The 72,089-nt window shown below is 36.5% G+C and overlaps 3 protein-coding genes across 3 annotated transcripts in view; all 3 read left to right on the top strand.

Annotated features, from left to right (window-relative positions):
* Positions 1-1,305, top strand: part of LOC149843245 (uncharacterized) — a 4,485-nt gene extending 3,180 nt beyond the window's left edge. The window contains exons 3-4 of the mRNA XM_090001754.1: positions 682-761; positions 843-1,305. Coding sequence (XP_089857880.1) covers positions 682-761; positions 843-1,101 — 339 coding nt within the window. The 3' untranslated portion in view covers positions 1,102-1,305. The remainder of the gene's footprint in view (positions 1-681; positions 762-842) is intronic.
* Positions 1,306-28,651: 27,346 nt separating this feature from the next.
* Positions 28,652-33,233, top strand: LOC149843244 (GDSL esterase/lipase At5g14450-like). The gene is made up of 4 exons (XM_090000865.1): positions 28,652-28,859; positions 29,059-29,225; positions 30,378-30,648; positions 32,983-33,233. Exons 1-4 carry the CDS (start codon positions 28,652-28,654, stop codon positions 33,231-33,233), a joined length of 897 nt encoding a protein of 298 aa, XP_089856991.1.
* Positions 33,234-38,863: 5,630 nt separating this feature from the next.
* On the top strand, positions 38,864-40,224 carry LOC149843243 (uncharacterized). Its single transcript, XM_090001753.1, has 2 exons — positions 38,864-39,094; positions 39,921-40,224. The coding sequence occupies exons 1-2, from the start codon at positions 38,873-38,875 to the stop codon at positions 40,005-40,007; spliced, it is 309 nt and encodes a 102-aa protein (XP_089857879.1). The 5' UTR covers positions 38,864-38,872; the 3' UTR covers positions 40,008-40,224.
* The last annotated feature ends 31,865 nt before the right edge of the window (positions 40,225-72,089 follow it).

The raw sequence follows: 72,089 nt of genomic DNA, 5'->3' as shown, positions 1-72,089 counted from the left end.
ACATCAATCTGTATCGGGGTTAAGATTTTGGGTCCCCATATTTACCACTCTTTGGATTGGAGGCAGATTTATCCCTTCTCTAGTCATAGTGTAATTTAGCCCTTCTTTTCCTTTACTGTCTCTTTTTTATGTTGTTACATTTATTGTCCTTCTCTCTTGTGAGGTCACCTAAATAGCACTAAGAAAAAGATTAAAAAGGAAAGGAAAAAATTCAATACGAAGTTTCTTAAGGTCATTTGTTCAGTTGTCTTGCTAGTTTTTGTATTATATATTTTTTTTAATTTTCAAGCACAAAAAGTTTACATGTCTTTTACATTTTTTCCATGTGTTGTCTCTCTCAATTAAGAGTGATTTTTCTATTTGGAAACATCCTATTATTAAGACCATGTTCCAGCAAAATATTCTCTTCGAGTCGTGAATGGCAATTTTATCAAAGAAATAGTGATAGGTTTGATTAATGGTAGCTATTTATCTAATCTTCTGATCATTTCATTGCCTACTTAGCAGATCATGATTTATCAGTGATTTAATTGATGAACTGCCACACACTGGCTGTTCTATTGGTAATCACCCATGGGCTTGGATGATTAGATATGAACAGTCTCTCTTTACTGTTAAACATTCCTTGTGTAGCCATATCTAATATTTTTATTGTTGTTTTTATTTTATTGTTTCTTTTAGGCCGAGGGATGGGTAAAGAATATGAGTGGAAAAGATGATGATGAACCATGTGAAGCAGAAATTGTGTGCCGACCTGCAAGGTGAGCTTCTTTGAATTGGTTTGTTTTGTTTCTCTTAGCTTTGTCTATTAGGCTGATACATTTCTCTTTCACTGTGTAAAGATTGGGATTGGGTGCAAAATTTGTTCCTCATTCAAAGGTAGTAGAATCAGGTAATCCAGTTGCACGGAAATTGCAATCTAAGTTGGACTATGGGAAGAAACGAGTTAAAGAACTGGAAGAGTCTACTGCAGTTGAAGAAAATGAAGAAGATGATGAGTTAGATAGCAGAGCAAATGTGTTTGTGAAGAAGAGATCATTATTTTCAACCTTTGATTTGGAATCTAGGAAGCATATGCTAGGAAAAAAGAAGCGCAAATGAATTGAACTGCGTACGAGTTTTGCAAGGTTTATAGTGTATATTACCAAGTTAACCAGAAGTGGGTCAGTAGTGAAAGGACTTGATCTTCGCGTGGTGGCAGTTTTGTGCATTGTCCTCTTATTTTCAGCTTGTAGCATCAAGGCCTTCTATTGTTATAAACTTATATGGGAGTTCAGCAATTATGTTTAGATTTGGTGCTCAAAACTTGACTCATATCAACTAAGTCTGTTTTTTCTCTTTCCCTTTGTTGATCATAATGAAGGGAGACAGAGTCGACCGTGGGATTGCAGAGGGGTAGAACCACCTGAAGAGACGAGATGCTCTCTCTCTCTCCACATATATGCTGCAGTCTGCTATATGTACAATCTAGTAGAAATGATTTTTTTATGCATCTTGCTTGCAAAACCAACCAACCTTATTTTTTCAATTTGACATATTGAAAGTTGATTCTCATTTATAGTGGCATTTTTGGCATCATTAAGCATATGGTGGTGGTTAATATTCATACATGAGAATGTATCGTTGAGTAACTAAGGGGGTACTGAGAGTTACTATGTTGGAATGTCGAGGGATGCGAATTATGGGCTAGAATTGGGTCATGGAGGATATGTTCATTGTAATTCCATTGAAGGAGTGCTATTAATAAGCGAATGTTCTTGTGCCGTCCATGTATTGTGACTACCAATAAAAGAATGATTACCCTTTTAGCCAGCTTTGAGACGAGACAACTAGCTTGTTCGTTTGTTTTTAAATTTCCCTTGTAGGGAAAGTTACCGGAGAGTTACTAACTTCCACGGTCATTAACTTGGTGGAGTTTGTTATCACTAATTGTTACCAGCATTGCATTTTAGTAAATTTGTATAGCATATATGATGTCTATAAGTTGTATTTTTAGAGGCATAATGTCTTCATTTTTGGTAAAACATTCAGGTGGCTATGGTGGTAACAAGTAATGCATGAAATTGCACGTTGTGATTTTAATTTGTTACGGATAGAAGTTCGTTTCAATATGGTAACCTTAATCATACTTCAAAGAAATTAGTAAATGAAAAAAGATAAAACCAAATCGGATTTGGGTTCAGATGTCAATGCAAAATTAATATGGAATCCAAATCTAATTTGAAATTGGATCTGGATTTGGCTCCTGAATCTGACTAATCAGGTTAAGTTTCGGGTTACATCCGACCTTAGCACATGCCGATGTGTGGAACTCGAAAGAAAACATTGGGGGTCCATCGTTATATGCAGGTCGGGCAGTCAAGAGATTTAACAGAAATGTTGAAAACCAGTCTGGGATCTTATGAAGCTCGATCTTGTACCTAGGCCCACACCTTTTACCAATCGGGTCAGGTTGAGCCTGATTCTTATCAGGCTTAGACTGCACATGAACACCACAAACCCAGCTCACCACGGCTTGGATGCCAGCCTGTACCCCTACGAATGAAGGTACTAGGCGGGTAACCTCAATTTCTGGTCATGATATCGCGAAGACGAGACATTGTAGTTACATATCGTGATTTTGACCCATTACTGCAGGCTAAGCGAAGCATATTTAGATAAAAGTTATTATTGTTTGTGCAACACGATAGCACTCTCTCCTTGTGAGAGGGACGATTAGATCATAGTGTGCAACGATTACACTAGACTTTCAGAGTCTTGAGTTTCCCCTTTGCCTTCCATCGCGTCGAAAAGGCAGGATTCCTAAACTAAAGTTCTAGAATGTTATTCATGTTGTATGATAGAAATCTAAATGTTAGAATTATATTATTTTGCCTATATAAATGTGCATTGCAGGTCTGTAGCTGAGCTAATTGCTCGATGCTTAGTGCTAAGCATCACATGCAGCTAAAAAAATGCCATGCAAAAAGAAAAAAGAAAAAAGAAAAAAAAAATGTAAATACAAAAACCTGCAAATCAGGTAAATACTCGTGGTAAGTAAGTTGTGCAAGCACACCACATGTTATTTACTTTCTTGGATGCAACACTTTTATGCTCATACGCTCACTTAGTTGTGGATATCTAGGACTATTTTGCTGGAGTTTGAAGATCATGCTGAGCATGATTTGAATGTATGAGAATAAAAGTGTTCTTATTTTTGTAGTTCTGAGACCATGCTAGTCATGGTTGTAGTTAATGAGATATTGGAGTGCGTTTGCTGTAGGTATATGTTTGACATTATTGTGATATGTATGATTGAATATATTGTAATGTTTGACATGACTATCCATGCTTGCATGGAGTTATTTTTGATTTGATTATGCATTCTATGTGAAATTGTATCATGAAAATATGCTTAAAATGAATGTATCGTATTTGCGAGTGTGATTTCATCTTTCTAAATATCCTTCTGATGTGTGTAAGTATGATGTGATGATGTTATACACAAAAATATTGAATTATCAATGCATGCATAATAGTTCATATAATTGCATTTTATGTTAAGCATGATTGAGATTAAACCATGCATGCAATCATGTTAAAAATTTAATCATGCATGTGAGCATGTATAGTAAATCATGACATGATAGGGTCATGCATGAAAATAAATACAAATTTGTTATGAATATTCATGAGTATGTGAATTTGAATTATGCAAGTGACAGATTTTTGATATCATGCATGAGTGTGTAAATTTGAATTATGCAAGTGGCATATACTTTGATATCATGCATGAGTATGTGAATTTGAATTATGCAAGTGGCATAAATTTTTTATATCATGCATGAATATGTAAATTTGAATTATGCAAGTGGCATATACTTTGATATAATGCATGAGTATGTGAATTTGAATTATGCAAGTGACATAGAGTTTTTATATCATGCATGAGTATATGAATTTGAATTATGCAAGTGTCATAGATTTTTGATATTATGCATGAGTATGTAAATTTGAATTATGCAAGTGGCATATACTTTGATATCATGCATGAATATGTAAATTTGAATTATGCAAGTGAAATAGATTTTTGATATCATGTAGGAGTATGTGGATTTGAATTATGCAAGTGGCATAGATCTTTGATATCATGCATGAGTATGCAAATTTGAATTATGCAAGTGACATATACTTTGATATCATGCATGAGAGCATGTAAGTTTAAGTTATGCAAGTAGCATAGACTTTTGAATTCATGTATGAGGGCATGAGAGTGTTATCTTGTGAGAATATAATGCTTGACTCTGATTTATGACTTAATAATAAAGATAACCCCCCGGACCATGGGTCCATTTTGAGGCGCTGGCAAGGCTGAGCTCTCTGAGATGGCTGGATCCGTTCTGATCTCGTGTCTTCTCGAGAGAGGGAAGGGCAGTACAAGCCTCGTGGGACATGTTGTGTTTCGAGGGCTGAAGGTGCCTCTTGTTCCCATCCCACGGAGGTTAGGGGATAAGTCTACCAGTGAGTCCTAGGTAGTAATACCACAACTCTTCAAAGTTAGGAATGCATGCCTAATTTTTTTGCCAGCAATTTTGGTTTGGCGTAAGCCAAGACCTGGGACCATGAGTCTGTTCTCCCAACCACTGCGCTGCAGTGTTGAATCACTCAGAAAAGACCCAGTTAAGCCATAGGAGGATAGTAAAAAAATACATAAAATAATGAATACTCCTATGATTGTTTCTGGATGTCTATACCCTCTTTTGTACCTGATGAGTTTGAATAACAAAAGAAATAATTAATTAGATTTTTAGGATAACTGCTTCCATATGCATTCTCATATATTGTGAATATGTAAAGACTTTTAAGTTGACATGATTATCGCATATGAATTTTGTTATATGTGAATGAAAAAGGCATGTTTATGCTTGATCATATGATTTGACCTGTTGTGACAAGTCAAGGGCTTGGTTGATGCACGTGAGGTGCTTGTGTGTGTGAGGCACACAGAAAGGGTCAAGATAGGACCTGTTCCATTTTGATATTTGAATTGCAAAGTTCATAAATTTTCTAATAAATAACATGTGAATTGATAATTGAAATAACACATGCCTTAGTTATATGTTGGGTATGAACATGTTTTCTGTTGAGAATAAAGAAAGTGAATGGTAGCATCACATGATAGATTGCATTCTTGCTTCACTTTGGAGTATGCTACTGTTATCATTGCAACATTTTACTTTTGCAAGTCAAACTGACCTTTGAAAAAGATTTTGAAAATAACTCGCCTCCATTTTAAAATGTAGGATAATTTTGAAGAATGAGACTCGATTGTCGGTACGAGGTTCAACCGTTCCTGGCACCATAACCAGGGGTAATCGAACCAAAGATCAATCATGTGCTTTGCTTTGCTAAACTTGTCTAAATCGATGTTTTATTCCTAAATGCACAAAAAATTAGGCATGTGCTATTCACTTTGAAAAAATACAGATTGAAAACATGATGTATGCTTCAAATGTGAAGAATTGTTGGAAAATGAACACATTAAAAATTGTGAATCACATTGGAAAATGCTTTTAAAGAAAAGGAAAATCGATTTATGAAGAAATCTTGATATGTTATGAAAATTGACTTCTGAGGAAAATCTAGCAACTTTGAGAAAATCGATTTCTCTGAAATGAATTGGTAAAGTAAATCAGAAGAAGGGGGGGCGTGTGGCCCTATAAAATATTTTCATGATGAAATCTAAACCTAAGTGATGCATGAATGTTGTTTTTAAAAATAAAATATTTTTTGAAGAACTTTTGAGAAAATTATTTAAAAAAGGAAGTTTATGTGCCTTATAGAATTTCAATAAAATAGATTCACCTCATACCCCTGACTATGGCCACAGATGTGGATTGAATCTAATCCATTTGATTCTAAAAGGAGAAAAGTATTTAAAAAAGATTGAAATATGCAATGGTTTTTGAAGATGCCTAAGAGTGTAGGCCATTTGTGTCTTTAAAAAAGATGATAAATCTGAGTTTCGTTCGTATTCTGACTATGACCATGAATACGAAATCCACTGACTTTATCAACTCCTTAGAAGCTAGTGCACGTGTCATTCATGTAGGCCATGGTGAGTTCGAATATGCATGAATCATCATCCATCACACATTAACATTTATATAAAGAAATAAACTATATCTAATGCAGCCATATTCTAAGCAGGAAAAGTAAATTCTTATTACAAATGTATAATTAATTTACATCACTAATTGAATTGAAAGAAAATAAAGAAAATACAATCTTGAATATCTCTACAAGATTAGCAAACTTGTTAGTGAAGATATGTCAGTTATTCTGGATTTATTTAGCAATATCTTGAAATTACTGAATTTATCCAGATATAAGCCTTTTTTCATATTTTCTTGAGATAAATATAATAAAAGATGATATAAAATTAAATAAACAATAAAGATAAATGGTTTTGAAATTCAAAATTTTGGGAAAAATGATAAAAATGCCCCTGAAAACAAGACTATGGCCTTGAAATTAGGGTTTTCAGAAAATATTTTTATAAAACTTTGGATTTAAAGCTTAAATAGATTCAAATAAACACCAAATCGAGTGTGAATTTCTCTAGCATGATTATAAATATAATCAAACATTAAAAATATCAATTTTTTCCTAAAAAGAACTAAAATATAATAAAAATAGTGATTTTTGTCAGTATTTTACTCAAATCAGGACTCTACGGGTACCCTGTTTTCATGATTTAATCAAATAATATATCAAATGAAATAAAAAATTAACAAAAATTGACATGAACACTTATGATAACTCTAAAATTAAACTTCAATCAAAAAAATATTTTTTGGAATTATTTTAATATAAAAATGATATAAAACCCTAAAAATACATGATTTTATCCATAAGCACGTACTTGTCACAGTGTCAACCCAGAATTGGGTACCAAATCACCATGGAAATTCATAAAAATTTATACAAAGATAGTAGATAGAAAAATAAAAAATTTTCTTTTTACAGATTGAAAAAATCATCTTTGGTTAGGGATATATCATTCCGGCAATATACGCTTGATTCTAGCTTATACGTAGCGAGTTGAAATAAATAAATCTGGTTTCGGTTGTAGGAAAATATAATAAAAAGTGTTAAAAATTATAAAATTTTAGCAAATGATAGTTGACACATAGAGAAAGATTTTACTTTTTACGGATCATCAATCGGATCTTCGGTGAGGGAGATACAATCCACACAAGTCGATCTAGGGTTTAGACAATGCATAACGGCCTGACAGAAACAAGTTCTGATTTCTGACAAAGAAAAAATAGAAAACAAATTTATAAAAATCTGAAAATTTTACAGGGAATACTAGACATGATAGCAAATACACTGCAACTTACAAATCATCCATCAGATCTACGACGAGGGAGATATCATCTTGGCAAGTCTTTCCCGAATCCACATAGCATTTTCACGGTTCAAGAAATAGGGTTCGGTTCCTATTTTTTTTTGACAGGGTTACAAAACCCAAAATAATCTATTTTTTTTATAGGAAATCACTGACATGTTCACAGTTTAACCTTAAAAAATCATATTTTTTTGATAGAAACTTAAACATAAAATAACATGGTTCCCGCATGCCCGGGATCGAGAATCACATATTATCGATAAAATATGAAAAACCCTAATCTAAGCATGGAAAATAAAAAAAAAACTTACAAAAAACATCACAAATTTGGATTTGATGTTTTAATGAATAGAATAAACATTAATATGATAAAAAAAATAAAAAAAATATGGAAATCATGGTTGGAATTCGATTTAGCTTTCGAAAGAGGGATTCAACACATTGAATGGGCGAATCTCATCTTTTATTTGGCATAAATATAAAAAATATGAATCTAAGCTATTCTAATGGATCAAGAACATAAAATACATCATGGTACAACATTAGATCATGTTCTTGAATTTTTTCAATGGTTCTTGAACTAAAAGCATGCTTGAATCCAACAAATAAAGGACGATAATGGTGAAATCAATGAAATAAAGCAATAAAAATAATTAAAATAACAAAATAAATTAAATAGAACCTTACCTTGGGGGCTGAAACAATGGAGAACGTGCTGGAGCTTAGAGGAGGCTGAAGGAGGAGAGATAAGAAGCAAGAAAGAGAGGAAGAGCTAATGAGGGTCGACCCCCCTTTTGGCACCTTTAAATAATTTTTTTTTGGATTTGTTTGGGAAGATTTTTTGATTTTTTTGGGCTCTTTTTAATTGTTTTGGATAAGCCACATGGGGGGATGATTTTTTTAAAGTCTCCTAACTTAATTAAAGCCCTAATTACTATCTTAATTAAGTCTTAATTATTTAAAATAAATCTCAAACGTGGCGCCACCCCTGTGGGCCCACATTTGGTTTTTTTAAAACCCTAAAAAAGAGTTAAAACAAATTTAAAGTTTTAAAATCAAATAAAATTTTAAAATCAATCAGACTTTCAAACTTCTAACCTAATTAGGACACTGACTAACTCTAAGCTAACCAAAATACCTTCAAATGTGGCACCACTTAAGTGCCCCCCACTTGGTTTTTTAGAAAACGCTTTTAAAACTTTAAAAACAAAGGGGTTAAAATGTTTTTTCTCAAAACTTTAAAAGAACACTTAAACTAACTAATATATTTTTGTATTTTTAAAATATGGAAGATATAAAATGAAATGAAATTGAAGATTAGGGTTTTGCACCCCTGCAGAGTGGGCCCCACTTAAGAAAAGGTTGAAAACTTATTTGAAAATCAAGTTTTTGAAATAAAGGGTTTTAAGAAGAAAAGTTTTTGAAAGAAAGTTTAAAAATAAAACTAGGGTTCTAAATCAATCAGAGTCCTAAATAGATTGAAACTCTTCCAAATGTGGCACCAACTGTGTAGGTCCCACATCAAGGTTTTGAAAAAGTTGAAATAAAGATTGAAGAGGGTTTTGAAACAGATTTTTAATCGCCAGATGAGAATCAAAAGTTTCAAAAACAGAGTTCTAGACTGACTGAAACTCTGGAACAGAGTCTTAAAATTTTGAAACTCTTGAAATTTAGTTTTTTTTAAAGAAAATGAAGAGGTTTTGAAAGATCTTTTCAAAAATTGGTAAAAATGAATAAAATACGATACTAGGGTCAGAGTCCTAATCAATTGTGACTCTAGGATAGAGTCTCAGAATTTTGAAACTCTCAAAACTGAATCTGTTTTCGAAAAATAAGTGAAAAAAAATAAAAGGAGGAGATCAGAGTAGAGTTCTAGACCGATTGAAACTTTGAGGTAGAATCCTAAAATTTTGAATCTCTACAATAAAGTCCTGAAATTTTGAAATTTGATTGTTTGAAAGATAAATAAAGAGGCTTTTGAAAGATTTTCTAAAGAATAAAGTCAGGGTTAGAGTCCTAATCCAACTGTGACTCTGGAACAGAGTCCTGATCTGACTAAAACTCTAAAATTTTGACTTCTTTTGAAAGATTTTCTTGAAAATAGGTAAAAATAATAATAAAATATAGAGTCTTGATCTGACTGAAACTCTAAAATAGAGTCCTAATCCAACTAAAGCTCTAAAATTTTGACCAAAATGAAGGTTTTTGATAAATTTTATTGAAAATAAGTAAAAATAGTGATGAAAGACAGAGTCCTAGTCTGACTAAAACTCCGTGATAGAGTCCTAGTTCGACTGAAACTCTAAGATTTTTGTCTTCTTGAAAGTCAGATGAGAAGGTTTTTGAAAATAAGTGAAAAACATGAATAAGGATGAAATCAGGATAGAGTCCTAATCCGACTAAAACTCTGAGACAAAGTCCTAGTCCAACTAAAACTCTAAAATTTTGGCCAAAATGAAAGATTTTGAAAGGTTTTCTCGAAAACAGGCAAAAATAGAAGTGAAAGGTAGAGTCCTGATTCGACTAAAACTCTAAAAAAGAGTCCTAGTCCAACTAGGACTCTGAGATTTTGGCCAAAATGAAAAGAATGGACTAGGGGTAGGACTACTTCTGGTTTAAAACAGAAATGGAATTTTGAAAGGGCTTAAAAAGGTGAAAAGTTAGAGTTCTGATCAGACTAGGGCTCTAAAATTTAAGAAATTTAGATGAAAGAAGGGATCCAAAAGTGACACCACCTAGATGAGTCTCATTCGAGAATTGAGATTAGTTAAAATTGAGTTTAAAATGAATCAAGATCGCTTTCTAAAGAAAATATTTTGAAATAAGAGAATATAAGATCCTGGGGGTTAATAAATGGCCAATATCGATCTGAAAACCTAGGTTTTGAAATTGATTTCGAAAGAAAAGTTTTAAAACTCGAATCTGGATTGAAAGATTTTGAAAAACAGGAGTGCTGGATCTCAAAAATGAGATGTAATGCCATAAAATGATATGAGATGGTATGAGATAATATGCAAAAGGTAAACCCTGAATGAGAGATTTGAAGTCTCAGATCCCTGGCAAAGATAAAGAATTGAATATTTATGTTTGAAGACAAAAAATGGTGATTGAAATTGAGCCAAAATAGAGATTGAATTTTAAAATATTTGAATTTGGGGCAAAATTCAGGCTCTGAATGGCCCTAGCTCAGATATCGACAAACTGATTTTCTGAAGGATTTAGAGAGTGGTTCCTAGTGGAGAAGGAAAGGGTTTGTGGATGAAGGTGGAAAATTTGAGGTGTTTACATCTACAAGCTGTTAGTTTCATTCATTTATGCAAATGCTTATCATATATATGAATGAATGTGAAATGGAATGCCATGAATTAAAATATGAATGAATTTGAGAATGTTATTATGAATTTTATTTAATGAATGATGGTTTATGCATCTGAATATGAATAAATATGAAATTGAATGCCTAAATTAAAATGTGAATGAATTTGAGTTATGAATGTCATGAAATGAATGATGGTTTATGCATCTGAATATGAATGAATATGAAATTGAATGCCTAAATTAAAATGTGAATGAATTTGAGTTTCTCTACACACAAGTGATGTAATTATGAATGCCATGAAATGAATGATGGTTTATGTATCTGAATATCATGTTCTTATTATGATGTGGATTCCCTTGACTCTCATTTCTAAAATAATGGGAATTTCACTTGATTGCATCATTTCAACTTGAATTGCATTCTTCAAGTTTAGTTTTGGTTTTTTACATGCATGTGATTGATGCCCTACAATATTTACAGATAACCTCGTAGAAGATTGAAGCGCAAGTTGCTGCGCGGTTAAAGGCTCCACTCTTACCTAGTACGATTCTTGAAGGGATCGGGCAAAAGTTTTGAGAGTTAAAAACTTGTATAAATTTTACATTTTGTCTGAATCCTTACATTTAAAGAAGTGTAATCTTTTTGGAATGAGAACATTTTTAAATTCTGTCATTTCATTCCTATTATGTCTTGCATATGGTTTAGAACTTTAAATTTTGATGTAACTCCTCAATTATCTTAAACCTAGATACATTTTGTCTTCTGCATTTTCTTTTTCACATGCGAGAAACCTTTAGAGTAATAGTCCTAATCAAGTTGTGCCTATGAATGATTTTGTACTGGATCTAATATTGAGAGGCTAATATACACTCGTGCTTGCTCTCAGGTGGGCCGTCTAGTATTTAAAATGGTTAGAATGTGGTCATAGATGAACTTGTTGGCATATTACATTTGGAAACCATGTGAATTGTTTATATAAATAAAAAGTTTTAAACTTTTCTCAAAATTTGGAGTTGGGAAAGTTTAAAAAAAAGGTTAGATTTTTTAGGGACGTTACACATTTAGTTGATATATTTGTAATTTGTAGATAAGTTATTCATAATATATATCAAATTTAATGTTGTTCTTGTATGATAGTAAATATTCATGTATGATTCAATTTTGTATAGTGTAGTCTGATATAATATTGTTTGTTACAGATGTCAACATATTCACGATGAGAAAATGAGTGTTCTTCCTCCCTCAAGATTGGTTCACCACCCGTCATCTAAGGTGAACACCTAGCCGGGATCGACTTTAGATCACAGGTGGATAATACTCCAAGGGAGAAAGAGGTGACTACTTACACACCACAGGCCAATGTGGCTACAAATCCACCCACAACGACCTCAGGTAAATATTAATCCAGTAATTCTTATTATAATTAAAAATTTATTATTGTCATTCTTATTAATATTTATTTATTTTTTACTATAAATTAGCAACTACAGAATCTTCTTAACGTAGTTTATGTAAGTATATTGCCTAACTATAGTTTGATAAACAGATTAATCCATAAAAGAAGTGTCATTAACTATATTTTAATAATTTAGTACAAGAATAGTTTAATTTAGATAAAGATATACCTAAACATCAGTCGTGTGTGGAGAAGTAGCGTCATCTATCATAATTAAGGGTGCGAGAAGGTTTCTACAAGCATTACCAGAAGTTTCAAAACCACGATGTAGTAGAACAACATCCTCCTGAGGGAGTCAACTCTAAAGTGTGGAAAAAGATTTGCATATTTTATATTGGAGACTATTGGATGTATATTTATAAGTAAATAAATGTTTAAATTTTTAGATTTTTGTCTACTAATTGATCTTTCTTTGGTTAACAGTGGGCGTCGAAGAAAAATTTAGTGAATAGAGCAAAACATGGTCCAATATACCAGTTGATCATCTTCGTACCTCTAGAGGTATCATACGAGATTAAGTTTCCACTACAAGAAAATTGTTAATTAGCGATGGATTTTTTCCGTCGCTAATTAGCGACAGATTAGCTAGAGATAGAATCTGTCGCTAATTCGCGACGGATTAGCGAAGAAACAACTTTTATCGCTAATCTGTCACTACTTAGCGACGGATTAGCGACTGTATTTTTTTGTCGCTACTTTTTATTACAAGAACACCATTTTAGCGATGGATTTAGAGAGGGAACTCTGTCGTCGCTAATCCGTCGCTAATTAGCGACGGCGTAGCGACAGAATATATTCCGTCGCTTTTTTTGTATTTTGATTTAGCGACGGCTTAGCGACGGAATGTTTCCGTTGCTAAGCCGTCGCTAAATGTCGCGTAAATCCCTAATCCCATCCCTCTTTCTCTTTTTTCTGTTTCGCTGTATTGCTCCCGCCCGCCGCCCTCTCCCTCCCGCCGCCCGTCAGCTCTCGCCACCGTCCGGCCGCCGGCGCTCGCCAGCCGCCGCTCCTCGTCCACTGCTCGCCAGCCGGCGCTCGCCAGCTGCCGCTCCCCGTCAACCTCCCGCCACCGCCCGGCGACGCGCAGGTAATCACTTGCATCTTCTTCTTCTTCTTCTTCTTCTTCTTCTTCTTCTTCTTCTTCTTCTTCTTCACGCTGTACGCCCCGACGATGGCCGATGAGGTTGAGCCCGGGCTATTGGCGGCGAACCTCGCCTGAGCTTGCCTTGCCTCAAGCTCATGGCCTGAGGTGAGGCTTCGCCTGAGCCGGGCTTGCCTCAGGCTCATAGCCTGAGGTGAGTCCTCGCTTGAGCCAGCTTCATGCTCGAGCCATAAGGTGTGCTTGTTGAGGCCAGGGTCGAGCCCTCGCCTGGGCCAGGTTCACGTCTGAGCCTCCCCTGAGGTGAGCTCACCTCAGCCTAGCCTCCATTCCTCACTTCAGTCAGGCTTGAGGTCTTGCTCATCCACGCAACATCGCCAGCCTGTTCGCTGTCCCTTGTGTGCACGTTTTCAAGATCCACAATCCTTCCATTGCCCTCACGTTGGTCCCTCAAACCTTCAAGTTGTGGGTCTTTTGCTTGGTTTGTTATTGGAATCATCAAAATCACATTTCTTCCTTAAGATTCCACATGCTTGTGTTAATTTTTTTTCTTTTTTCCACTTTGGTGATGATCATGAATGTGTGCATCAAGCATGAAAGAATCAGATTTCTTTTTTTTTCCTACTTTGGGCGAAAAGTTTTGTAACATTGGTGCAATTTTGAATTATACTGAAAACATGGGAGCAATTTGAAAAATTAGCCTTTAGTTTTTTCATTGAGTTCTCACTACAATTTGATGTTCAAGCTTCAAAAACAAGGTTCGGAGTGCACTTATAATTTTTCTCCCTTTTTTTTAGGGGAAGACGCTAGTTTAAAAAAATATATCATCAATGCTTCTTTTTCACTTTATTTCATCGCATTTCATCATTAGATATATCATCAACAGTTTAGTTGTTTTTTGCATTGCATAAGTGTTTGTGTTTCCCTAATTAGCTTCAATATTCATTTTAACACAGTGTTTTTTGCAGATTTCTCAACGAAACTCGCTTGTGCCCCGCCACCCGTGGTAAGTAAGTGACAAAAACAATGCAAATCGGGTAAATACCCGTGGTGAGTAAGTGATGCAAGCGCATCACATGTTATTTAATTTATTGAATGTAACACTTTATTGTTCACACACTCACTTAGTTGTTGATATCTAGGACTGCTTTGTTGGAGTTTGGAGATCATGCTGAGCATGATTTTAATGTATGAGAATAGAAGTGTTCTTATTTTTGGAGTACGGAGTCCATGTTATGCATGGTAGTAGTTAGTGGGATATTGAAGTGTGTTTGCTGCAGGTACATGTTTGACATTTGTTTGATATGAATTATTTCGATGTATTGCAATGTTTGATGTGATTGTATCCATGCTTACATGTAGTTACTTTCAATTTGATTATGTCTTCCATGTGAAATTGTATACTGAAAGCATGCTTCAAATGAATGTATCGTGTCATGAATAGTTTGCACATAAAAATATTAAGTTATCAATGCATGCATCATAATTCTTGTGATTGTATGACATCATATATTGCATGATAAATTTGATATTTTCTTCATCATAGCATTCTGATGGTTCTCTTTTAACTGGTTAGGATACTATTCGTAACATCATACGACAGAATGACTGCAAACCGTGAATGGATGTACCGTAGGATAGTGGACAATGAGTTATCGCATGAATATATGGATGGTGTCGATAGTTTTATTGAATTTGCAACGGCAAGTGTCAGTACGGTAAATCCCACAGGTCGGATTAGGTGTCCCTGCAAGATTTGTAAGAATAATCGATTTGTAGAACCTCATGGCGTTAGACATCACCTATACAGGAAGAGTTTTGTGAGTGATTATCAGAACTGGACGTTTCATGGAGAAGAATTTAGAAACGATTTTGATGCACGGGTGAATGTGGTGCACGATAATCCATATACGAATTTGATATTTGATGCTGCAGGAACAGAACTGGGTTCTGCTATGAGTTCTAGTGATGTAAGAACTGCCGTAGATGAAGAATCACCAAACGATGCAGCTAGTAGATTTTATGATTTACTTAAAGATGCTGATGAGCCACTTTGGAACGGTTGTGAGAGTCACACTATCTTGTCTGCAGTTCTTCAACTAATGAATTTGAAGTCCGAGTATAATTTGAGTCAATCATGTTTTGACCGTTTGTGCATGATTGTGAAGAGTATGTTGCCTAAAGATGAGAAATTGCCACAAAATTTCTATCGTGTGAAAGTTATGGTCAACGCTCTAGGTATGGGTTACAAAAAGATTGATGCTTGTCCAAATCACTGCATGTTGTATTTCAAGGAGCAGGAAAACGACATATCATGCCCGTCATGTGGGCATCCTCGGTTCAAGCCAAAGACAAGAGGCAATGGTAGCACGAGATCAAAGGAAGTTTCATACAAGTCGCTCTGCTACTTTCCTATCACTCCTAGATTGCAGCGATTGTATATGTCTTCAAAGACAGCTAAACACATGAGATGACATGCAAATAAAGTTCGACACGATGAAAACAAGATCACGCATCCTGTTGACGCTGAAGCTTGGAAGCACTTTGATCGTACTCATCAGAACTTCGCAATGGAAGTGCGAAATGTTAGACTCGGTCTATGTACAGATGGATTTAATCCATTTGGGGGTAGATCAACTCCATACTCATGCTGGCCAGTATTTGTAACTCCATACAACCTTCCACCAAGCTTGTGTATGAAACGTCCAAATCTTTTCTTGTCTCTGTTGATCCTTGGTCCGACCTCACATGGCCAAAATCTTGATGTATATCTAAGGCCATTGATTGATGAATTAAAAGTACTGTGGGATGACGGTGTTACCACGTATGATGCCCACAAAAAACAAAATTTCAACATGAAGGTCGTTGTTCTATGGACAATCATTGACTTCCCTGCATATGGTATGTTATCTGGTTGGAGCACACATGGGAGGTTGGTTTGTCCGTACTGCATGGAGGATTCCAAAGCTTTTAGATTGAGGCATGGAAGGAAGCCTTGCTGGTTTGATTGTCATCGTCGATTTCTACCCAGCGATCATCCGTTCCGACGTCAAAAGAATGCATTTAAAGCAGGCACAACTGAAACAGAAGGTCCATCCTTAAGATTGTCTGGCATAGAGATTCTAAGAAGATTGCGATACTTTCCAGATGTATTAACAGATGCCCGCATTCCTACACCCTTCCGTGGATTTGGAAGGATCACAATTAGACGAAAAAATCTATTTTTTGGGAACTACCGTATTGGTCGACCCTATTGATACGACATAATTTGGATGTGATGCATGTAGAGAAAAATGTGTTTGATAATGTGTTCAATACAGTAATGAATATTAAAGGAAAAATGAAGGATAATCTGAAGGCCCGTATGGATTTAAAATTAATATGTAAAAGACCAGAATTGGAACTCAAAGAGTATAATGGCAAAGTACTAAAACCAAAGGCGAAGTACGTGCTCGGACCTGATCAAATAAAACATGTATGTCAATGGTTGAGACAACTGAGATTTCCAGATGGATATGTCTCTAACATTGCTCGGGCTGTGAAGATTGACGATGGACAGTTATATGGGTTAAAGAGCCATGATTGTCATATCTTTATGCAACGATTGATACCCCTAGCATTCCATGATATGTTAGACAAACCTATATGGGGGGTATTGTCTGAGTTGAGCGGATTTTTCAGAACATTGTGCGCACGGGAGGTCGTTGTATCAGATGTAAAGAATCTCGAGGACTCTGTCATCACCACTGTTTGTCTGTTAGAAAAGATATTTCCGCCAGCATTTTTCGATGTTATAGAACATTTGATCATACATCTGCCATATGAACTAAGGGTTGGTGGCCCTGTGCAATATCGATGGATGTACCCATTTGAAAGGTATATGTTTTTTTATATTTGTCTCTTTAGTGACAGATATTTAAAATTTGAAATGTATATTCTTGTCAGATGCATGTTCGACCTAAAAAAAAAGGTTCGTAATAAAGCAAGAGTAGAAGGCTCTATTTGTGAGGCGTACACTTTAGAAGAGATTTCAAATTTCTCATCTATGTACTTCGAACCTCATATTCCAACACGTTACACATGCCCGCCCCGTAACGATGATGGAGAACAAGTAACTGTAGCTGACAAGCTGTCGATATTTCAACCACTTGGGCATGCATTTGGTAGTTGCCGATCAAGGCTATTGATAGATCGAGAGCAAGATGCAGCACACATCTATATTCATTTTAATTGCTCAGCGATCGACCCATACATCGAGTAAGTATATGTATATGCAACTCAATTATAAATCCTTTTATGTTCTATATGTGGATACATGGCTCGGTAATATAAGTATTTGTGGTTTGCAGACGATTTGATCTGGAGTTGCAAAATGAAGTTTCACATCTCACTGATGCAGAAGTACAAAAAGAACGTGAAACTAAGTTTGTAGAGTGGTTGAAACAGTTGGTAAAGAAGCTAACATAAATTTTGTACTTATAAACAACACTAAGTTACTTAATTGATTGTGATCACAATCATTGTTTATGTTTGTGCGTAGGTTCACAATGGTGATGTTAAAGATCAAGGAATATGTGATTTGGAAAATGGTCCGACCAAAGTTGTGCAATGCTACAACGGGTATATCGTAAATGGTTATCGATTCCATACAAAAGACTACGGTATAAACAAATCAACGATAAATAGTGGCGTGTGTGTCAAGGGTAGCAGCTACGGTGAAAATGAACATGATTACTACGGTGTTATAGAGGAAATAATGGAGTTGACTTACTTAGGCATGAATAACAGGGTTACGATATTCAAGTGTCATTGGTTTGATCCAACTGCAACAAGACTCGACAAAGCTTCAGGCATTGTGGAGGTGAATCATAAATCCAGGTTTGGAACATATGAACCATTCATATTAGCCTTGCAAGCTCAACAAGTTTATTATACTTCATATCCGAGTATAAAAAAGTCAGATAGAAATGAATGGTGGGCAGTTTGCAAGGTGAAATCCAAACTATACCCCGAGTATGATCAGTTACAGGAAGATGAGTTAGCTGAAGACAGTGATTACTATCAATCAGATGATGTCTATGACTTCGCTTATGGTCACGATGTTGCACATGATATGCATGTCATATCTCCATTGGCCGCTGAAACATTCATAGAGGAATGTGATCCAAATGATGTACCAAGTGGATGGGCAAACAATGAAGAAGAAGAAGAAGAAGAAGAAGAAGAAGAAGAAGAAGAAGAAGAAGAAGAAAGTCAAACTAGTGACGAGGAAGAATTCTCAAGCTAGTGAGCAAAATCTTATACTACAAACCTCTATTTAAATGCATTGTAATACTTGATGTGAGTTGTATTGCAATACTTGGTGTGAATGATCATAAATTTTATTTGAATGTATTGTAATACTTGATACGAATGATTCGAATGCATTGTAATACTTGATGTGAATGATTTCAATTATCTGAATGTATTATAATTTATGCAATTAACAAATGATTTGAATTAGTGCAATACTTGATGCCAATGATTTGAATTATTTGAATGCATTGCAATGCTTGATGTGAATGACTTGATTGCATTGTAATACTTGATGTGAATGATTTCAATTATCTGAATGTATTATAATTTATGCAATTAACGAATGATTTGAATTAGTGCAATACTTGATGCCAATGATTTGAATTATTTGAATGCATTGCAATGCTTGATGTGAATGACTTGATTGCATTGTAATACTTGATGTGAATGATTTCAATTATCTGAATGTATTATAATTTATGCAATTAACGAATGATTTGAATTAGTGCAATACTTGATGCCAATGATTTGAATTATTTGAATGCATTGCAATGCTTGATGTGAATGACTTGATTGCATTGTAATACTTGATGTGAATTATTTGAATGTATTGTATGACATATGTTATTTGTTAGAATATGGTTCGTGGAGGTTATAGTGGTCGCTCATCCAGTAGTAGCCAGGCTCAGCCTTCATCTTCACTGGCTCCTGTGATAGGTATATCATATAACTAATTAGATGCTTGATTAGTTCAAATGCACATTCTGAGAATTTCTAATGTATTTTTTTACAGATGATGTTGCGCCTGTACACGACCCACCTACACCAGTTGATCACACAAGTCAAGAGCCAACACAAGAAACATGGTCTTCTCAGGCTGGCACTAGAAGACTCATTTGAATAGTATATATCGATAATCGACCGTAAGTATTTTGTTTTAAATTATTGCATATCTTTTGAATATTTTATATTGATATTTACTGTGTAACAATTCATGTGCAGCACGAGGTTTGAGCCACAAGAAGTAGTACGGGAGATTAGGAATTCACTTCTTCAACATCTACCAGGACCAGTTGCTCAATGGAAAGAGTACCCAAAGGAGGTGTTAGACAGATTGTGGTCTTCATTCATGGTATACAGTTGTTCCTCATAGTTAATGTGTTTCATATTTAATTTATTTAAGCAATGTCTACTAACTTTCTGAAAATATTTGTAGGCTTCGAATCGCTTCGCAACTACGGTGGAAGAAAATGATGCAAGGAAGGTGTGGCAGAAGGTGGCTGTCAATCGATTTGCAGACATGCTGCACACTATGAAGACTGCAACAAAAAAAGCATCTGGCGTAGTAGATGATCCATTACTGTGGAAGGGCCATGGTCCTATTACTATCAGGAGAGATTACTGGGATGAAATGTGCGATAAGTGGGCGGGAGATGCATTTAAAAATTGCTCTGCGAAGGCTTCACAAAATCGATCGAAGATGCCCGAAGCCCATCTACACACAGGTGAATCTAAGACATTTGGGAGCCACCTAAAGAAAATGGTAACTCATCAATATATAATATTAATTTTATAAGTATTATTGCAAACTTGTGTACTAAATCTTTTGTCATTTAACTTCGCAGGAAGCAGAAAAAGGAGGCAGTGTACCATATAAGGATGTGTTTGTAGAAACATATAAACGGAAGACCACGGGAGTCTTTGTATCAGAGAAGGCGAGAACGACAACGGTATGTATTAATTCTATTAATAATCATTGCAATATATATGCAAGTTATCATAATGTTATCATTAATTATTAATGAATACTTTAAACATTATTTTGTAGGAGGCATATGAGCAACAAATGGTAGAGCGATATGGCGAAGACGCTACTCAGCATCCATCATTTGATCCTACAGCATGGGTGACTGCAGCAGGTGAACCAAAAAAAGGTCGCGTGTTCGGGTTTGGGAGTAATATGAACACTTCACCAGTTATTGGTTCTTCCAGTTACGGCTCACCGACTTCTTGCGCCGACATAAGCTCCAAGCAGCCGACTATTCTTTCTGGTGATGATGTACGCGAGATCATTAATGAATCACTGAATAACTACTTTCAATACACCGTCGCCCCCTTTCTTCGAAATGAGATCAAGGCCGCTGTTCAGGATAGGGGATCTTCGATTCCAGGTCCCTCTCAGGTATAATCACATATTCAGTTTTTTGACTGCCTTAGAGCACATATGAGCATGCTATATTCACATATTCAATTTTTTGACTGCCTTAGCACACATACGAGCATGATCGAATCACATATATAGTTTTTTGCCTGCCTTAAAGCACATCTGAGCATGGTAGAATCACATATAGAGTTTTTTTAGATGCCTTAGAACACATATGAACATGCTATAATCACATATTCAATTTTTTGACTGCCTTAGAACACATATGAACATGTTATATATCATTTATGATAGAATCACATATAAAATTTTTGGCTTTGCCTGCCTTAGAGCACATATGAGCATGCTATATTCACATATTCAATTTTTTTACTGCCTTAGCACACATATGAGCATGATAGAATCACATATATATATATATATATAACTTTTTGTCTGCCTTAGAGCACATATGAGCATGATAGAATCACATATAAAGTTTTTTTGACTGCATTATAACACATATGAGCATGCTATAATCACATATTCAATTTTTTGACTGCCTAAGAACACATATGAGCATATTATAATCACATATTCAGTTTTTTGACTGCCTTAGCACACATATGAGCATGCTATAATAACATATAAAGTTTTTTTACTGCCTTAGAACATATATGAACATGTTATATATCATTTATGATAGAATCACATATAAAATTTTTGGCTTTGCCTGCCTTAGAGCACATATGAGCATGCTATATTCACATATTCAATTTTTTTACTGCCTTAGCACACATACGAGCATGATCGAATCATATATATAGTTTTTTGCCTGCCTTAAAGCACATCTGAGCATGGTAGAATCACATATAGAGTTTTTTTAGATGCCTTAGAACACATATGAACATGCTATAATCACATATTCAATTTTTTGACTGCCTTAGAGCACATATGAGCATGATAGAATCACATATAGAGTTTTTTTATTGCCTTAGATCACACATGAGCACATGATAGAATCACATATAGTGTGTAATTTATTTCATAATATTTTGTTTATCAATACTGACTGTTCTTTTCTTGTGTAGGTTGCTAGCGATAATCAGGGTAGTGGAGCTGAAGGGACAGATAAAGACAATGAACAAGAAGATGCACAAAATCTTGGCGATGATTAGAGGACTGTGTTGAAGTTCTATTTTTTTTATTTTTCCTAATTGTAATTGTTGAATTGTAAATAATTAAACTTCTTAATTTTAAGGTGGAACGATTAATTGTTGTAGATTCTTGTTATATGAATTTTTTTGTGTGGTTTGTTTTTTATTTACAGGAAATATAAATTATACAGGAAATAGAAATTGTACAGTTCTTGGTAATTAATTTTCAAATAATTTTTTTTTATTTTTTTTTCGGGTTTGCGACGGAACCATCCGTCGCTATTCATATTAATATAGCGACGAAAGTAAATCCGTCGCCAAGCGGTGGTCGATGTTGAGTACCGGCGGATTGGCGACGGAATATAGCGCTCGTTATTCCGTCGCAATTAGCGACGGACCTGGCGACGAAATAATTCCGTCGCCAGTTAGCGTCGAAATATTCGCGACGTAAGCATGCTGTCGCCTCGTTGTCGCTAATCCGTCGCTAACCATGTTAGCGACGGATTAGCGACGGAATGTGGTCGTCGCTAATCTACTGCTTTGTTGTAGTGTTCTTATTCTCTAAGTTTATTTTTTTATATAGTATAGTACTAAATATGTTTGATCTAATGTGTTCTTAATTTACAATTTGCAGACTGAAATAGATGGGCAAGAACCGACGGCGAATGTGTTCTATAAAGAGACACATACCCATTCAAATCGCATGACATTCATTTGTAGCAAAGCAAAAGAAACCTTTGTAAGTAAGTCACACTTTGTAGTGTCACATTCGTTTATTCTATTTTGTATATTATCATTACTTACTGATAACCAATTATTAACAACGTGCAGATGAAGCTGCAATATGTGAAGATTGAAAATTCAATATCTTTTTCATAAGAAAGCCAATCGATGATGCAACAAGACGTCTTTGCCAAGGTCCTCGAAGAGCAGTACGAACATGTGAGGGGGTTGGGTGCCTTTTTTTCTTCATCCAAACATCCTATACTAGCCATGCCCAAATTTCACAACTATTTACTCAGCTAGAAGCAATGCAGATGGAGATCCAACAATTAAGAGATTACATGGCATGACAGAGAGAGAGAAGCAACTATGAAGCTCAGAGAGGAGATGAGACCTTCATGGCTGTACAAATACAGAACCCCATCCTAGATCTAAAATTTTTAAAGTCTTTGCTTATATGAGAAGTGTATATATTTTGATGAATTAACTCTTTGCTACAATTAAATTTTGTTTTATGTGAATATTAAAAGTGTATATATTTGTTGCAGGCTTGTAGATGATGAAATGAAGTGTAAGAGGTTTGTATTTGAAGTGTGTTTATTGCAGACTTGAAGATGATGTAATGAGCGAGTTTGTATTTGAAGTGTATTTGTTGCAGGTTTATAGAGAATGTAGGGGTTTGCATTTTTGAAGTGTATTTAAAGTTTTTGTTGAATGTATGTTTTAAGTGTATGTTAATAGTTTGAAGTGTGTTGAATGTTTGAGGATGTATATTTGAAGTATAATATTATTTTTGTTGAATGTATATTTCAGTTGTTAATGACAACTAAAATGTCTTGTCACATTTAACGATGACCTATAAATATCGTCTTTATTGGTCAACAAAGTTCATTTCTTTACGATGACTTATCAGCAAGAATTTTCGCTGTTATAGTCCAATAATGACAATTTTTTTTGCTGTTATAGTCCAATAACGGCGAGAAATAGAACAATCACGGCAAGAAATATCGTCACTATTGACCCTCATTCTTGTAGTGATATAATTAAAAATTAATGGCCCACAATGCAACAAATAGGGTTTTTGGTGACAAAGCAAATTGATCCAAAGCATGTTTTCTAGGAGAAGATACATGACAAAAACATCTTTGGGGTTCTATTATTACGCAGATGACGCTTGCAATTCATTACAACAAACTTTCTAGTGGAGGGTGCATGTGTTTATATATATTATCAGACCCACCAGTTACACAACATACCATTGGGTTTTGAACTCGCAATGTCCCAACACATGGTGGCGTGCACTAATAGTTCCTACCAAACAAGCGGAGCCCCCGTTGGTATATTGGGTCTAATATGATCTAAAGTAGGATAACCTTAGGTCTAATGCTTGGCATGTCTTTGAATCCACAAAATTGAAATAAGAACCAAATTTTGGTGAATGTTTAAGTGCTAACCATTTAATTTCACTTCACTTGATAATATCATCCATTAGAAAGCACCAAAACATCCTTAGTCTCTATGTCACAAGGATACGCCATGATACACTTTGAAATAGATCCATATCCTCATGTCCTAGCTTTAAAAAAAATTGCATACTCATATCGATTCCCCATATATCCATATCTGTATCCGTATCCGTGTGATAGAGTCTTTAGTCGGTCTAGCACTGCAAATGCACGTGTCAGATTATACATTTAACATTCAAAACATGAAAATTTAGCATTCCCTTCTCCTTCTTACCATCAATTTGTTTTTTTTTTATATTTACACGGAGAAACCACCAGTAGGATCAGAGACCTAGCCGTACTTACGATCACTGACCTGATAGCGTAAAACTCCATGAGCTTACCCCTTGCCTTCAAGGAGTTACCACGCTTTGGCTTGCACAAGGTAAGACACCTATGAGATTTGAACCTAAACAACCTGCGTAGCAGCCTAGGCCTATCCCACTGGGCCAAACCCCTTTGGTGCTCCATCTCTATTATGCAAATTTAATTTGAATTGTCTATTCCTTACAATAACCTAAGGACAAAGCAAGGAAGTTGACAGCCCAAGTACCACTTGATATTAATTGTGATTTGTGTGCGACCAAGATCATAATTTCAGCAAATCAAGAAAAGTATGGAAACTTGTACATCATGTGTTATGTGTGTATTACTAAGACTAAGCCAAAACTGTCTTTTTCTATAGGACAATAGCAGGAAAGACCGGCATGAATTTCGTTCAACTATGTCCAATTCTTAACCAAGCTAAGCTTCATTCTCACGTTATGTCACATGCCAATTTTCTCTAATGTTCAAGAAAACTGTGGACCCAACACCTCGAAAAGGTACATCTCAATAATAGCCCTAGGAGTTTACAAAAATTACAAACTCACCACTGGATGTCTAAATGGTTTACATGAACAATAACTTTGCGTCTGTGGATTTGGGGTTGTCAATGGGTCGGATTTATACTAGACCCACATGTGTTTAGACCTGGATCTGATACTAAGTTGCTCGCCTCAGATATGGGTCTGGTTTTGACTAACCTAGCTTAGACACTGCCGGATCTTGATCCTATTGTAGATGGCACAAATCAAACCAGATGAGATCTTTCCTTTTTTCTTTTGTTTTTACTTTTTAGTTTTTGCATTGAAAAATAGTGGCCTTAAATCTTAATCAAGACTCAGGTAAGACCCAGGTATGGTGTGGATATTTCTAATCCAGACCTGGGTTTTCACATGATTAATATAACTAATCATAACTATATCACTAAGTTTGAACTTGGATTCAATGTTCTGGGTCATGCCAGATCCATTGACTCCCCCACCTAGCTAGCAATGATTATGACAGCACCTGTTTGGATTAATTTAAATGTTTAAGTAATTCTCCTTAATTTGATACATTTACGTAAACAGAAAGATTTGTTACGATCATTTATATATATATATAACTTCAATTGATATATCAATCTTCCTTCCTCGTTAGTCTTACCTACCGAACAAGTCATGGTAGTTGAGTCAAAAACTTGACTCATGAGATCCCAACTAAATTACGCAGACGAACGAATAGCAAATGTATTCCCTTGCTATTCCCTCATGTAAAACATGTAAAAGCATTTTATTTTTATTTTTGGTAGGTCGTGGGCCCTAAAGGATCAGATCCACCACTCATGAAATAAGTAAAAAGTGTTTCCTTAATAAGCCAAGATATATAATGGATGATGTACTATGGCATCTTTGTAAATATACTAAAGGGTTACCTAGGTGACATCTTCTTCAAGGTGGGGCCCCATGGGATTTTTTTTCCCCTTATCTTTGACCTGATAGGTGAGCTGGATACAGGAACAGTTTACCTATGGTGCATAATAAGAATCCCTTGAACACTCTCACTTCCAAACACACACACACAGAGAGAGAGAGAGAGAGAGAGAGAGAGAGAGAGAGAGAGAGAGAGAGAGAGAGAGAGAGAGAGATGGGTGGTACTGTGGAGAAAATGTATGTGATTGCTCTGCTCTTGTTGTTCCTAATTAGATGTGAAGGAAGCCATAAGAGGTTGAAGAGCTCCAGCTGTGGTTTTAAGGCTATCTTCAACTTCGGGGATTCCAACTCAGACACAGGAGCCATATCTGCATGTTTCTATAGGACTGCCCCTCCAAATGGAATCACCTATTTCCACAAACCAAACGGGCGTACTTGTGATGGTCTTCTCATCGTTGATTTCTACGGTAACCATATGCCTTCTTCTTCTTCTCCTTTCTCTTCAAAGTTGATTTTCAGTTAGCTAGTGGAATCATCTATGCCAAGGTGAAGAAATCTGAATGCTTTGCATTTTAGCCTCTAAGTTGAGTAATTGTTCTTTAAGAAATGGTGATATGGAGTTTTTTGGTTTCTATTTCTGCTAAGAAATGAAAGTTTTAGTGTGCAGTAGATATTGTGCTAAAGCTCCTTAGGAGCATGATAATTATCACATGAAACATGCCTTAGCTAACTCTTAAAAAGCTGCATAACATTTATTTTTAAATAAAAAAGCTGTATAACATGAATTCTGTTTTTTTTGTACTCATTAAATAAAAAAAAATATGAACTCTTCAAGAAATTAAAAAAACTGTATCACATGAACTTTGTTTGTTTCATGTGAACTCAAAAGTTGTCTAGGGTAGGTCTAGATACTTTAAATAATCCTAGTGAACTTTTGTCACCAAATAGACTGATACATGTCATTTTTTATGGCCATCTTGACAAGTTTTTTGGAGTAATAAAAGAAAAAAAAGAGTAATTCACAAAGGTACCTAATTTATCATTTATATACAAAAAGCCACCAAACCACTTGCTTTATCATGTATTTCAAATACGTGCCGGAGGTATAAAATGACCTTTTATTCTGTTTTGGGGAGAACAACTCATCTTGCCATTACATGGTCTTTTGTAAAAAAAATCGACAGATGAGGGCATTTTGGTCATTTTCACTAAACCGAGCTCAATTGAATGATATTATTTTAAGATCAAGTATGTTTTTGAAGCATAAATTGCAAAAAGGAGTCAGTTAAATGTAATTATCATATCTTAGGTGCTTTTTGTAAATAGCTAATAAGTTATGCATCTTTTTGTAAGTTACCAAAAAAAGGGAAAAAAAACCAAGAAACCATATGACCATAATTCATTGGAACTTGATTTAAGAAATTAACTAGTATTGGTCTATTAGACTGGCCATGCACGATGGGCCTATAAATAGGTGGGCCCAACTATGTGTCACCCCAAATTGGATTGCTCCATTTCTTGAAGCCAATGCAACATGCTTACATTAAAAAGTACCCTGCATATGAATGCAGCCAATTTTGCATTAATTGGAGACGTAGTACAAGCTCAAATAATTTAAACCGTGGTACTTTTAGAGTCCTTCAAATTTCTCAGGCTTTACCATGGTAAAAGCTAGCCATGGAATCTGAAAAATTGCCCCCCCTCAATTTTGAACATGGCAAAGGAAATCTTTAGTGGCGTTTGTTACTGCTGCTTAAGGCCTTGCAGTTATAACACATCATAATTGTGAGCCCTTTAGTGCGGTCTCAAACGGCGCTAAAGGTTGCTTTTATGGAAAAAAAATCCGCTGCTAAAGGGTATATATATAAAGCCTTTCTTTGCCATCGTTTTACTAAATTAAGAACAATTGTGTAATATTTGTTGATTTTTTTAACTCATCTTTTATGCAGTTTTTTTATCTGTTTTTTTAATTTGAAACCAAATAAAACCTTTTGTAATCTAGTATTCATTATTTAATGATTTTTGCCATTTCACGTGTTAAACATGTTTTTGTATACTCTGTCCTAAACGAATAACGTGTAGACTGCCAAAATGTTTTCTTCATTTTTCTTCTCCAAAACATAGGGATATAATATGTTCTAATTAGGTTTGTCTGGTATTTAATGGATAAATTTAGAGGGTATTCGGCAAGTTGTTAACTATGTCATGTCTTTCAGCAATTTCCTAATAGAAAAAAAAAAAATTATGACATGTCTTTGATCAATGAGGTGCCCAAAAGGGCTCCCCACATCTGGCTAGGTGGGTCGACTTAAGGCTTTGAGTTTAGGAGTTCAATACCTGAGGTGTGCATTCTTTGCCGCAAGGTCTAAGCCAAATGAGAAACTATCTTCAAAGGGCATGGAGGGAGTACTCGTGGCGTGTTAAACTGCTGGCACGACCTCCGGCCCACCGTCGGCGGCGCGATACCTCTTGGGTCATATGAGCTGTCCAAACCATAACAGTGGTTTTTCCATGTGTTACATAAAAAAAAACCACAGAGACACATATGTGAGTGTAAAATTATTGGTTTTATACCAACTGAGTGGTTGGTAGGAGTTATCAGTGCAAGTCTCCTTGTGGTGGGACACTGCAGGTTCAAAACCCAGTGGTACATTGAATAATAACTGGTGGGGGTCTGCCTAATGCCAGCTTGCCTTTCAAAAAGAATAATTTATTGGTTTTAAGCACATCATAGTTTACAGTGTTCTGTTTGGAGACATGGGTATATACTGTTCAAAATTGGCAAAACCAAATGCCTAAAGTTTTAATATGTTAAATTTCCAGCTATGGAACTGGGCTTACCATTTCTACATGCGTACCTGGATTCAGTCGGACCGAATTTCCGGAAAGGAGCAAATTTCGCAACTGGTGGATCGACAATTCGCCGACAAAATACGAGTTTTAATCAAGGTGGTGCTAGCCCTTTCTCGCTAGACTTCCAGTTAGGTCAGTTCATTGAGCTGAAAGCAAGGTCCAATGAATCATTCCAGGAAGGTAATACTTCTTCCTGAGTGAATCTTCGATGTAATTCTTTTCATCTTGAGAGTTGATTCATAATTTTATTTTTTCTTTCAAAAAAAAAAATAGATTACCCACGTTGGTGGGGAACTTGGTCGTAAAAAAAATTGATTCAGTAATTGATGCTTGAATCCTATACGACTATGATCTTTCTAATTTTACTGCTGCATTTTAGGATTCTGGTATAAGGGCCTACTTCCTCGAATAGGCACTTTCACGGATGCCTTGTACACATTTGATATTGGACAGAACGATTTAGCTGTCGCATTCGGATCGATGTCCATGGATCAACTCCGCCATACCATCCCTGACATTCTTGCAGAACTATCGAATACTATACAGGTAATAATTGAGTTTTTTTTTCTCTTCCCTTTCATTTTTTTTTTTAATATCTAGGCGGAGAAACTACCCTCAGGATCAGAGCGGCTGTGCCTGCCCTAAGGAGTCACCACGCTTTGGCTTGCACAAAGGGATTCAGTTCTATCAACATTTTAGTGGCAGATATTAATGCAGTTAAAGCATGAGCTTTTTGTAGCGTATGGTAAGGTATGGTGTCGGTGAACTACTCAGGGTTAGACCCATTAAGTGACCCGTACGTGTCCCTAAGAAGGTTCATCGTTATAAAAATAACAAAAAAAGAAGAAGGAGAAGAAGAAGAAGAAGAAGAGATTTAAGCCTCATACTAGAAAACTAGCAGGTTAAGGCCAACTTATCCCACTAAATTTGGATGGTGCAACAAATTTCTTCATAATTGATAGGGTTAGGGTGGGCCAGTTTCTTGGATGGTCCGAATGGCCTGTCGACCCATCCCAACCTAGTCAAACCCAGCACATCAAGAGGATGCCCTGATACACTTTGCACGGCACCTTGTGAACTGGGTGCAACCTATTCAAGCCCAGCTCGAGCCAAGGATGAGGTCAAAACTTTGATGCATGCAGTAGGGCTTAATTTTAAAAGGAAACGCTTGGCCTTGGCTGGTCTCAAAAAACTGGTTTTGGCCAGGACTTAAATGGGTCAGGAATGCCCAACCCTAGATAGGCATTCTATAGTAAAAATGATAGATCCCCACCAAGATACTGTCAGAATCTGGAATTGATTTCTCCAACGTGATGGTCGCATTGTATCAATTGATTTCTCCAACAAAATGTCAGAATTTGGAATTTGGGTCGGGTACCTGTTGGGTAGTTGGGTACCTGATCCGGGTCAGGCCAGGATTGACAGACTTGTGCAGCTCGAATAAGTCTCGGACCCAATCCGGCCTTATTAGTAATTGGGGCAGTTTTAGGTATGGGCAAAATTAATGTCATCTCAATGAAGCCCAGCCTGGCCCAACCAATTCATATATAGTCGGGTCAATTAAAGGGCTCAACCCAACCCACTTTGAATTGACCCGATCCTGGCCCGATCGCAAGATGACCTGGGTTAGGCTTTCGGCAGGCCTAGGTCTAGGTCTATTGATGGCAATAATATTTGACCTGTTTGGTTTTTATGCAGACCTTGTACTGGCAAGGGGCAAGGTCGTTTTGGATCCACAACACAGGTCCAATTGGGTGCGTGCCTTACTCGCTCATATTTACCCCTTCTAAGGCTGGAGATGTGGATGAGCTTGGGTGCATACAATCTCATAATGAAATTGCTCAGGAGTTCAATCGGCAGCTTAAGGAAATGGTCTCACATCTGAGGAATGAGCTCCCACTTGCTGCACTCACTTATGTGGATATCTACTCTGCAAAATATGCATTGATCAGCCAAGCCACCAAGCTAGGTAATTAGATAAAATTTTTTTTCTGCTATTGGTTTTGAAGTTATAATCAACCCCATAAAAATAGAAATGTGAAAAGTCTAGTGGGTCCAATAAGTTGATCAGGTTGGATCACACCTGAGTTGGATCCACTAGACCCGCATGACCAATGAAGCTCAGAAACCCTACAAGAGGAACCAATTCCTGTGATACATTAAATGGTTGAGGTAGCACAAAAAAAGTGTCATTGTTTTGAAAATATTGCATTTTATCACGACATTAACATGACAAAGCCCTGCTTCAGTATTTTTTATATTATTTATAGTTGTATGTATATTTTTATGCATGCCCATATTTTCCTAAAAAAACAGATTTTCCAAAAATTATGAGATTTTTCCTCAGAGTTTTTCCTGAGGACTAGAATTGTGACATCACGATCAGGCAGCGTCCTTTAAGGGCTTGCTTGCCAGACACTTAAAGGGCCTTTGCTTGTATCCAAAGCTTTAGGTCTGACCAATGTAGGTCAGTTTTAGTTGGGATTGGTCCCACAATCCAGGTCTGGTCTGATTTCTGAACCCATTCACTAGAAAAAAAAGGCCAGATTAGAAGTTCAGGGTTGCTTCTATCAATATTTTCTGGATGTTAGTGAACCATCCACCCACAAGGGTGAAACTCCTGGGTATACCCCATCTGTAACTGTACGGTGCCGGAGACAAACCCACATTGCAAGGTAAATGTAAGTCAAATATTTGTTACAAGTTACAAAACATTGTTAATATTTTTATATTTGGTATCCAATGAAATATAGTCAAGTGAATATGATACTCACTACAATAGAGAAACCTGTTAAAGTCCTTGCCACAAACTAGCATCAATAGGATAACACATTACATGATTATAGTCCAAACTTTGCAACGGGGATTTACCAACTTGTGATTTGTGAAATCTGTGAAAATTTCTTATATATATATATATATATATATATATATATATATATATATATATATATATATATATATATATATATATATATAGCGAGAGAGAGCGAGAGAGAGAGAGAGAGAGAGAGAGAGAGAGAGAGAGAGAGAGAGAGAGAGAGAGAGAGAGGAATTGGTTTCTCCTAACCTTTTATAAGGTATGGACAGCACTGATTTTGATTGTTACACGCCAATCAGTCTTTACAGATGTGTTCACCATGTTCCATTTACTAGGAATAAACTGTTGGATCAGGCTTTTTTGAAGAAAAACTGATTTTTTAGGGCTTAAAATTTATAAAAATTTTGAACCATTGATTTTTTAAATCCTTATAAAATTCTGCTCACATGTCAGATCATTCAAAAGCCGGTTCCTACTAGGCAAATAATGTAGATCATATCTGTAGGTCAAATTCTAAAAAACATATTGAAAAAATGAAGAAACGATATTGTTCACACCCTCCAGTTGGGAGGAATCTCTCTCTCTCTCTCATACATATACACACACGAGATCCTCTGTTTGCATGAGTGGAGGATCTGGCATTGGCCCCATGTTAGATCTAACCCTCAATTCTCAGATCCAGGGCATTCAAATGCACCCATAATGTCCATCAAATGCCAGGTCTGAATTTCCAGGCTCATGTCTGAAGGGCGGTGCTGGACATTCAGTTTAGGCCTGATATTATATATATATATATATATATATATATATATATATATATATATATATGTATATATATATATATTCCAAGTTCGGCAGTTGTGGACATTCAATTCAGGCCTGGTATTTGATGGACATTTTGGGTGCATTTGAATGCCCTGGATTTGATATCTGGGGGCTAGATCTAACATGGGGCCCACGCCAGATCCTCCAGTCATGCAAACAGAGGATCTCATAGTGAGCAGTTAAAGATGTATGTGGGCCCCATAATTACATGTTCACTATTCATATCACTCCAAAACACATGGTTTTCTCACCTCTAGTTTTTTTTTTTGGGGGGGTGTGGGACATCGTGCTCTATCTTAGATTTTGAGATCCTATAGAATCAAACGCTCAAAATGCTTTTGATTATTGTGGAGTGGTCCAGGTTCATGGGAATGGGCCTAGTAGGAACCAAATCCAGACCCTTGGTAATAAGGTCTGAGTGAGGACTCGTTCTCCCTCAGGTCCAAAGTTCTATTGTGGGCGCGTCGGACCCGAGTCAATTCCCTCCTTGCCCAACCTTGCCTAGTGTCCATCCCCATCCCCATCCATTGAAATGTAACCAAGATTGCTATTTCAAAAGGAAAATCCATACTTTGTAAATAGTTAACTGGTAGAAAATGACCTACATGTATACTCGGCTAAGCTTCTTTAATTTCTGCATGGGCCTCCTTCTTGCAGGTTTTGTTGACCCCTTCAATATATGCTGTGGACATGCTGGTCAGGATTACATTGTCAACTGTGGAAATACACTGACTGTGAATGGCACTAAAGTTCATGGATCTTCATGCAGTGATCCATTAACCTATATCAGTTGGGATGGGGTCCATTACACGCACGCCGCAAATCAATTGATCGCGAAGCAAATAATCAATGGCTTGCTCTCGGACCCTCCAATCCCGCTTGCCGCAGCATGTCATCGGGTTGATTAGGAACCATTCTTGCTTCAATGTGGAGTCCAAGATCATGAACAGGTCCATGCAGTCGCGGCATGAAGTGCTCAGCTTTGAGTTGACATACTAGTAGCTAGCCTGCATGATTATTGTTCACATGGAAGTAGTACAGAAAGAATGATCACCTACTTATAGTTAATAAGTTTTTTCTCAGTTGTGTAGCCATGTTCTTTGGTCGGGCTATATGAGACATGCTATATATCTCACATTTTGTTTGTGGATGACATTTTATTTAATTTTTAGTCGGCCATATGTTGGTTCTCTTTCTTGTTTGGGACATTGAGTTTGAGAGGTATGCAGGGATGAAAATTAACTATGTTAAGTCACTTTTCAATCCCATTAGTCTCTCTATGGATTGTGGTGAGGATCTTAACTATGTTTTGGGTTGGCAAGTTTCGTCTTTCCCCATTAGGTATCTCGGGCGCTTCTGCTCTTTCATGGGAAATTGAAGGCAGAATGGTGTGTTGAGGTTGTTGAACGCATTCACAAGCGCATTGAGGGATGGAATTTTCGGTTTCTATCATATTCAGGCCGACTTTGTTTGATCAAGCTTGTGCTTTTCAGCGTTCCCACTACAAGAAAATTGTTAATTAGCGACGGAAATTAGCGACGGATTTTTTTCGTCGCTAATTAGTGACAGATTAGCTAGAGATAGAATCTGTCGCTAATTCGCGACGGATTAGCGAAGAAACAAATTTTATCGCTAATCTGTCGCTACTTAGCGACGGATTAGCGACTAAATTTTTTGTCGCTACTTTTTATTACAAGAACACCATTTTAGCGATGGATTTAGAGAGGGAACTCTGTCGTCGCTAATCCGTCGCTAATTAGCGACGGATTAACGACAATATATATTTCGTCGCGGTTTTTGTATTTTGATTTAGCGACGGCTTAGCGACGGAATGTTTCCGTCGCTAAGCCGTCGCTAAATATCGCGTAAATCCCTAATCCCATCCCTCTTTCTCTTTTTCCTGTTTCGCTGTATTGCTCCCGCCCGCCGCCCTCTCCCTCCCGCCGCCCGTCGGCTCTCGCCACCGTCCGGCCGCTGCCGCCGCCGCCTCGCCGACGATCCTCGCTGCCGACCTCCCTGCTTGGCTAGCGGCTGCGCCAGGGACTCCGAGCACCGGCGACCCGCCGCCGACCTCTTCCTCCTCCCTGTTGTTCCTCTGTGGCTGCTGCCGGGAGGTGTTGTCTCCCCTTCGCCGGCGACTCGCAACCGGCGTCCTCAGCCGCCGACGATCCTCCCTGCAGCCACCTCTTCGCCTCCGCTCTGAGTTCCGGCGACCCAGTGGCCCCCGAGCTTCGCTCCAGGTCTCCCCCTCTCTGCTGTCGACTGCGCCGGCCACCGACGACCTCGCCAGCCGCCGCTCCCCGTGCTTTCCGGCAGGGGGGTCGACCCCCTGCGTTTCCGGCAGGGGGGGTCGACCCCCTGCGTTTCCGGCAGGGGGAGTCGACCCCCTGCCGGAAAGGCATGGGGGGGTCGACCCCCTGCGTTTCCGGCAGGGGTGGTCGACCCCCTGCCGGAAAGGCATGGGTGGTCGACCCCCTGCCGAAAACGCAGGGGGTCAACCCCCCCTGCCGTAAAGGCACGACAGGGGGTCAAACCCCATGCCGGAACTGCCTTTCCGGCAGGGGGTTTAACCCCCTTCCCTGCCGGAAAGGCAGGTGGTTTAACTGGCTAGGTTGAGATTTAAAATTCAAAAAAAAATTTAATTATAAAAAAAAAATTCAAATCGAAATCAACTGGCTAGGTTGAGATTTAATCAACTGTGGTTAGTTAGAGTATTTCATAATTTTTTATCAATTTGTTAGTTTGTTCTAGTTAGAGTAGTTCATAAATTTTTATCAATTTGTTAGTTTGTTAATGTCTACTGGTAGTTAGTTTTACTTCAATTTGTTTTCTTGAAATCTGGTTAGTTAGAGTATTTCAATCTATTAGTCTTTTATAATTATATTTTTCTTAGATAGATTGGTATTTAATGTTCTAACAATCAGTTAGTTAGATTAGGGCTATTTGAATTCTTTATGATAGTGGTGGTTAAACGGAGTTCACATCTTTTCTAGTAAACTAATTGATTGATTTACTATTCCTTTGCTAAGTAGTTCAGATTAGAAATTGTCTATGACTTTATGTTAGTCGACTGGTTCAACATGTTATAGCTGGTTTGTTAAATTAGCATCTTCTAGTTAGATTTGGCTTAACATATATACTATTTTTCTTTTCTCTTCTTTCAATTAGTTAGAGTTGTTTTAATTTGTTTTAATTTTTTTAGTTAGTGTTTCATCTTGTTTCATGATTAGTTAGTTTGTTACTTAATTTGTTTTGTTTTTGTGCAGATTTTTCAACGGAACCAACTCGTGCTCGGCCACCTGTGGTAAGTAAATGACAAAAACAATGCAAATCGGGTAAATACCCGTGGTGAGTAAGTGATGCAAACGTATCACATGTTATTTAATTTATTGAATGCAACACTTTATTGTTCACACACTCACTTAGTTGTTGATATCTAGGACTGCTTTGTTGGAGTTCGGAGATCATGCTGAGCATGATTTTAATGTAGAAATATGGAAGTGTTCTTATTTTTGGAGTACGGAGTCCATGCTAAGCATGGTAGTAGTTAGTGAGATATTGAAGTGTGTTTGCTGCAGGTACATGTTTGCCATTTATTTGATATGAATGATTATGATGTATTGCAATGTTTGATGTAATTGTATCCATGCTTGCATGTAGTTACTTTCAATTTGATTTTGACTTCCATGTGAAATTTTATAATAAAAGCATGCTTCAAATGATTGTATCATGTCATTAATAGTTTGCACATGAAAATATTAAGTTATCAATGCATGCATCAAAATTCTTGTTATTGTTTGACATAGTATATTGCATGATAAATTTGATATTTTCTTCATCGTCGCATTCTGATTGTTTTTTTCTTAATTCGTTAGGATACTATTCGTAACATCATACGACAGAATGACTGCAAACCGTGAATGGATGTATCGTAGGATAGTGGACAATGAGTTATCGCATGAATATATGGATGGTGTCGATAGTTTTATTGAATTTGCAACGACGAGTGTCAGTACGGTAGATCCCACAGGTCGGATTAGGTGTCCCTGCAAGATTTGTAAGAATAATCTATTTGTAGAACCTCATGGCGTTAGACATCACCTATACAGGAAGGGTTTTGTGAGTGATTATCAGAATTGGGCGTTTCATGGAGAAGAATTTAGAAACGATTTTGATGCACGGGTGAATGTGGTGCACGATAATCCATATACGAATTTGATATTCGATTCCATACAAAAGACTACGGTATAAACAAATCAACGATAAATAGTGGCGTGTGTGTCAAGGGTAGCAGCTACGGTGAAAATGAACATGATTACTACGGTGTTATAGAGGAAATAATGGAGTTGACTTACTTAGGCATGAATAACAGGGTTACGGTATTCAAGTGTCATTGGTTTGATCCAACTGCAACAAGACTCGACAAAGCTTCAGGCATTGTGGAGGTGAATCATAAATCCAGGTTTGGAACATATGAACCATTCATATTAGCCTCGCAAGCTCAACAAGTTTATTATACTTCATATCCGAGTATAAAAAAGTCAGATAGAAATGAATGGTGGGCAGTTTGCAAGGTGAAATCCAAACTATACCCCGAGTATGATCAGTTACAAGAAGATGAGTTAGCTGAAGACAGTGATTACTATCAATCAGATGATGTCTGTGACTTCGCTTATGATCACGATGTTGCGCATGATATGCATGTCATATCTCCATTGGCTGATGAAACATTCATAGAGGAATGTGATCCAAATGATGTACCAAGTGGATGGGCAAACAATGAAGAAGAAGAAGAAGAAGAAGAAGAAGAAGAAGAAGAAGAAGAAGAAGAAGAAGAAGAAAGTCAAACTAGTGACGAGGAAGAATTCTCAAGCTAGTGAGCAAAATCTTATACTACAAACCTCTATTTAAATGCATTGTAATACTTGATGTGAGTTGTATTGCAATACTTGGTGTGAATGATTAAAAATTTTATTTCAATGTATTGTAATACTTGATACGAATGATTCGAATGCATTGTAATACTTGATGTGAATGATTTCAATTATCTGAATGTATTATAATTTATGCAATTAACGAATGATTTGAATTAGTGCAATACTTGATGTCAATGATTTGAATTATTTGAATGCATTGCAATGCTTGATGTGAATGACTTGAATGCATTGTAATACTTGATGTGAATTATTTGAATGTATTGTATGACATATGTTATTTGTTAGAATATGGTTCGTGGAGGTTATAGTGGTCGCTCATCCAGTAGTAGCCAGGCTCAACCTTCATCTTCACGGGCTCCTGTGATAGGTATATCATATAACTAATTAGATGCTTGATTAGTTCAAATGCACATTCTGAGAACTTGGTGTGTATTTTTTTACAGATGATGTTGCGCCTGTACACGACCCACCTACACCAGTTGATCGCACAAGTCAACAACCAACACAGAAAACAGGGTCTTCTCAGGCTGGCACAAGAAGACTCATTCGAATAGTGTATATCGATAATCGACCGTAAGTATTTTGTTTTCAATTATTGCATATCTTTTAAATATTTTATATTGATATTTACTGTGTAACAATTCATGTGCAGCACGAGGTTTGAGCCACAAGAAGTAGTACGGGAGATTAGGAATTCACTTCTTCAACATCTACCAGGACCAGTTGCTCAATGGAAAGAGTACCCAAAGGAGGTGTTAGACAGATTGTGGTCCTCATTCATGGTATACAGTTGTTCCTCATAGTTAATGTGTTTCATATTTAATTTATTTAAGCAATGTCTACTAACTTTCTGAAAATATTTGTAGGCTTCGAATCGCTTTGCAACTACGGTGGAAGAAAATGATGCAAGGAAGGTGTGGCAGAAGGTGGCTGCCAATCGATTTGCAGACATGCTGCACACTATGAAGACTGCAGCAAAAAAAGCATCTGGCGTAGTAGATGATCCATTACTGTGGAAGGGCCATGGTCCTATTACTATCAGGAGAGATTACTGGGATGAAATGTGCAATATGTGGGCGGGAGATGCATTTAAAAATCGCTCTGCGAAGGCTTCACAAAATCGATCGAAGATGCCCGAAGCCCATCTACACACAGGTGGATCTAAGACATTTGGGAGCCACCTAAAGAAAATGGTAACTCATCAATATATAATATTAATTTTATAAGTATTGTTGCAAATTTGTGTACTAAATCTTTTGTCATTTAACTTCGCAGGAAGCAGAAAAAGGAGGCAGTGTACCATATAAGGATGTGTTTGTAGAAACACATAAACGGAAGACCACGGGAGTCTTCGTATCAGAGAAGGCGAGAACGACAACGATATGTATTAATTCTATTAATAATCATTGCAATATATATGCAAGTCATCATAATGTTGTCATTAATTATTAATGAATACTTTAAACATTATTTTGTAGGAGGCATATGAGCAACAAATGGTAGAGCAATATGGCGAAGACGCTACTCAGCATCCATCATTTGATCCTACAGCATGGGTGACTGCAGCAGGTGAACCCAAAAAAGGTCGCGTGTTCGGGTTTGGGAGTAATATGAACACTTCACCAGTTATTGGTTCTTCCAGTTACGGCTCACCAACTTCTTGCGCCGACATAAGCTCCAAGCAGCCGACTATTCTTTCCGGTGATGATGTACGCGAGATCATTAATGAATCACTGAATAACTACTTCCAATACACCGTCGCCCCCTTTCTCCGAAATGAGATCAAGGCCGCTGTTCAGGATAGGGGATCTTCGATTCCAGGTCCCTCTCAGGTATAATCACATATATAGTTTTTTTGACTGTCTTAAAGCATATCTGAGCATGGTAGAATCACATATAGAGTTTTTCTAGATGCCTTAGAACACATATGAACATGCTATAATCACATATTCAATTTTTTTACTGCCTTAGCACACATATGAGCATGATAGAATCACATATATATATATATATTTAACTTTTTGTCTGTCTTAGAGCACATATGAGCATGATAGAATCACATATAAAGTTTTTTTGATTGCATTAGAACACATAAGCATGCTATAATCACATATTCAGTTTTTTTACTGCCTAAGAACACATATGAGCATATTATAATCACATATTCTGTTTTTTGACTGCCTTAGCACACATATGAACATGCTATAATAACATATAGAGTTTTTTAACTGCCTTAGAACACATATGAACATGTTATATATCATTTATGATAGAATCACATATAAAATTTTTGGCTTTGCCTGCCTTAGAGCACATATGAGCATGCTATATTCACATATTCAATTTTTTTACTGCCTTAGCACACATACGAGCATGATCGAATCACATATATAGTTTTTTGCCTGCCTTAAAGCACATCTGAGCATGGTAGAATCACATATAGAGTTTTTTTATATGCCTTAGAACACATATGAACATGCTATAATCACATATTCAATTTTTTGACTGCCTTAGCACACATATGAGCATGATAGAATCACATATAGAGTTTTTTTATTGCCTTAGATCACACATGAGCACATGATAAAATCACATATAGTGTGTAATTTATTTCATTATATTTTGTTTATCAATACTGACTGTTCTTTTCTTGTGTAGGCTGCTAGCGATAATCAGGGTAGTGGAGCTGAAGGGACAGATAAAGACAATGAACAAGAAGACGCACAAAATCTTGGCGATGATTAGAGGACTGTGTTGAAGAAGTTCTATTTTTTTTATTTTTCCTAATTGTAATTGTTGAATTGTAAATAATTAAACTTCTTAGTTTTAAGGTGGAACGATTAATTATTATAGATACTTGTTATATGAATTTTTTTGTGTGGTTTGTTTTTTATTTACAGGAAATATAAATTGTACAGGAAATATAAATTGTACAGTTCTCGGTAATTAATTTTTAAATAAATTTTTTTTGATTTTTTTTCGTTTTTGCGACGGATGATTCCGTCGCTATTCATATTAATCTAGCGACGGCTTAGCGACGGAATTAAATCCGTCGCCACGCCGTGGTCGCCGTTTAGTACCGACGGATTGGCGACGGAATATAGCGCTCGTTATTCCGTCGCAATTAGCGACGAACTTGGCGACGGAATTATTCCGTCGCCAGTTAGCGTCGAAATATTCGCGACGTAAGCATACTGTCGCCGCGTTGTCGCTAATCCGTCGCTAACATGGTTAGCGACGGATTAGCGACAGATTAGCGACGGAATGTGGTCGTCGCTAATCTACTGCTTTGTTGTAGTGTCCTATATACTGGTTGCTTTTTTTATTATGATTCCCAAGTCTATTTCATCTTCCATGGAGAAAACTTTTTTGTGACTTTAATTATTTGGAATGGATGTGATGATCGTGTTCACATGCATCTTATTAGATGGGAGGTTTTATGTCGTCCTAGATTACTGTATTTAGAAGATTAATAAGGCAAATTTAGCCTTTTTTAGGTGTAGAATTTTGACCAAAGACTCGATTTGGACCCATTGTATAAGAGAGAAATAATTGCTGATACACCTGGAGGGGTATTATGTGGGGTTGGAACAGTGCCAGGGACCATGTCCATTGGTTCTTACAGGATGATTACTCTTGTAAATTCTTGTCAAAACCTTGGTCCACAGATCATGCTATATTCAGTCTCAAGACTATGATAAGGTTCGCAGGGAGCTCCATATGATGATAGCTGGTTTTTGTTAAGTCTGATAATAGGTCAGGGATTCGTTATCTGGTGGATTCTTCTATTCTGAATATGATTTCTCTAAGGTCAGGTCCTGATAGGCTTATGTGGGATGGTGGATTCATGGATTCAGTCCATCATTTTACGATATGGAAGAGTATACGTAATCGTTATCCTACTGCTTTATGGCGTAAATATCTTTGGTGTAAAGCACATGGTTCCAAGAGCTGTCTGAATTGTATTTTTTTTTCCTTCAGCATGGCCACCACCTGGTGTGCATGATTTTGATCTTCAGATTGTGTTGTTTTATTCAGATGTTGAAACCCAGGTGAGTTTTGTTCTATGGAAGAATTGTGGTATGCTTGTATATGCAAGGGTATGTTGGATTCAAATAGGCTTTTTCCTAAATCTCCTGTGTTGGAACATGTGTTGAGTTTATTTGGTCATAGTGTGACTGAGTTGTGTTGGCGAAACCCTGTAAAATCAACAATGACAGGGAGCGTACCTGAATTCGCCATAGTTCGTGTAGGAAGTTCGGCGTTCTCCTCAACCAGTCGACGCCCACAATGAGCCCAGGCCTTAGGTCGACGGTGAGCAGGACCCTATTCCGCTAAGTCTGAATGCGGAACTGAATTTGGGCAGGGAAAACCACTACAAGTCACTCATCATCCCAATAGCCCCTAACCCCTTATTTATAATGGGAGATTAGGCAATTACATGAATGTGATCTCTTCACATTCACGTAACTCCCACCCACTATCTCCATTACTTGGCCACTTACGTGACCCACTAGTAGGGTGTCAAACAGGGTCACATACGTGGGTTGAACCCAAAAACTGATAATGTCCAACATTCTCTCACTTGACCCATTGACACCAAAAGTGTACTAAATCGAGGTGTATACCGTTATCTCAATTTAATTCTTTATGTGGGTTCACATGCCACCCTTTATCACAAGGATGAATCGTATGAGTCAAGGATATGGACACCCCTTTATGAAATATCATATTTTCTTGTACTACTCTACAATTCACCTTCAGTGCTTAGGCATGTAAAGAAATTACCTTTATGAATAGGTTGGTCTCTCACCTATTCTATTGGTTCTTTAATATTGTTATTCTGCTATTCTCTCTAACCCATATGAGAGATTCTTTATGCAAAATCAACAATAACACAAAACCTTAGAGAATCAAAACATAAACACAAATGTGATCACATAATGTATTGTCATACATCAGAAGGAATAAAAAAGACCCATCCCCTTTACATGTTGGGAATACAATCCTAGTGCTAGCCCTTTAGTAAAGGGATTCACAGTCATTTCCTTCCTCCCAATTGTATCAATACATACCAAATGATTCTCAGTCCTTTTTTTAACAACAAAATATTTTAACTCCACGTGTCGACACGATGTTAAACTTTTGTTGTTATTTGAAAAAGACACGGCTGCTTCATTGTCACAAAAGATCTTTAGTGGTCTCTCAATAGAGTCCACTATACCAAGACCCATAATGAAGTTTCTTATCCAAATGGCCTGTGACGTAGTCTCGTATAGAACAATAAATTATGCCTCCATGGTATGAGCGCAACAGTGGTAGACTGCTTTCCACTTCTTCATGAGACAGCACCACCCGCTACAAGGAAAATGTATCCAGTAGTGGATTTTCTACTGTCAATACACCCTCCTAAGTCTGCATCAGAGTATCCAACGACCTTTAGGTAGTCAGCTTTCCTGTAGGTCAACATATAGTCTTTTGTTCCTTGTAAATAGCGCATGACCTTCTTCGCTGCCTTCCAGTGCGCAATGCTTGGATTTGACTGATATCTATCAAGCATTCCCACAACAAATGCTATATCAGGTCGAGTGCAAGTCTGTGCGTACTGTAAACTCCCAACTGCTGAAGCATATGGGACAACATCCATCTGAGCCTTCGCAATATCATCCTGAGGACAATCCTTTAAGCTCAATTTATCCCCTTTCACTATAGGTGCCGAACTAGGAGAACAATTCTCTATCCCATATCTTTTAAGAACCTTAAAGATATAGGGTTTCTGAGATAGGCCAAGGACACCCTTAGTTCTGTTATGATAGATCTCGATTCCAAGGACATAAGTGGCCTCACCCATGTCTTTCATATCGAAATGAGAGGAAAGAAAGTCTTTTGTTTCATGTAAAAGACTCAAATCATTAGTTGTAAGAAGAATATTGTCAACATATAAAACCAAAATTATGAACTTACTCCCACTAGTCTTAATGTAAATACACTGATCAACAATGTTTTTAGTGAATCCAAAGTTCATTATTACCTGATTGAACTTCTTATGCCATTGGCGGGAGGCCTGTTTAAGTCCATAAATTGACTTATTCAATTTGTAAACTAAGTTATTCGAGTCATCTATACTGAAACCAGGAGGTTGTTGCATGTATACCTCCTCATCCAGATCCTCATTCAGGAAGACAGTTTTCACATCCATCTGATGCAGCTCTAAATCAAAATGAGCTACGAGGACCATGATTATCCTCAATGATTCCTTAGTTGAGACAAAAGAAAAAATCTCATTATAATCAATGCCCTCTATCTGTGTGAAACCTTTTGCAACAAGCCTAACCTTGTACCTCTCCACATGACCTTTAGAGTCTGTTTTGGTTTTATAAACCCATTTACAACCAACAGGTCTAACTCCATCAGGTCGAGATACAAGATCCCACACTTGGTTCTTTGCCATAGAGTCAAGCTCTTCTTTCATGGCATTGATCCAATATGTTGATCTTTCACTTTCAATGGCTTCTGCAAATGTGAAGGGATCTTCATCAATGTCTATGAAATCATTTGACTATTGTAAATACACCACATAGTCCGGATGGATAGCAGATTTTCTAATTCTGGTGGACCTTCATACAAGTGCTACAGGTGGTTCAAAATGAGCCTCTGTATCCTGTTGTTGTTATATATCCTCATCAACAACCGGATCTAGTTGGAATTGATGTTCATTGAATGAACTTTCTCTTACATTACTCGAAAGAACAATGATAGAGAAAATTGGGTCTTTATCCTTAGCAGGTGAGAAACCTGAATCCTGCATTTCCTCAAAATAAATATTTTGGGACGCATCTATCCCAACAGAACCATTTTCAAGAAATCTTGCTTTATCTGTTTCCACTATCTGTGGTGTATGAGATGGACAATAAAACCTAAAGCCTTTCGATCTTTCTAGATAACCAATGAAGAAACCACTAGTTGTCCTAGGATCAAAAGCTTTTATATATGGGTTATACAATTTAGCTTCTGCTGGACATCCCCATATGTGCATATATGATTAAGAAGGTTTTCTACCTGTCTATAACTCGTAAGGAGTCTTTTGAATAGCCTTCGTAGAAACCTTATTCAGAATATGCACTGCTGTCCTAAGAGCTTCACCCCACAAGGTCAAAGGAAGGTTTGAGTGATTCAACATCGCTCAAACCATTTCTTTAAGCGTACAGTTTCTCCTTTCAGCTACACCATTCTGGTAAGCACTACTAGGCATGGTATACTGAGGCACAATGCCTTCCTCTTTTAGAAACCGCGCTAATGGACCTTCCTTTTGTCCCATCTCAGTGAAACAACCATAATATTCTTCACCTCTATCTGACCTGACAACCTTAATAACTTCACCGGTTTGTTTCTCTACATCTTTCTTGAAGTCCTTAAAAACCTGAAAGACTTCTGATTTTTCAGATAATAAGTAGAAATACATATACCGTGAGTAATCGTTTATAAAGGTGACAAAATATTTTTCACCCGTATAACACGATGAAAAAGGGCCGCAGACATCCGTATGCACTATTTCTAACTTTCCATTGCTGCGTTTGACATCTTTCTTATATGTGTTAGACTGCTTATCCTTTATGCAATCAACACATGGCTCTATATTTGTAAAATCAAGGGATCCAAGGATTCCCTCTTTCACGAGTCTTTGGACTCTCTCTTTCGAGATATGTCCTAATCTTCGATGCCAAAGCAAATAGGATTGTGAAATTCCACTAGAGGGGGGGTGAATAGTGAAATATGATAATGATCGATAAAATAAAATAATTAAGCAATAAGGCACAACACATAAAACACATAATTTATACTGGTTCGGTCAGTATCCAGACCTACATCCAGTCCCCAAGCAAACCACTTGAGCTTTCCACTATAACATCTGAGTCACAGGATAAATAGTACAACACTCTCTTCCCCAAAGGTCTTCTTCTCTCAACAGAGAAGGACAACACCCTCTTTCACAGAGGTCTTCTTCTCTCAACAGAGAAGGGCAACACCCTCTTTCACAGAGGTCTACTTCTTTCAACAAAGAAGGAATACAGTGAATAACAGAGTTACAATACTTCCTATAGAACCTTCAGAATGATATGAATGCACGAATGAAGGATTCTCAGAATGTTCTGTTTGTCACTCAGAAGATACTCTTTGTCAAAGAACTGGACTTGACTTTTTCTCTTTTCTTTCTTTCCTTTTTCTCTTTCTTTTTCAAGGCTCTCTTTTCAAATATCGAACAGAAATTTTTCTCGTTGTAAGCTCACACGTCTATTCCATTCCATGTTTGAATAGTTTATTTGAGTGTGTTTATATAGCTTTTAATAAGTAGTCGTTACATTTTTGGAATTGTAACTTTTTGAAATGTGAAATGTTATGTCATTTCAAAAAATATCTTTTAGATAAATTCGAGAATGCCTTTTTCCATAAAAGTAGAATAGAGGGTACACTAGTCGTTGTAATATTTTAGGTAATACATATTTTATGTAAAAAGTTTATTTCTTACAATAGTACATTGAACGTTGGGTTGTAGTTTTGTCTTTATTCTAATTAATGATTTGAGGTACATTAGTACTTCTTTGCTTTAAATGAGTGTAAGTACAATGAGTGCTTTGAGATATTTATTTGTACATAGTCATGTCAAGTGTTTTCTTTATGTTGTGTATTTCAAAGTCTCCAGAGAGAATGAGGACCAAAAGAAGGTCGACATTCTTTGAGAAGGATATTAACAAGGATTTGTTACAGGAGGCATTTAATGCTTTGTAAAGAGAATGATGACTTCAAGTAAGTCGACATTCTATGGTTATGAAAAAAGTAACTAGAGTCCTTTCAAAAACATATTTTATTTGTTTTTCTTTTGTGTAGCCGATTTATGTTTTTGTCTTCTTCTTATATTAAAAAAACATTTCTTTAAAGAAGGTAACTAAAGTCTTTTTAAAATATATTTTATTTGTTTTTCTTTTGTAGTCGATTTTATGTTTTTGTCTTCTTCTTATATTAAAAATATTTCTTTAAAGAGGGAAACTAGAGTCTTTTCAAAAATATATTATATTTGTTTTCTCCATGTAGCCGATTTTATGTTTTTGTCTTTTTCCTACATTCCTTTTTTCATGTTGTCTTGTATATAGTGTAAGGTACAATTATTACATGACAAAATATCTTTTTTCATAAAAGGTTGTAAGAAGGTACAATTATTGGTTTTCAAAAAGGAGCTTTTTGAAACTATCATATACTTTTATGATATAGTGTTTATGAATGAGTATGTAATATGCAATATGCAAGTTCCTGAAGGTTCTGTTACATATGACTCTAAAGAAGAAAAAAGTCTTCATCTTGAGGTAGCCGATCTCTTCATTTGAACTTTAGGAATGCATGGCTCATCAAGCTTTTTCTTCAAGGAGTATGATTGCACCATAGTTGTACTTGAACAGGAAGTCTCCATCCTTATTGGGTGAGATATCCTTGCATCAAATACTCGTTAGATTTATGGCAAAACATATTCAGTCATAATATAACATTATTTCAAGAGGACATATTATCATATCATATAAAATCAAATGAGACAGTGTATCATATTATGTGACATCAAAACCGAGTTTCTCAACATTCTCCCCCTTTTTGATGATGACAAAATATGCTCCCCTTGTCAAAAAGACACTATGCATAGAAATAATCATATGATAAAAAAGTGAAATAATGTTTAAAGAGAGAATATTTCTCCAATAATGGAGACAGGTTTTCTCCCCCTTTGTCATGGACAAAAAGAAAGGGATCAGAGTAAAAGAGTTATTACAGACCAAATATTACAGTCCAAAAGTATTTAAAAGTTATTACAGATAAAAAAAATGAGTTTATCTCGAAGGTGGAGGAGGTGAATGTGTTCGGTCGGCACGATTCCGCTTGCGAGTCTGCTGCAATAGGGCTTGATTACGAAAGATTCGATCCTGAGTTTGCTCGATATCCATCATAGCAGAAAAGTAATTGAAGGAGGATGTTGGATCTGCTTCATCAGAGCCGGGCATGTGCAGGGACCTTAGATTGAAGGTGGTTCCATCGAGGACTTGCGAGGGACGGAGGATGACTTCGTTGTGAAGTGGTACTTGGAAGTATTTGAGAATGGGAGTTATGAAACACCCAAAAAGAAGAGGCTCGAATTTCTGATAACGAATAAAAAGGTCAAAAAGAATGGATGACCAGTTTATCGGAAGAGAAGAAAAGATTGCGTAGATAAGAAGAGAGATTTTTCGAGGAACTAATCCCTGGCGGGGACGCTTGGGATAGATGTTGTGGAGAAGAATCTGGGCAAGTAGTTGAGCATGAGGTTGAAGATTCCTCATGTGCCATGGAAGTTGGTAGCAGTTGGTGCAGAGAAGTATTTTTCGAAGTACCGATCATTCGATTGGTACTATGGTGTTAAGGTCGGTACCGGTGGAAGGTAGGTTTAGAATTCTACCTAGGTCGGAAGCATCGAAAATCATCAGCTGTCCTCGGACTTTGCTGGTGATTGTGGTTTGTTCATGATCAGTAGAGAAGTTGGTATAAAACAGTCGAACTAGTTCGGGATAAAAGGCAGCTGGGGATGAAGATCCGAGTAGAGGTTTGAGTTCAGGGAGATAGGTGTCTAAGTCAAAGAGCATGGAGTCGTCAAAGTTAACCAATTTACCTTCATGAATGGGGCGAGAGCATAGTAAGTTGTAAGTGTGAAACAAATCTGGATACCTTAGATCGGCTGCAGTAATCACATTGTTGGAGGAGGAAGAGGTCATTGCAAGAGTTTGTAAGAAAAAAGGAACTAAGGAGAGCGAGTTTGAAGAGGGTAATAGTGTGTAGGAGAATTGATAGATACAAGTGGAATTTGTATGGTATGAACCATTCCATTAAATAGAAGAATGAAAATAATTTTGATAGGTTTTGAATGACATTGGAAGTGAGTGATTTTTAGAATTTAGTCAAATAAGGAAATCCGTGAGTAGTAAGTTAAGAGGCTTGTGAATGACAAATCAAATCAAGATTGGAGGATAGTGTATTATATTTGAGAAGAAGTCAAGGAGGACATGGTTTTGAATTATTCTTTTATATAAAAAAGAATTATCATGTGAGAGTTTTATCGAATTGTGAGTTTGTGTCATGTGTGATAAAGCCAAAAGAGTGAATTTTTCTATGGTTTTTAAAGATTTTCGAGAGATGAGGTGAAATAATGGCCTAATAAAAACAAATATCCTTTTATAAGATGTTTTTACTTTATGGAGAGTATTCGTGAAGAATGTGTTTGGAATAAGACAAATAGAGATGTGTGAGTGACATAAGATGAAGTTTTTCTTGAGGAAGTTTTTAATGAGTCTTGATTGGAGAGAAAGATATACAATATGAAAAAGGTCATGATTGCTAAAGACGATAATTGATTGTACATAGGCTATGATATAGTAGATGATATAGTAAAATTTTTTTTACGTGAAATGTAGCAACAAAAAGATCGATGGATAAATAATCAAATTTTGACCCAAGTTTTAGAGAAGTATATTGAAAGGACAAACAAAGAGATATATCATTTGAATATGAAGAATATACTATTTTGAAGATCGGCTAGCCTATCGTGAGAGAGAGGAGTGATGATGATGGAAAGAAGAAGATATTTTGATTAGACATAAAGTTGTTTTGAGAGAAACAATGAGAAACTCGTGAAGAGAGATAGAGAGAGAGAGAGAGAGAGAGAAAGTGAGAAATGATGGCCTACTAAAACAAGAAACAAGTGGGTGTTATTAAAATATAGTGCATGGGTTGAAGTGTAGAAGATTGTTATTCGTATGAGGGGTTTTCACAAGAGGACAAAAGGTGATGAAAGGATGTTATGAGATGAGTGATATGAAAGAGTGTCATAATTACTTATATTTAAAGAAGGTAGTACTCATGGGTATACGTGGAGGAGGATAGGACAAAGTGTGATTATTAATGTGTACTTGAAAGGTGACAAAATGAAAGACATAAAGAATGTGTTGTTATTCATAGAGTTTTGGTTTGAGGAACAAGGTTTTTGAAGGGATTCGATTGAAGGAGTTCATAGTTTCTTTAGGAAAATAGTAAAGAAGTCAAAGTTATGAATGAAGATTCAAATCGTATGTGTGAGAGAGAGAAAAGTAACTAAAGTAACTATATAGTAAAGAGAAAGTCAAGTTATGAGAAACAATAATTATGAAAGTGATGTAAAAGATGATATGACAAGAGGTAGAATGTACTTTGACATGAAGTTTCAACTTTTAAGGCAATTTGTGGTATTCGAGACCCTTAGAAATGATTCTTTTGTAAACCTAAAAAAAATATGAAAGGAAGACACGATTATTAAATTTTTAAAGTTCTTTTATTATCCTTATTAAGATGAATTTAGTAAATATTATGAACTCGAGTGAACTTAATATTTTAGTTTTATATATCATTCAATTTACATATACCTAGCTCTCTTCTTATTCTTATAAAATCTTCATTTTTTAAAGGTTTAGTAAAGATGTCTGCTAGTTGTTTATCTGTGGGTATAAATTCTAGTTTAATTATATTATTTAAGACTTGTTCTCTTAGAAAGTGATGTCTAATTTGAATGTGTTTAGTTCGAGAATGTAAAATAGGATTTTTGGAAAGGTTTATAGCACTTGTGTTATCACAAAAAATAGTTGTATTTTTGAATTTTAAACCAAAATCTTTCAAAGTTTGTTTCATCCAGATGACTTGTGTACAGGCTAGGCTAGCAGCAATGTATTCGGCTTCAGTAGTTGATAAGGATACACAGTTTTGTTTCTTACTGAACCATGATACTAGTGAGTGCCCTAGCATATGACATGTTCCACTTGTGCTTTTTCTGTCAGATTTACTTCCAGCAAAGTCAGCATCGCTGTATGAGATTAGATCAAATGTAGAGGATTTTGAATAGAATAATCCAAAATCAACTGTGTCTTTTAAATATCTCATTATTCTTTTTACAGCTTTAAGATGTGATTCTTTTGGATTTGACTGAAATCTAGCACACAAGCAAACACTGAACATAATATCTGGACGGCTAGCAGTTAAATAAAAAAGTGATCCTATCATACCTCGGTATACCTTTGTATCAACAGACTTACCATCTTCATCTTTGTCCAAAACAGTAGTAGTGCTCATAGGAGTAGATTTTGAAGCAGTTGAGTTCATGTTGAACCTCTTCAGAAGTTCACGAGCATACTTAGATTGATTGATGAAAACTCCATCCTTGGTTTGCTTGATATGCAGTCCAAGAAAGTAGGTGAGTTCTCCCATCATGCTCATTTCAAATTCTTTCTGCATGGACTTAGAAAAATCTTCACAAAGAGTGCTGTTAGAAGATCCAAAGATGATGTCGTCGACATATATTTGAACAATTAGGGTATGATTATTCACTACTTTAACAAATAATGTAGAATCTGCTTTGCCAACAGAAAAACCAGTTTTTAATAAAAAAGTTTTAAGCCTATCATACCAAGCACGAGGTGCTTGTTTTAAACCATATAAAGCACGTTTGAGTTTAAAAACATGATTTGGGTATTGTTCATTTTCAAATCCTGGAGGTTGTTTTACATAAACTTCTTCATTTATAAAACCATTTAAGAAAGCACTTTTAACATCCATTTGATATAATTTGAAATCCATATAGCTTGCATATGCTAAGAGCATTCTAATAGATTCAAGTCTAGCAACAGGAGCAAATGTTTCATCAAAATCAATACCTTCCTCCTGGTTGTATCCTTGAGCTACTAGTCTGGCCTTGTTTCTTATAACATTATCTGCTTCGTCTAGCTTGTTTCTGAAGATCCATCTTGTCTCAATGATTGGATGATCCTTTGGTCTAGGTACAAGATCCCAAACATCATTTCTTTGGAATTGATTCAGTTCTTCAGTCATGGCTAGCATCCAGAACTCATCAATGATGGCTTCATCAATCTTCTTTGGTTCAAGTTGAGAAATGAATGCCATGTTTGCAATCCGTTCTAGCTGAGCTCTAGTTTGAACCCCCTTTGTTAGTTCTCCCAAAATCTGCTTTTGAGGATGATCTTTGATATCGACAAAGGTTCTTTGATGATCATCTTCATTAGACTTAGCCGTGTTATCTAAAAATAAATCTGTACTTTCAACATCATCATCATTAGTTTGTATATGAACATATTGATCAATAGATTCACAAAAACTAACATGCATAGATTCTTCAATAGTATTATGACTCTTATTGAAAACTCTGTATGCTTTACTATGACTTGAATATCCTAAGAATATGCCTTCAACAGATTTAGCATCAAACTTATCTAGGCTATCTTTTGTGTTTAGGATAAAGCATTTACATCCAAAGACTTTGAAATAGTCTATTCTTGGAGTTCTGTCATAGAATAGTTCATAGGGAGTTTTATTTAATAAGGGTCTAATGAGAACTCTATTTGTTATGTAGCATGCAGTATTAACAGCTTCTGCCCAAAAAGATTTTGCAAGATTATTGTGTTGGTGCATAGTCCTGGCAGATTCCTGAAGGGTTCTATTCTTTCTTTCTACTACACCATTTTGAGGTGCAGCTCTAGGAAAGGCAAAGTTATGAGAAATACCATGCAAGTTACAAAAATTTTCAAAAAGTTCATTTTCAAATTCTCCTCCATGGTCACTACGGATTTTAACAATAGAACAAGATTTTTCGTTTTGTAATTTTTTACATAAGATTTCAAATTGACAAAACGTGTCACTTTTGTTTTTCAAAAATATTACCCAAGTAAATCTTGAGTAGTCATCTACAATAACAAAAACGTATTTATTGTGATTATGACTAGCTACTCTAGAAGGACCAAAAAGATCCAGGTGGAGAAGCTCTAAAGGTCTCTTACTTGAAATGATATTTTTTGATTTGAAAGATGATTTTGATAATTTTCCTAATTGACATGCATCACAAAAGTAATCCTTTTTAAAAGAAATTTTGGGTAACCCACGTACTAACTTATTTTTAGCTAATTTAGACATGTATTTAGAATTTACATGACCCATTCTTAAGTGCCATAAATGTTGAGAGTCATTATTAGCTATAAGACAATGTTCTGTGATGTTTTCTAGGTATAGTTCATATATATTATTCTTTCTTATACCTTTTAAGATGATGTTTTCATTGGTGTCTGCTATGAGGCATGCATCATGATTAAAGCTAACATTATAACCTGTGTCACACATTTGACTGATACTTAGTAGGTTATGTTTTAAGCCTTTAACAAGGAGAACGTCTTTGATAAGAGGTTTATCTATGTTACCAATATTTCCAATACCAATTATCAAAACTTTGTTGTTATCTCCAAAGGTGACGGTTCCTCCTTCTTTATGATGAAGAACAGCAAAAAGGTCTGAATGTCCTGTCATGTGCTTTGAACATCCACTATCTAGTATCCATTTGTTCTTCTTCTTTGGAGTCTGCAAAACATTAAGTAAATCTCCTTTTTGGTACCCAATCGGGTCCTTTTTTGTTAGACTTTGGAACCCATATCCATTTGGATTTGGGTTTGTCTATATCTTTATAGGAGTTAAAAAGATTATCATTATAATACTCCTTATTTGGTTCAGATGAACTTTTCACAAACGTGGTCTTTTGATTCATACAAGAAGGTTTTTTGAAATGAGAGTAGCCAATACCATTCTTGTAAAAAAGGACCTTCTGAGAGGATAAGAGTTTATCCAAGTTCTCTTTACCTTTAGTAAACTTGAAAACCGTTTTCATAAGGTTCTCAGTTTTACTTTTTAGCTCTGAAATTTCTACTTGCATATTTTTAGTTTTGAAGCTAGTAGAAGAAATTTCAGATATAAGCATAAGATTTTCCTTTTTCAACTCAGAATTTTCACTGCTGAGTTTTTCATTCTCTTGAGAAAGCTTTAAATTTTCAGATTTTAAATCTTTATTTTTGAAACTCAATTTTCTAGATTCTTCAAATAGTTCTTGAAAATCATCTAGAAGTTCTTCAAAGGAAAAATCAAAGATTTCACTTACCGAACTTTCGTTTGCCATGAAGCACATATTTGCAGTTTCGGCTTCATCATCACTTGACTCTTCACTAGTGGATGGTTCTGAATCATTCCATTGAGCATGCAGAGCCTTTTTCTTGAAGAACCTCTTCTTTGGTTCCTCAGTCTTGGACTTTCTTTTGAGAAGGGGACAGTCACGTTTTAAGTGGCCTGGCTTATTACACTGAAAGCACATGGGATCTTCTTTAGGATCTTTTCTTTCCTTGTGCCTGTTTGGAAGCCAATTCCTTCTCATGAAGCGCTGGAATTTTCTGTTAAGTAGCGCAATTTCTGATTCTTTATCTGAGTCTTCATTCTCAGATAGGGCTGAGAAAGCTAGAGTTTTCTTTACTGGTTGCTCTTCTTCCCTTCTTTCTTTCATGTGGACTTCATAGGCCATAAGATTGCCTATTAAGTCGTCCAAAGTAAGCTTAGATAAATCTTGAGCTTCTTCAATAGCAGTAGTCTTTTTCTCCCAATCAGTTGTGAGAGATCTCAAGATTTTCTTCACCTTTTCAGTCTGGGAATATGTTACACCCAGAGATTTCAGATCGTTGGTGATGTTGGTGAATCTGGTAAACATCTCTGTGATGGGTTCATCTTTGTTCATTTTGAACAACTCATATTTTCTAACAAGAGATGAAATTTTGGCTTCTTTCACATTGTTGGTTCCTTCATGAATAACTTCCAAAGAATGCCAAATATCATATGCAGATTCACATATAGATATTCTATTGAATTCGTTTTGATCAATGGCACAATATAAGGCATTCATAGCCTTTGCATTTAGGTTTGCCATTTTCTTTTCTTCATCAGACCATAAGCTATAGTCTGCGGATGGAGATGTGTATGGATGCTCAACAATTTTCCATACAGCAAAATCTATGGATTTGAGAAATATAGCCATTCTGCACTTCCAGTATCCATAGTTGGAACCATTGAAGAAAGGAGGACGAGATGCGTGTTGACCTTCAATATCACGAGCATAGGAAGTAGATGCCATTTGTGCTGGAAGACTTGTTACGTCGAAACCAGCAAGCCTGCTCTGATACCAAATGAAATTCCACTAGAGGTGGGGTGAATAGTGAAATATGATAATGATCGATAAAATAAAATAATTAAGCAATAAGGCACAACACATAAAACACAGAATTTATACTGGTTCGGTCAGTACCCAGATCTACATCCAATCCCCAAGCAAACCACTTGAGCTTTCCACTATAACATCCGAGTCACCGGATAAATAGTACAACACCCTCTTCCTCAGAGGTCTTCTTCTCTCAACAGAGAAGGACAACACCCTCTTTCACAGAGGTCTTCTTCTCTCAACAGAGAAGGGCAACACCCTCTTTCACAGAGGTCTACTTCTTTCAACAAAGAAGGAATACAGTGAATAATAGAGTTACAATACTTCCTATAGAACCTTCAGAATGATATGAATGCACGAATGAAGGATTCTCAGAATGTTCTGTTTGTCACTCAGAGGATACTCTTTGTCAAAGAGCTGGACTTGACTTTTTCTCTTTTCTTTCTTTCCTTTTTCTCTTTCTTTTTCAAGACTCTTTTTTCAAATATCGAATAGAAATTTTTCTCGTTGTAAGCTCACAAGTCTATTCCATTCCATGTTTGAATAGTTTATTTGAGTGTGTTTATATAGCTTTTAAAAAGTAGCCGTTACATTTTTGGAATTGTAACTTTTTGAAATGTGAAATGTTATGTCATTTCAAAAAATATCTTTTAGATAAATTCGAGAATGCCTTTTTCCATAAAAGTAGAATAGAGGGTACACTAGTCGTTGTAATATTTTAGGTAATACATATTTTATGTAAAAAGTCTATTTCTTACAATAGTACATTAAACGTTGGGTTGTAGTTTTGTCTTTATTTTAATTAATGATTTAAGGTACATTAGTACTTCTTTGCTTTAAATGAGTGTAAGTACAATGAGTGCTTTGAGATATTTATTTGTACATAGTCATGTCAAGTGTTTTCTTTATGTTGTGTATTTCAAAGTCTCCAGAGAGAATGAGGACCAAAAGAAGGTCAACATTCTTTGAGAAGGATATTGACAAGGATTTGTTACAGGAGGCATTTAATGCTTTGTAAAGAGAATGATGACTTCAAATAAGTCGACATTCTATGGTTATGAAAAAAGTAACTAGAGTCCTTTCAAAAACATATTTTATTTGTTTTTCTTTTGTGTAGCCGATTTATGTTTTTGTCTTCTTATATTAAAAAACATTTCTTTAAAGAAGGTAACTAAAGTCTTTTTAAAAATATTTTATTTGTTTTTCTTTTGTAGTCGATTTTATGTTTTTGTCTTCTTCTTATATTAAAAATATTTCTTTAAAGAGGAAAACTAGAGTCTTTTCAAAAATATATTATATTTGTTTTCTCCATGTAGCCGATTTTATGTTTTTGTCTTTTTCCTACATTCCTTTTTTCATGTTGTCTTGTATATAGTGTAAGGTACAATTATTACATGACAAAATATCTTTTTCATAAAAGGTTGTAAGAAGGTACAATTATTGGTTTTCAAAAAGGAGCTTTTTGAAACTATCATATACTTTTATGATATAGTGTTTATGAATGAGTATGTAATATGCAATATGCAAGTTCCTGAAGGTTCTGTTACATATGACTCTAAAGAAGAAAAAAGTCTTCATCTTGAGGTAGCCGATCTCTTCATTTGAACTTTAGGAATGCATGGCTCATCAAGCTTTTTCTTCAAGGAGTATGATTGCACCATAGTTGTACTTGAACAGGAAGTCTCCATCCTTATTGGGTGAGATATCCTTGCATCAAATACTCGTTAGATTTATGGCAAAACATATTCAGTCATAATATAACATTATTTCAAGAGGACATATTATCATATCATATAAAATCAAATGAGACAGTGTATCATATTATGTGACATCATCCTTTAGGCCATGTTTATTGCCAATCATTGTGTTCTCAATGGAGTGAGATTCCTGAATTTGGAATTTGGTTCTTAATCGATACAAACCATCACACATATATGCAGAACCTATATTCATTGAATTTTTCATAATAATAAGTTCAGATTTTCCAAATTTAAATACAAAGTCAAACTTATCAAGTTTTGAAATTGAAATTAGGTTCCGACTATAAGATGGAACATAAAAAGTATCGACCAAATCCAATATAAATCCTGACTCCAACACAATTCTACAGGTCCCAATGCTCTTGACATGCGAACATATCTTATTTCTTGAGAAGATGCTTCTTTCATGCTCCGTTGGTTCCCTTTTGTTCAGAAATGCCTGTAAAGAGTTGGCAATGTGCACCGTGGCACTAGAATCAATCCACCAACTATGCAATAGAACATGAATTAGATTGCACTCATGAAAAAATGAATGACTTATTACCTTTATTTTTGAGCCACTTCTTGAACTTCAAACAGTCCACCTTCTTATGCCCTTTCTTTTTGCAGAAGAAACACTTTATAGAAGAGCCTCCTAACTGGGATCTAGCTTTCGCCTGAGAGTTTGAACTCTCCCCAGTGACTCTCTTTTGATTCTTTCTTTTGAAAGAGTTTTTCTTTGGCCTCGACCTCTGTTTATCCTTATGAGAAGCCATATGTGCACTTGGCACCCTCTCACCCTTCAATCTCTCATCTTCCTCAACACACTTAGCCAATAGATCATTAAAAGACCACTCATCATTATGTGTGTTGTAGGAGATTTTAAAGGGTCCATACTCAGTAGGTAACGAGGTTAAGATCAGATGGACTAAGAAGGAGTCAGAGATGGCAAACTTCATGTCATTCAGTTGAGTCGCAATATTCCTCATTTCCAAAATATGCTGTCGGATGTGACTGTCACCAACATATTTCATAGATACTAATTTGGACATGAGCGTACTGGCCCTTGCCTTATTAGAAGTGACGAACTAAGCCTCAATGGCTCTCAGAAATTCCTTAACGGTCCTACAATAAGGAATGGTGCCTCGAATATTCTTAACCACCCAAGATTGCAAAAGCAATAGACTAAGTCTGTTCGAGCGCTCCCACTTCTCAGAGGCAGCCTTCTGTTCGGCTGTGCTCTGCTCTGTAAGAGCGGGAGGTTCATCAATTCTAAAGACCAAATCTAAATCCATATAGCCCAAAGTGAATAACACGATTTCTTTCCAATCAGAAAAATTTGATCCGTCTAAGATAGGGATACTACTTGAACCGTCGATATGGAAGGAACCTGATAAATCAAGGAACGAAAATGGAAAGACATTACTATTATTGCTCAGACGAGACTCGTGTTGAAAAGGTAAAAGTGAGACCCTTTATTTTCACCTTTTCTGAGACAAGCATAGTTGAGCCATTATCGTTTCACTTTGGTGAAAACGACAATAGTCATAATTGCTCCATCTTTTCAATTCTCAAGGAATTGACTTTAGTTGGTGAAACTAGTAGATCATGAATCCAGAGGCAATTCAACACTGTACCTTTGGGTACAAACATGCTTCATGGGCTGGAATACATATCTACTATCACACCCTGTGTAAATTTGGAACACAACGACTTACCTTTGGGTAGAATCGATGTTTCTTAAATTCACACACAATCATAATTATGAATCTTAATATGGTCCAAAGAATCTTTAATTAACATGACTCAGATCACTTTGGTGATTACATGAATCGGTCAACCAAGATCTTTTACCGAAAATCCTATTCGTATTATGGAGCACGCCCATGCACACATTTTAATGCATGTATATTCATGACATAATATCAGTTCATACTTCAAAAAAAATGCATAAACTAATTGTCATAAATTTAGTTACAATTCATGCCTAAAATCATCATGCATAACTTAACCAACGCAAAATACATGAATTAACATGCATAAGTCATGCATTATTCAAAATAAATACTTTATAAAGCATGAAAGATAACAAAAACATGCTCATATGGGTAAAACCCAGGGTCCACAAGTAGGAATCGGTCTAAAAACACTCTGAACCGGTCTGAAACCGCCCCGAACTCGTCATCTAAGGGTCCGAACCGGTTCTAAACCTTATAAACCGATACTTAATATGAACAAAAGTTCATAAAACCCTATAACTGTATGCCAAAATCCCTGTATCTCTTTATATTTATGAAAACAGGGTCTCAGCATCTCAAAACCGGTGAAAAACTGGAAAGAACCGGTCAAAAACGACTCTGAACCGGTTCCGAAAGGGGTTGGATCAGGTTCCTGATCCGATTCAGTCTTAATAGTGTTTGGATCCTGCTTTCATGGATCCGACCTAGTTTAAATGAGATCTGGGTCTGACCCGACCCATACTTAATATGGATCAGACCCGGCCCGAACTAAAAACCCGGGTTAGACCCAGTCCAAAACAGACCCGGGTCGGACCCGGTCCATAACAGAACCGGGTTAGACCCGATCCTAAATGGACCCCGGTTTCGACTCGGTCCAAACCGGACCCCGGGTATGACCCGACTCTTAATGGGTCCGGATCGGACCCGATCCAAAACAGAATCGGGTTAGACCCGGTCCTAAATGGACCCGGGTCAAACCCGATCTGAGAGAAAGACCCGATCCTTTTCGGATCAGACCCAGACCCGGTACCATTATGGGTCCGGGTCAGATCTAAAAAATGATAAGCAGACCCGATCCACCCAAAAGGGTTTGGATCGGGTCTGTCATCGGGTCTTCTCGCAGGACCCGATCCGGTCCCTTTATAAAAAATGAAACAGGAACCCGATGGGTTTCTGTTTAATTTTTTTTAGGGAAACCAAAAAGGAGTTTCCGCCCTTTTCGGTTCCACGACGACCCACGTCGCCGTCACGGCGACTAAGCCCGGTGGCCGGCAACCTGCGTCACCCCACGGTGACGCCGATCCGGCGACAGCCCCCCCGTCAGAAGACGTCGCCCCACGGCGACGCTTCGCAACTTCGTCGTCCAATGGCTGAAATCCGACAGCGCCTGCCAGTCCGGCGGCAGCCCCGACGAAGTCATCAAGGCTGCCGCCGACCAATGGCTGCCCTTGCCAGCAAAATGCCCCACGGTGAACTCCGGCGACAGGTAAGGGTTAAATTTTTTTTATTGTCGCCGGTGTACAGGTCACTCCGACAATGAGGTGGGGTAACCTGGGCGCCGACAAGACCGCCCTGTCACCTCTGCAGTTTTCCGGCAAAAGTCCCTTGCCCAACGGCTGAAAAGGAAAACAGAGAAGAAAAGGGGGTTTTTCAGGCAACGGCTCACCGACAGAGGGTAAACCCCTCTGCAGCTCAATGGCCACAGGCGATTCGGAGATTTACATCTACTGCTTATCGGTGGTTGTCGCCCCACGACGACTCCATCGACACCCAAATCGCCAAAATGGCCTACATGGCCACACACAACTGAAATGCGTGGCATACATGGGCCCATAACCCAATGTTGGCGAAACCCTATAAAATCAACAATGACAGGGAGCGTACCTGAATTCGCCATAGTTCGTGTAGAAAGTTCAACGTTCTCCTCAGCCGGTCGACGCCCACAATGAGACCAGGCCTTAGGTCGACGATGAGCAGCACCCTATTCCGCTAAGTCTGAATGTGGAACTGAATTTGGGCAGGGAAAACCGCTACAAGTCACTCATCATCCCAGTAGCCCCTAACCCCTTATTTATAATGGGAGATTAGGCAGTTACGTGAATGTGGTCTCTCCACATTCACGTAACTCCCACCCACTATCTCCATTACTTGGCCACTTACGTGACCCACTAGTAGGGTGTCAAACAGGGTCACATACGTGGGTTGGACCCAAAAACTAATAATGTCCAACAAGTTGTCCATTTCAAGTAATAATCGAGCTTTTGAATTGGTCGAGGGTTGTCTGTGAAAGCCATTGTAAGTTGAACCTGTATTTTACCAGTTTGCCAAAATGAAGTAATTAATCAGATCTACTGTGTATCTAGTACTTCCTCCATGTATGTGTGCTTGTTGTTCTCACATGTTGAATCAGAAAGGGAGGAAATCTTTTGGAGGGATAATTTCCATGTGATTTGATTTGTATTCCTAAGCCAACTATTTTAATAATATGGAGGGGGCTCTATCCCTCAGCTTTCTCTTCTCGAAAAAAAAAACTCTACTATAAGCAATTATAATTTGAAAAGCTTTTGAAAATCATTAAAGTATGCTAAAAAATTAAAGATTAAAATAATAATACTTGTAAATGGAATTGGGTACAAACTATGTATAGGTTGGAGTCAATTTGGGTAATGGGTCAATTCAGGTTCTGGTCGGGGTTTAGGTACATATATATTGCATAGAACCGTTGGATTATATTACCTAAAAACTGACCCATTTATGAAATGGATCTAGATTTTAGCTCTGATATGTATCAATGTGTCTATCAAGATCAAGTTAGTCAAGTATACCCAGCTCAGTTACACCCCTAAATGGCGCTCAAAGTGTTTCAGAAATCTTATAAAGATCCCTCCCATAACATCAACTAGGACGGAGTTCACTGCACTCAAGCAGAAAATTTCTTGTTCAAGCAAATCATCAATGGTTAATTTTCTAGCTCACCTCTTTCATTGAGAATGGATCACATTTTCTTCATAAATAGATTTGGTTTAAGGTTGTAAATACTACTAAATTACTCAGTTATCTATTGTTATCACTTGTTTAATAGTAGACTATCAAAGGTGCCATTCAAGGAACTGAAGAGGCAAGAAACATAGGAGATGTCAGCAAATTTTGTAAAGATAAGAACGACAACATCAAGGCAGGCTGTTATGACTCCTAATGATAGATTTTGTAATCCATATAAATCTAATCCTGAGGAGGGAAAGCTTATTAATAAAGAAGGAAAGATATCTCTAATGTGGGCATATATCTAAAGAAGAAACCTCCTATAAATTGTAAGATGCATGTAAAAGAAAGATAAACATTCTTACCTTTCCCGTGGACATAGGCTCATAGAGCTGAAACACTTAATTCCTTTGCTCTCTTGTTCTCTTGCTCTTTTTAGTTTATGGTATCAGAGCTTCTAACCGAGTGAGCTTTCTTCGGTTTTGCATGGCTTTTGCCTCAAGTTTGTCTCCATTGTCTAAGTACTCGTAACCTGCAACCTTAAATGTTGCAACTTTTGTGCACACACACTAATTATTTGATATAGAAGATGCAATTTCTTGGTCTGATTGAAAGCCAAGACTTGCAGAGGTTTATCAACTGAAGGACTGTCATGCCCGATCAATTCATCACTGGCATCAATGAAAACAACTCCAATAATACAGACCATGCATTGTGAAGGAGATTTGATCGGTTGCTGGAAAGCAGACACTCTGGACATAGCTGCTCAGGCATGGTCGGCTCTCAGGGATGCCTTCATCCTTAACTCGTAAGAGAGGGGAATGCAACCTATTGCAAAAGCTAAAAACTCACTGTAAAAAGGAGTCAAAGCATTGCTGAGTATACATTGGTACTTTTAAAAACATATGTGATGAACCGGCTATTGAAGATCCAGATCCAAGGTGCAACCGTAACACCATCTACTAGCCAGATAACACTACATCAGAAGATCTCAAGCCACCACATTTGTCCATCTAGGATAATCTTGGCCTTGAAGGAAAGGATCCCCATAATCAGTACAATCCTAACAAACAACCGTTCTTGACTTAGTGGATAAGGATAAGAGATCCATGATAGAAAAATTATAGCAGAAAATCATGGATCAAATTTTATATATGTTGCGTTTTGTGTATTTCAATGAGGTGTTATTGATAATATTAATACCAAGAGAGTGCGAGAGTTTTTCCCATGGACGTAGGTTCTATTCTAGAACCACGTAAACTGGTTTGTGTGTTTGTTTGCTCGATATTTCTTTATGGTATCAGAGTTGCTTCAATGATTTGTTCTTCATTGTCTCTCTTCTTGATTAGAGTTTGATTTCTTGAGATGCCTTTGGTTCGCATGATGGCTGAGTTATATTCAGGATCAACATATCCATATCCTGCCACCTTAAACATCTGAAATTTTGCTTCACTGAAGCTCAACCACTTAAATTTTTTATTGTGGCACACTCATATCCTTGCCTTGATCAAAAGTCAAGACATGCAAGGATTCATCAATAGAGAGATGTCTTCACCAAATCCTACCATTGTGGAACCTGAAAAATAGGTTGTCGTCAATCCTTCATATGTGTTATGAAAAAAATCTGACTAATTGCTTAAAAGTTGGATTACAATAACCTTATCTGAGTCTGTTCTTGGCCTTGAAACCTCCAAAGAAATATGGGAGATGTTGATTACTTTCTTTGCTCAAGATTCACAAGAAAGGGAGTTTTGCTTAATGCAACAACTATCCATTGTTAAGAAATGAACGGATTCTCTTAATAACTATATCATATGTTTCAAAATGATCTGTGATGATCTGGCCACTATAGGCAAACTCGTGGAAGACAGGGTAAAAGTCATCTGGCTTCTACAGGGCTTAGGCCCTGGATATGAGAACTTCGTTACCAGCATGCTCAAGCCGCCGGTTCCTCCATATCGAGACATACTGCCCCTGTTACAAAGCCATGAGACAAGGAACACCTTGCATGATGTCCAACTACAAGCTGCCTATTATGCAAATCAAGGTCAGTTCAATAAACGCAAAAATAATTTCAAGTTCAATAGCAAAGGTAGAGGCTTTCATCAATGTCAGAATAATTTCAATAAGAATGTCGAAGATAGTTTCAAGACTTTGGCTAACACATCTCACAATGCAAGACAAAACAAGAACAAATTTTAAGGGATGCAATGTCAAATATGCAGAAAACAGAATCATTATGCCTTAAAATGCTATCATCGATTTAACCATTCTTATCAGATGGATGACACATCTAAAGCCCTTGCTGCTCTATCCATAGTTGATTCCCAAGACAATGAGTAGTTTGTAGATTCGAGTGCATCCTCACATATGACAAGAGATGTCGGTAAGTTATCTAACTTAGTTCTATATGTCGGGCATGATTATGTTATGATTGAGAATGGAAAAAGATGGCAAATTTCTCACACAGGAGATGCTAAACTTTTCACTCATTCTTTTTCTCTTTGGCTCAAGGATGTTTTATATGTTCCAGATATGAAGGCCGATTTACTGTCTATTAGCAAGCTTACGTCTCATTTTCCTTATAATTTTGTTTTCTCATCCTCTGGTTGCCATGTTAAGGATTGAAGAACTAGGCAAATAGTGGCGATGGAAAATAAGTGAGGAAGTCTATATTCCATGCAGGATGGACCAACGACCTTCTTTGCTAACAAATTTTGCCGAACGACTTTGGATCAGTGGCATGCGCATCTTAGACATCCTCAACTTAGGACTGTTTCTTTTTTGCATAATAAAAAGCTTATTTCTATTATTCGTGATAAAAATAAGACTTTTATATGTTCGAGTTGCCAGTATGGAAAAGCATGTCGCTTACCTTTTGAGTCTAATAATGAACGGAACAAGGAAGTGTTCATGAAAATCCACTTAAATCTTTGGAGACTAGCCCCTGTTGTTTCAAAAGACAATTATCGTTTTTATGTGATTTTTACCGATGATTGTAGCCAATTCAATTGGCTCTATCTGCTAAAACATAAGAGTGATTTTTTGGAGGTTTTCAAACATTTTCATAAAATGGTCCAATGTCAGTTTGACAAATCCATTAAAAAATTTCAATGTAACGGGGGAGGTGAATACTCTAGTAATGTGTTTTTGAGGTACTTGAATGAGGATGGGATCAAACGCCAAGTCTCATGTCCTTATACGCATGAACAAAACAAGGTTTTTGAAAGAAAACATCGCAACATCAACGGATTGGGACTTACCATGATGCATCATGCCAATATCCTGAAAAGACCATGGGTTGATATTTTTTCTGCAGATGTCTTTCTTAGAAACAGGTTGTCATTGATCAGTTTAGAAATGGCAACACCCTACTTTCAGTTGTATCAGAAAAATCCTGATTACTCAAGTTTGAGGATCATAGGGTGTTGATGTTATCCTTTTCTTCGGAACTATGCTAAAGCCAAGTTTAATGCTAAATCCTTACCATGTATTTTTATTGGCTATAGCATGGAGCATAAAGGATATAAATGTTTCTACCCTTCGACCAAAAAAAAATTATATATCATGCCATGTTGTGTTTGATGAAGGCGATTTTTCTTTTGTTAAACCAGACGCTTTGTTTCAGTGTGCCACTATGGAAGGAGACACACTTTCCTCTTGAAGAATGAATCACATTCACCCGCCAATGATTTATCTTATCATGTTGATCACTCTCAACTCACAAGTACTACCGATGAGACCCTTGTTGAATCAAGTTCAGTAGGGCATCACAATATCGTGCCTTAAATTTCGGATATGAGTCAACCAGAAATATCAACACTCCAGGAGTCTACATTACAGCAAAGTGACGACACTCATGAAGAAATTCATGAACATGTTTTTTCAGCATGATGATGGCACCCATGACGACATTAATTCATCTCAATTAACATCAAACTCTGATTCTCAAAGTTCTTCTAGACCTATGGTCACTAGCAGCATGCATGACATTTATAAACCAAATCCTAAGTATGCTCTCTTGCATACACTAGCTTATGCAATTTCTAAAGAGTCAAAAAATGTGAAAATAGCTTTTTCTCATTCGGGATGAAAAGCCCCTATGGAAGAAGAGATTGCGACCCTAATAAAAAATGACACTTGGGACCTTGTTGATAAACCTCCAGAAGTTAACATCGTTAGTTCGAAATGTGTCTTCAAAACCAAGTTGCATGCCGATGGCTCTCTCGAGTGTCTCAAGGCACGAATTGTTGCTCAGGGATTTACTCAAATTGAAGGACAAGACTTCCATGAAACTTTTGCCCCGATAATTCGACCTTCCACTATTTGTCTTGTTCTCAATGTTGCTCTCATGGCCAAATGGGATATCCATCAGCTTGGCGTAAAAAATATTTTTCTTCACGACATTCTTCATGAAGAGGTTTTTATGACTCAACCTCCTGGCTGCGAGAATTTGGATCATCTAAACAAGGTCTGCTGGCTCAAGAAAGTTGTTTATAGACTTCACCAAGCATCTCAAGTATGGTTTGATTGGCTTAGCTCTTTTTTACTATATAATGGATTTTTCTGCAGCATTTCAGATCCATCCATGTTTATTTGGCTTCATAATAGGAAGACTATGGTCCTTCTTATGTATATAGATGATTTAATTTCTACTGGGAGTGATTCTTCACTACTTCAATCTTTTGTTTCTTCTCTTGACACACAATTCACCATTAAAGATATGGAACCCTTTCATTATTTTCTTGGGATTCAAGTTATTCAGAACTCTAGTGGCATGTTCTTAAGCCAACAAAAGTATGCTCTTGACCTTCTGCAATGCACAAACATGGAAAATTCCAAGCTGATGACAACACCCATACTCCAAAAATTATCTGCTATAGAAGACAACTCCGAGCCACTCCAAGATGTTACTCTCTATAGAAGCATCGTTGGCAGCCTTCAGTACTTGACCATTACTCGCCCTAAGTTATCTTATAGTGTAAACATTGTTATCCAATTCATGCATGCACCCACACTTGGACACTTTCAACTCGTCAAATAGATACTCCATTATGTCAAAGGGACCATTGAATTTAGACTTAACCTTTTTAGCTATGGCAAGCCACATCTGTATGCCTTCTCTGACGCCGACTGGGCAGGATGCCCCACCACTCATCGATCAACCATGGGTTATTGTACCTTCTTTGGAAATAACTGCATCTCATGGAGTGCTAAGAAGCAGTGCACGATTGCCCGCTCTAGCACTGAAGCAGAATACAGGGCCATGGCGTCAACTGCTATCGAGCTCACTTGGCTCACTTATATTCTTCGTGATCTTGGAATCACTTCAACTTAGCGGTGTGAACACCCCAAAATTTTTCAAAATTGTGTAAATATTCTCTTTTTGCTCCTGGCCCCCATTTTCTGAGAAAAGTGAGTCAATTTCAAACTAAATTTCAGTTTATTCCTCGGATTTACTGGAATCCAAAGTCATTTTATATATCTGACTCAAATTTCAGATCCGAATCCAGTTCAAATCCAAATCTGAGGCCCGTTGTCCAGTTTTCAAATTAAAAATTACAAAAATACCAAAAATAGTTTTTGAATGGCTCGAACAATCCATCTGGCATCTGTTTGGATTCACTACTCCATATTTCTTGATTCGAGTTTCAAAACTCGAATATTTCTTCAAATTCTGGATCCAAACCCATTTTCTGAAGGATTTTTTTCAGAGAATAGCCTTAAATTCTTGAAAAACCCTTCTTTGGTAAATATTTCCAAATTTTACAAAAATATGTCAAAATCCTTTGTTTTCTCATAAATTTTAGGGTTTTATTTCAAAAATACAAAAAAAAAACAAAAATGCCAAAAAAACCCCAAAAAATCGAAAATATGCGAAAATGAGTAGTTTAAACTCTTTGAAGCTTGTTTTGCTAAAAACCTCTTTTGAAAACCATTTTATGAAAAACTTTTTTTAGGAGCCCCCTTTTTGAGAATTGGGGAAGGTTGCAACGACCTCCTCCCGTTCGCAAGCAGCTTCTCCCTCTCACGCTCTCCCTCTAGAAGCCTCCACTTCCAAACCTTTCTTCCCCTCTCGATCGATCGATCCACCATTGGATCAGGACCCCTCACACTTCGTCCATCCATCGCCAACCGTCGTCCCCTTTTCATCCCCTCCTCTCCTTCTATAAAAGGGACGCAGAGAGGAACCCTCAAGCATTGAGGATTGACCTACCCACTCTCGAGCATCCCTCTGTTATTCATTGTGCTTTTCTTAATATATTCACGGATCATCCATTCCTCAGCCTTCACCCATTTTTCTTTCTCCCGATCGCATTTCCCCCTTTCCCCTTGGTCTTCTTCCTGATCGAGCTCTTTCCTCTCCTTCCCCCTGGTCCAAGAAGAGAGCTCCACAAGAGAAGAAAAGGAGAATTCCCTGCTTCAGAATCCCTGCAAGCTATAAGTTACAAAGAACTCCCCTCCCTCCTCCAAGACTCTGAGGTTCACGATTTTCTTTCCCAACCGGTTGGAAGAGGCAGACATCGTTCAGCTACATTCTTCCTCAACCAGATCTTCCATCTATTCACGGGCATTCAGTATCACCTCCTGAACTGAAAATCTACAAAATCAGGTAAGCAATCCCCTCTGATTCCTATCATTTTCTTTCTCTTGTTCTTTATGGTTTTCCTCTTTGCTTGCCCTCGTTATTTCTGATTCCTTTTAGATTTCTTGGTTCTGCCCCATTGAAGCACCCATGGTAACATCGGTTCGTTTACAACAAATCGATCTGCCTCTGTGCGACATTAACAGGAACAACTTGATTCCGACAATTCTTTTCTCTTTGTCATTTTTTTTCTTTCTTTCTTTCTTTTACCGATTGGTCAACATATTGATCGTCCAAGGCTGGTCAGATGCCTGTCTTGATTATGGGTTGAACATTGGATCAACGATCGATTAATCTCGACGGGCGTAGTGGTCTAGATTTTTTGTCTATCCATATTTGTCTTGACTTCTGTATAAATATCAAACTATGTTTGGCTTGATCTATTTCCATTGGTTTGAACATTTGGCTGTTTACTTTGATTACCATTAGTTTTATTTCATCTTCTTTGAGCACCCATGTTTACTTTGATCGTTGTTAGTTGATAGATATAAGAAATCCAAATTTTATGAAGATAACTGTTTGAGTCATCCTTTGATTCATCTACTTGCGTTGTTCAAATTGTTGACCCTTTTTTTTTTATCAATGGTTACCCAGATCCCATTGCCTTCTCTCATTTCGATTTCGATTTCCTGTTTTATTTTACATACCTGTTAATATTTGGTTTCTTCTTCTTTAACAGATTGCATTTCAATTTCTTTGTAATATTTTGCTTATTGTATGTTTGCTTCATCAGACACGCATTGGTTTCCCGTTATATGGCCCCTGCATTTTTTTTTCTTCTTCTAAGCTAGCATTTGCGTGTCTACTTTGGGATCCGATTCAGGGTTGAAATCATATCCTCAGCCACATTCATTTTTGTCAGCCATTTAGATTTCCTATTTTATCCTATTTTCATCTTAATTTCTGATTTGCATTTGTTTCCTGTAGTTTGGGTTCCTGTTTTACTTTAATGTCAGCCTTAATTCATTTTGGAAGTTGGTTTCTCTCTCTTTTTTTTTCTCTTTCTGTTTTGATTTCTTTCTAATTTTGATCCATGATTGGTTCATTATTTTTTTTATATATAATGGGAATGGTATCAAAGAAATAAGCATTACAGGGTCATTAGAAATTCAGATCAATCTCTTGTTTTAGCATAGTAATTTCATGAGTTCTCATGTGACTTGTTTAATTTGCTTGCTTTGCGATTTGAATGCAAATTCATACCATGTTTATTTCATTCATCAAATTGCATTTTCTGCACAGTCTTTGTTATTGCAGTAAAAATTCCTAGTGTGTCATAGACTTATCATGATGGGCTTTCATCGTGTCACTCCTGTGTGATTTGCATCATGCCCCATCCCCACTTGCTGGTTATTGGGTGTCTTGCAGTTCACACATTGGTGATACATCGACACTGGTCAAATCGTTTGGCATCTATCTTAAAACTGAAGCAATATCATTTTTTTTTGCTTTAATCAAGGTGGAGATATGTAAACAGGGTGACCGTGAGATCCTGAGAATTAGTGTCTTTTGAGCCAGCATTATCTCCTGTTAGATCATCATATTTTCTCCATTATATGCCAGAAGGAAGGTTATGGTCTATTCTTATAACTGTGGCCTATTAATATTACAAAGAACAAAAGGGACAGTAGAATCTTCAATAATATTTCTGTTGACAACCGGTTCCACCTATTCCTGTGTGATTTGTCTTTAAATGGATTGTCCTTGTTGGTCAGTCTTTGATTTATACTTAAAAGGCTATCATATAAAATGATTTGCATTCTTTACAGGGGATATGGGTGGTCTAGGATCATGCATTAGTAGATTCCAAGAGCCTGAAGGGTAGGATTGGTATAGGTGAGTGTGCTTACTCAGATGAGCCTTCAGATAGTATTGGTGAAGCCGACCCTATTACCCTTAAACTTACTTTGTCATTTAACATTAACCTTATGACCGTAGCCTTCTTCACTTGGTGAATATCTCTAGACTCAATACTCCTCACCCAAAGCCTGTTAAATAAAGATACCTTGAAAAAGGGATCAGTATCCCATCATACTCCACCATTGTGTTGAGATACTTGCAAAGTAAAGTTGCCGTCTCAATCTTATCAGTGTCAAATGATCATATTTTTGTATATCCAAGCTAAAAACTGTGATTTACAGCAATACCTAAAGCTAAGGGCTGGCAAAATACCATAGTTCATTGAGTTCAAAACCTCTTGTGTGATATAAAAGATAGAGTTACTTTGATCCAGAGTCCAGTCTAACCAAAATAGCATTTTTATTTTTTGTTAAAAAAAATTGAATATTGCTGTTACAACATTATTACATCATGTATCCCCCCCCTTAGTTCAGCGTTACCACTGCAGCTGCATGTATTTCTGTCTGATTCAACATCATTGGCACACTTGCCTTGGTTATCATTTCTTGAATCTCAACATAGTACAAGTCTATAATTTACAATAGCGTAAATATGTGCTTATATGTTGTGGGTCTCATGTTTATCTCAGTATGTATATGTATTTCCCGTTTCAAAAGAAATGTATATATATATATATTCATTACAACATATGTTCTACCTAACATTTCCTCTCATTTTCACATATGTTCTACAGGCATGTTAGTTGAAGTATGATCATTTTTGGATGTTTTGCTGGCATATTCTCCATCAGCTCATGTTGAATAGGTTTTTTTTTTTAGAATGTTTTGCTCAAAGAAATTGAGCAGTGAGAGATATAGAGACTTCACTGACAGCCCCATCACTCACAGGAACCATGCATATGGCCCTTTCCTGTCACTGCATACTGGCCATCACTTCTATCACATTCCACCACTTATGCCTATATTCTGCACTCCATCTGCATGATACCTTCCTGCAAATCATACTTTGCACCCCCTACCTAATGCCACCTATAACACATTAGCCGCATCCTCATTATAACAGTTGATGTATTATGTGTTCATTGAACTTCACTTTCATTACCTTCATTATACCTTAGATTTCCACATGCGTATATATTCATTTTAATCCATTATCCCCTATATTTTGCAATATGGTTCTACGCTAAGCCTATTTTGCAGGAGTCATGCAGAAAAATGTCATTCTCCTTCTTAGATTAGGAGTTTTAATTTTGAATCAATTCCAAGTTGTAATAATTAGATATAATGAGAACTCTTTACATTTCCAACACTAAATTAGAATGTATGAGCATGCACATATCTTAGAAATTGCTTGTTTTCATATCATTTCTCTCTTTTATTTGCAAAATTTCACAGATGGAAATATGAATGACATGCGCACTATTTTATAAAAGGTGCCTAGACCCTAAGTTGATGATTTGCATCAATGGCCATAGTCAGGGTGTGAACAAAACTTAGAATTTTCATCTTTTATGGAATAACATTGGATCCACACTGGACCCTTTTCAAAAATCATCATGTTCTCTAAATATTTTCTTCTTTTATCAAAGTTTAACTTAAAATTAACTCAAAATATATATCAATGGCCATAGCCAGGATATATTGAGAGTTAATTTCATTTTAAACTCTCTAAAAGTACCAAAATATGTTTTATTCTTCACCTGAATTCAAATATGTTTATTATATAATACATTCAATGACCATAGTCAGGGATGTAATATATCTTCAATTTTATTTTAATTCATTTAAAGAATGAAATATTCTTTTTAAAACTCAAATTTCAAATTCCTTTTCTATTTATCATTTAGGATAGAATTACATCATGTTTTCAAAATTCTTTTTTTCAAAATTCAAGTGATTCTAAAATAATTCTTTAAGTATCTTCTTCATTTCTCAAATCCATCTTCAATTTCTATTACAATTCATCTTTCTATCTCACTTTAAAATTCAAAAATTCAATTTCAAAGTCCAATTTGACTTTGAAATTTCGAAATTCTCTTTTTATATTTAAAATTCAATTTCCAATTCAAGATTTCAAAGTTCAATTGACTTTGAAATTCCAAATTCATTTTCAAGATTCAACTTCAAATTCGATTTAACATCTCAAATCCAATTTCAAAGTCCAATTCAACTTTGAAATTCCCGATTCATCTCCTGATTTCAAAACTCAAGTTTACTCTTTATTTTTTAAAATCTTCAAAGTTCTATCCCAAGATTGAGTCTTGATTCTCAATTCAAAATCAAGGTTTTGAGATTGATTCTGAGTCTCAAAATTCGATTTTCCCTAAAGTTAAAAGCCTACTTGTAAATTCAAATCTGGATTTCCAAAATCCAGATCCACCTTCAAAATCCCATTTAGATTTCTAAAATCCAATCACCATCTTGGATTCCAGACTTCGGATCCAATTCCATTCCAGATTCTGGATTCAATTCCATTTTGGATCCCAGACTTCGGATTCAATTCCATTTAGGATTCGAGATCTTGGATTCAATTCCATCTTGGATTCCAGACTTCAGATCCAATTCTAGTTAGAATTCCAGATCTCGGATTCAACTCCATTTTTGGATTCCACACTTCGGATCCAATTTCCTGTAGGATTCCAGATTTTAGATTCAACTCCATTTTGGATTCCAGACTTCGGATCCAATTCCATTTAAGATTCAGACTTCGGATTCGAATTCCATCTTGGAATCC

The sequence above is a fragment of the Nuphar pumila genome, chromosome 3, assembly GCF_984573655.1.
Source record: "Nuphar pumila chromosome 3, dmNupPumi1.hap1.1, whole genome shotgun sequence".
NCBI classification, from domain to species: domain Eukaryota; kingdom Viridiplantae; phylum Streptophyta; class Magnoliopsida; order Nymphaeales; family Nymphaeaceae; genus Nuphar; species Nuphar pumila.
Note: the sequence above shows the minus strand (reverse complement) of the source record. Positions and strands in the feature narration are given on the sequence as shown.

What these genes read in the sequence shown, in the direction of transcription:
- LOC149843244 (XM_090000865.1), top strand. Translation starts at nt 28,652, where the DNA reads ATGGAACTGGGCTTACCATTTCTACATGCGTACCTGGATTCAGTCGGA. An exon ending in CAATGAATCATTCCAGGAAG is followed by an intron (nt 28,860 to 29,058) that starts GTAATACTTCTT and finishes GCTGCATTTTAG; the next exon opens with GATTCTGGTATAAGGGCCTA. An exon ending in AACTATCGAATACTATACAG is followed by an intron (nt 29,226 to 30,377) that starts GTAATAATTGAG and finishes GTTTTTATGCAG; the next exon opens with ACCTTGTACTGGCAAGGGGC.
- LOC149843243 (XM_090001753.1), top strand. Translation starts at nt 38,873, where the DNA reads ATGAACACTTCACCAGTTATTGGTTCTTCCAGTTACGGCTCACCAACT. An exon ending in CGATTCCAGGTCCCTCTCAG is followed by an intron (nt 39,095 to 39,920) that starts GTATAATCACAT and finishes TTTCTTGTGTAG; the next exon opens with GCTGCTAGCGATAATCAGGG.